The sequence below is a fragment of the Daucus carota genome, chromosome 9 (assembly GCF_001625215.2).
Source record: "Daucus carota subsp. sativus chromosome 9, DH1 v3.0, whole genome shotgun sequence".
Classification (NCBI taxonomy): domain Eukaryota; kingdom Viridiplantae; phylum Streptophyta; class Magnoliopsida; order Apiales; family Apiaceae; genus Daucus; species Daucus carota.
Window position 1 is genome coordinate 32668863 of NC_030389.2, and position 60948 is coordinate 32729810.

At 32.8% G+C, this 60948-nt stretch overlaps 4 protein-coding genes across 6 annotated transcripts; 1 reads left to right on the plus strand and 3 right to left on the minus strand.

The window, feature by feature from the left end:
- Positions 1-25125: 25125 nt before the first annotated feature.
- LOC108201455 (zinc finger protein JAGGED-like) lies at positions 25126-27349 on the plus strand. Of its 2 annotated transcripts, none has more exons than XM_064084258.1 (5): positions 25126-25370; positions 25526-25584; positions 25912-26052; positions 26339-26438; positions 26559-27349. In XM_064084258.1, coding segments are annotated over exons 1-5 (765 nt in total). In that variant the 5' UTR covers positions 25126-25368; the 3' UTR covers positions 27022-27349. The 2 variants fall into 2 exon arrangements, with proteins under 2 accessions (XP_063940328.1, XP_063940329.1); XM_064084259.1 differs by having other exon boundaries at positions 25128-25370; positions 26562-27349.
- Positions 27350-40178: 12829 nt separating this feature from the next.
- LOC108200184 (uncharacterized) lies at positions 40179-46009 on the minus strand. Its single transcript, XM_017368239.2, has 6 exons — positions 45834-46009; positions 43038-43170; positions 42834-42937; positions 41867-42038; positions 41624-41764; positions 40179-40896 (listed from the first exon to the last, which is right to left on the minus strand). Exons 1-6 carry the CDS (start codon positions 45875-45877, stop codon positions 40534-40536), a joined length of 957 nt encoding a protein of 318 aa, XP_017223728.1. The 5' UTR covers positions 45878-46009; the 3' UTR covers positions 40179-40533.
- A 489-nt stretch (positions 46010-46498) lies between these two features.
- LOC108200183 (caffeoylshikimate esterase) lies at positions 46499-49418 on the minus strand. Of its 2 annotated transcripts, none has more exons than XM_017368238.2 (8): positions 49070-49418; positions 48923-48952; positions 48598-48727; positions 48323-48469; positions 47967-48097; positions 47241-47378; positions 47048-47146; positions 46499-46923 (listed from the first exon to the last, which is right to left on the minus strand). In XM_017368238.2, exons 1-8 carry the CDS (start codon positions 49334-49336, stop codon positions 46669-46671), a joined length of 1197 nt encoding a protein of 398 aa, XP_017223727.1. In that variant the 5' UTR covers positions 49337-49418; the 3' UTR covers positions 46499-46668. The 2 variants fall into 2 exon arrangements, with proteins under 2 accessions (XP_017223727.1, XP_063940752.1); XM_064084682.1 differs by having other exon boundaries at positions 47048-47161; positions 49070-49392.
- Positions 49419-55307: 5889 nt separating this feature from the next.
- Positions 55308-56585, minus strand: LOC108201456 (protein pleiotropic regulatory locus 1). The gene has a single exon (XM_017369737.2). The coding sequence runs from the start codon at positions 56583-56585 to the stop codon at positions 55308-55310; it is 1278 nt and encodes a 425-aa protein (XP_017225226.2).
- Between the last annotated feature and the right edge of the window lie 4363 nt (positions 56586-60948).

Consider the following 60948-nt stretch of genomic DNA (forward strand, 5'->3'; position numbering starts at 1 on the left):
TCTGAAATGAAGAAGTAGATTATGATTGATAATTAGTATAAGGTTTACTCCCTCCGTTACAATGGATTTTTTACTGTTTTTTTTTAAATATCCCACTAATTTCTTTAGATTACAAAACTTTTAGAAAATAGTAAAATTTTAGTGGGCATTTGGGTGAGCTTAAAATAAGTATTTATTATTTAAAGTAAAAAAGTTGAAGTAGAAGTTTGAAATAGTTAAGACTTATAAGTGATTAAAGTATTTGGGAAAAACGTTAAAGTCATGAAACAAAAACTAGGAATCCTAACTTTTTATAAGTGCTTTTCGACTTTTTACACAAACGGTACGAATAAGTGTTTCTAACTTAAAACTCCAGAATCGGAGCTTACACAAATAGTACATAAATTATTTATAGATTATTTTATTACTTTTTCTGAATAAAAATTTAATGTTTGAATTCTACACAAAAAAAATCTCAAAATTTAGTTATGAAACTATGTTTTATAAGAAATAATAACCTAAAAATACGTGTGAACTAGTGGAAAAAAAATTACGAGAAAAGGACAGAGGGAGTAATAATAACATAAATGAGCCGATAAAATCGGGAATAATTATAATTAGAATTCTACAAATTCATCAATCTAAAATCAATGATTTCAAACAATTTATCATCTACAATCAATTCTCAAGCAAAATCAAGTCAAGTGATACTATATTTTTGTGGAGTTCAACCATCAATTTAGATATCATACAAACATGTTAAGAAATCATGTGATTATCAATTGTACATAAATAAGGATGAATATTATACAAAAAATATAACGATATAAACACACATCACATTATCAAGATTAACATAATGTTAATAATCAAATTTGAATCTAACGTTAGTGATTAAAAAATAATTCCAAACCTAATATTTGTGAGCAAAAAGAAAAAATATAAAATTGAGTGATGGGTTTTTAAAGGCGCAATAAGCATGGTGATGAAAAAATTTATTTTCTATTTTAAGAGTAAGTCCAATAGATTATCTAAATGTGGTCCTAAACCTCACATTTAGGTCATGTATTAAAAAATATTACTTCAGCACTATCACAGTGATTATTTATATCACTAGCATATTTTCAAATTTCTCGACCATTACCTATTTTTAGGTAACCTTTAATCATTATCTATTCAATATTTATGAATAAAAATTCATTTCACTCCTTCTTTCTTTAATTTTTCCCTCCTTTTCCACCTTCTTTCCCTCAAATTTATTATTAAAATAATAATAATAATAATAATAAACAACAAAAAACGGGGATTGCTATTAGAGTTGACACTAAAAGTAGATTCCGTAAATCGCTAAGACTCACCCGGACTCGTCATTTTATATTTATTAATAGGTAATGAGACAAGTAACTTATTGGATTTGCTCTGATCAATTTTTTCAACCGAATATCAGAAAATAATTGAATTTACATATAAATTAGTCCAGGCTAGTATAAATTTGTGATATAAATATTTCTATAACATTAATAAAATTAATGCAATCTGAAAAAACTATCATATTATTAAAATAATCAAATTAAGTTGAAAAGTCAATAAACGGAAAAGAATCAACTCTGACTGAGTGGCGCGGGTCACTGCGGGTGGCGCTCTTGTCAGAAATCTCGTTGGTTGTTGTGCCTGCTTTATTTGTGATATTAGAGTAGAATATTCTAAAGCTTTCAAAAAAAAAAATTATATATATTCCGGCGTTTAAAAGCTGGTTACAATATATAATTATAATTATAATGATGAATAGTTATAAGATATAATGAAATAGGTGATTTTACATTTAAATAAAATAATTATGATAATCTTTGCTACATTATCCAATCAACTAAAATTAAAAAATGTATAGTGAAAAAACAATAAAATTTGAATATGATTGCTCATATTTTAGAATTACATATCAAAAAGTATTGATATTTTACAATCAAAGCTTATTTTTTTATGAAATCATGGTCAATTTATTTAACATTGGATTTGCTCTAACATTCATTGTTTTGAAATATCATACCTAAACTGACGGGACTGTATTAAATTGAGATTTTAAAGGATTTTTTTTTTCATTCTTGAAATCCGAGGATATTCAATAGGGATTGTTAAAATTTCATTAAAATCTTAAGGTATTTGATTGAGATTTTAAATTATGTTTCAAAATCTGGTGGTATTCAATTGGAATCGTTTAAAATCCATTAAAATATGATGATATTCAAATACTGATATTTTTTCTGGATTTCATAAAATGATGAGTTTGTGACATTGCCAGGTGTATTTTAAGTTTTTTAAAATACCACCAAAATTCAAGAGATTTTGAAACATTGTGCTTAAATCCTAATAAATCAACTCAGCGACATTTCATCAAAAATCCGCACAAAATCAAAATCACATATTATCTATTAAACTCTATAGATTAAAAACAGCCAATTAAAATCTGAAACGAATGCACTGGTGAGTCACATGCTTGAGAAAATTCACCCTACACAAATGATTATAAACGATACATATTACATATTATCTATTAAACTCTATAGATTAAAAACAGCCAATTAAAATCTGAAACGAATGCACTGGTGAGTCACATGCTTGAGAAAATTCACCCTACACAAATGATTATAAACGATACATATTACATATTGCATTAAACATGTTAAATTACGAATCATAATTTTACATTCAGTTAGACGCTTCTTAAAAGTGATATTTATTTTATTAAAAACAGTTAGCATCAGTTATAATATACTCCCTCCGTCCCAACAGGAAATTTACGTACACTGTTTGCACGCATTTTGAGGCTCTCGTAAAATATAGTTCTATAACATATTTTTGATTTTTTCTTTTTTTGAATAAAAGTTTAAACTTCAAACTTTTTTTCAAGAATTTTTTTAAAAATATATATATGATGTAAGTATACTTTATATGAGACTTAAAATGCGTGCCGAAAAGTAACGTAAAGAACCCGGTGGGACGGAGGGAGTATTATTTATTTTTAATACTGGATGTCCAAACAGCCTTATCTAATTTATCCGATTTTATATACGTAACACCTAACGGCTAACCAATGTAAAACAAATTTTATGACAATCTATCACGGTATTAACGTCCCTCTAAACAAAACATTTTTAAAACCTTTGACGTCTATTCTACTAATTAAGTTGTAACTTATACAACTTTAGTTACACACACGATTTAGTTTTCAACTAAAACTATACTCAACAAATTAAGATTTAACACCAAATTATTAAAACGAGAAAGTAATATAACTAAATGTAATTATTTGCGTCTAAATTTAAATCAATCATCAATATACTTATATAAAGGAGAAGCGAGGGGCGTCTAGGTGGCGCCTCTCACATCGCTCTGTTCTATTTTTCTAATTTTCTGGAATTTTCGGATGAAAAATGAGCTATTAACCAAAAAACCCAATCAACTTATCATTTATTTGTCAAAAACCCTTTAAACTTTTCTTTTCATCAACAACCCCAATAAACTTTACTAAAACTATGAAAAATTTAATCAGGGTTACTTATTCCTGACATGGACTAACCATGATTAACACATATCTTATTTGACAACATGACTTAAACTAATCAAAAATTAGTAAAAACAATTAAAAGAATTATTTTTGTGAAGATTTAACTATAAAATTTAAAATAAGTACAACTAATAATCTGATACGAACTTTCGTGCCCGTGAATTTCGACAAGTACTCATGATTATTAAATAGCTACTTGATCAGTAGACCAGTTATAATAGTTCAAATTAATATATTAAAAGAGAAGAAATGAGACATCTTCTTCACTTATATATTTTCATGTTATTTTTTAAACTAAAACTAACAAATATCATACTCCGCCAATTATTGTTAACTAGAATATATACATTACATACGACTTATAGAAATTAGAGACTTAAACATAATAATTAATATAAACTAAGTTTAAATAAATTATAAAAACGGATAAAAGGATTTATTCTTTGATAAAGATGATGAAAACCCTTGGATATTCTTTGTGGGTTTATTAAATTAAAATATTATAAAATTTAATTTATTATAAAAAATTAAAAAATATATTTATTAAAAATACGCACGACACACACGTGTACGAAAAGATGCGAGTAAGAGAATGATACTTAACAAGTCATATTGGTAAATTTAATCACGGTTTATTTTTTTATAATTTTAACAAAGTTTATTGGGGTTGTTAGTGAAAAGAAAAGTTTAAAGGTTTTTTGGCAAAAATATGATAAGTTGATTGGGTTTTCCGGTTAATAGCTCGATGAAAAATATCAAAATTTAGAACTACCTTTTTTAGTTTCGGGTATATTAGAAGCAAGTTTCAGAATCTGATTTTGTTTCAGATTATTTATGGAATATAATATCTTGAAAGTTTCTGAAATTTTCGGGTGAAAAATATCAAAAATTAGAACTACCTTTTTTAGTTTCGGGTATATTAGAAGTAAGTTTCAGAATCTGATTTTGTTTCACATTATTTATGGAATATAATAGCTTGAAAGTTTTAATCTGATTTTGTTTCAGATTATTTAATTATGGGAAAGACAGATTATTTATGGAATATGGTAACTTGAAAATTTTAATCTGATTTTGTTCAGATTATTTAATTATGGTAAAGAGTAGCAAACAAGTCTATCTGCACCTATAAATACCCGTATAGAACGTAGAGTTTTGAATCATCTAAACACAACCTCCTCTCACAGTACCACAAACATACCTCTTTCTGGTAAGGAGAAGCGAGGGGCGTGTAGGTGGCGCCTCTCACATCGCTCCGTTCTATTTTTCTAATTTTTTAAAAATTTTGGATGAAAAATATCAAAAATTAGAACTATCTTTCTCTTGCTCGATTTCTAACTCGGCATCTATTTTTCTAATTTTTTAAAAATTTTGTATGAAAAATATCAAAAATTAGAACTATCTTTCTCTTGCTCGATTTCTAACTCGGAGATGCCGTTCTTCTGTAACGATAAGTGAAGGCTGTTTATACAGTATTAAAAAAACAAAAGTTGTTGCAAGCAAAGGTAGTTATAGATCGTCATATTGGAGTCGACAAATCCAAACACGGGAAAAGAATATAGTTTTGACATGATATTGATGGTTGGTATCAACAAAATAAATAACAAAATAAATATTAGTGATATGTGTTTGTTGGTTATTCTTTTATAATATTTGTTTTGTTCATCGAACATGTTTGTTGTTATTAGTTTTTATATGATTTAATTTGTTTACAGGAAAAAATTATTGATGCATTATCTGTTTGCTCTGTTCAAGTAACTTTTAATAGGGTAGTTATAGACCGCTATCTCACATATTTAAGTTAGATGTTTTTGTGCACGATCAATCCAAAAAAATTGGAAGAATGTAACAATGTAAGAAAATAATTACTTTAAAAAAAAATTAAGATTCGCCATACTTTAAATTGTTAATTACGCATATGAATTTATTTTCATTTTTTCACCTTGAATTATAGTCCAATTTTGCAATTTTATATATTAGTATTGGTTTTACAACTAGATTTTTATAATATAAATTTATTTTATCCTACAAATATTAACTTTAAAATATTAATATATTTTTTTATAGACAGCCACAAAATTATTTTATTCTACAAATATTAATATTAAATTATTAATATAATTTTTATAGGCCGCCGCAACGCGCGGTTTTTCAACTAGTTAAATATAATTATTCAATCAATGCCACAACGTTCATTAATTAAGGGGCTGGTATTGTATCATGATTTTTAATGACTTTTATTGACTTTTAAAATCTAGGTGTATTCAATTACAACTTTTAAATACTCTTTAAAAGTAAAGAGATATTGTATCAGGATTTTTAAAAAATCTTTCAAAGTTTGAGGTATTGAATTACAACTTCTAAAGAGTTATTAAAAGTCAGTTGTTATTCAATATATCAATGACTTTGGTGGAAAAATATAATTGATAGACTTTTAATGACTTTCTATGAAAAATTGCATATATTTTTTCAGAAAATTGTCATGCCATTCTTGAAAAGATTTGACATGACTTTATCTTCACTCAATTAACCGGTCGCTCCAACCTAGGGTTCATCCTCTGCGAAAAGTCTCTCCAATTCATCCTCTGTGAAAAAAGTTCCTTTTCTTCTCTATTATGATTCTTTATTATCATTGTGTTTGCTGTATTGCCATCAATAGTGGTAGTATTAGTGCCCAGATATTGAAGGATATTTCACTGCAGAGGACTGCTACATCAGTAATCTAGCTCTCCACACCTGGAAGATGAAAAAGAATGCATAAGGTTTATGACGAGTGACAAGTGCAACATGTGCTTTTACAAGCCACAAAGGATACGAGTAATTCACCTGTATTTGACCACTTGTTGCTTCATTAGCAGGCGTTGATTTTTAATATTACCTTCCGCACAGTAATGATACAAAGAAGAGTAAATGCCTGGGTAATGTTTTGCATAGTTTGGATTTTTTTTTGCCTTTGTTAAAGATAATATGATACAAGATCACAATTAACATTATGTTTATAAATATGATTCAATAAACAGTATTATAGTATATATAATACAACAATAATACCTTGTACACTCGACTTTGTAGTCGCCAGATTTGTGAACATACACCCACTCGACTTTGTAGTCGCCGAATTTGTGAACATACACCCAACTTGGGTATAGCAAAAAATCGAGAGGGTATAGCAAAAGGTCTATAGGATTTCAGATAGGCTATTTATGATTTTAATAAAAGTCTATTAAAGTATTTCAAAGTCATGAATTTGTAAAAAAATGTTTGTTAAAGTTTTTAAAAGTCATTGTATCGGGAGTCATGAATTGTTTTTGAAATCTTAAGAAGTCAAAGAGAGTCACTAAAAGTCTATAAAATCCATTAAAGTCATCCTCCCAAAATTTGTCATTAAAAGTCATGATACAATACCAACCCCTAAATGTATTATGTATTATTCGCGTCTAAATTTAAATCAAGGGGTAGACAAGTATAGACACGTTTGTGCGACTAGTTAAACATAAGTGGAGGGACAAAACTCCATGTTTTAAGCTGTTCGGTGATCTAGTTTTGGGAACAACAACTACTTTGCAGAGTGATCACGTTTTTATTCAACAGTCACCTTTAATTTCCCTTTTTTATTTTACTTATTTCTGAATTCAACTTCAACCAATTTTAATTAAAATTATTCAGCGGAAGTCTCAACTCTCGTACTAATGACCAACTCACTACACAAAAACATGCATATCACAAGTTCGAAATACAAGTACAAATCATGTGTTCCAAATTCGAGGACACCAATACATGCTATTTTCACCAATACATTTTCTTCAAAAACATGTATCCGGCCCGGATATTTTTTTTAAAAAAAAATTATTTAATTTTACTCATTAAGTTTCTATATCATATTTTAATTATAAAATCATTATAAAGGTGCAGTTTGGTATATAAGTTGTTGCCAACATAGGGACTCAATTTTTATTAAAAGGTAGTTTAGATTAATAAGTGTTTGTTTTCGAAAAAAATAGATAGTTACATACGTTTATTTTAAAAATAAGGACTTATTTCTGATAAATAAGGCCGTCCTTAATATTTTAATACTCCATTTACTTCAATTTTAACTTTAAAGATATGCATAATATTAAATTATTTTATTAAACCTTGGTCAGAACAGTTAATTAATAAAATATTATATAATATGATAATTTTCATTTTCATAACCATCTATCATAGCATCTCCAACGGTGTTAGTTATAATCGTAGATTAAATTGGATATGTAAGACATTATGTAAAATTTGTCGGACCATTAATAAATTTTGCTTCAATGGTATTGACTGTATTAGTTGATTATAATTTAAAAATAGTATGTTAATAATATTTATATTGCTATAAATATAATATATCATTTAGTATGGTAATAAATGATATGTAATCTCTTACCGGCTTGTAAAGGTTCCACGAATATAGTTATATAGGCATTCATGGAGTTTGGCTAAAATTATAGACAATGTTGTTATGGTTGGAGTTCAATTTTTTGAAGAGATTAGCTATATTTTTTAATTTATTATACTAATTCAGCTTTTAGTTGGTTGAAGATGCATAGATTTAATTATATATCAGATTTAAATAACCATGTAATAGGAGATTGATTTATATTTATTTAAAATCTTGAAATCATTAATATCTTCTGTACTGAATCTTTTCATTCATTTTAAAATCATCAATTCATTAAAGCTAAATTAAAATCACACTGTTTTGTATTTACTCCGGTCCATTTACTGTATATTCAATATTCATTTATCGAGATTGAATGATATATTGATTTAAGTACGAAATGGGTGATGCAGCATCGTTGAGAAATGGTAAATGAAAGAAGGTCCATGAATGAATGGCAAGGTGGGCCTGAAGCACATGAAACGAACTACCTTTTTCATGTGGGAATTTGAATGTATGGCCCTCGGAGAAGAACATGTTCTGCACTTCTCAACTTTTGTGGCTTATTTTTATATATTTTCAGCAAATCACAAAGCTGTATGGAATAAGATATCTTACCTAACTTCTCGGTGTATGACCGCAATTTGCATTATCACATTTTTATTTTTTTAGATTTAATGCAAACCTGCCTATTAACCATTATCTTAAAAATCATTCGTAGGTACCCGTATACCCGACATGTAGATAGTTGGGTTGGTTTGGAACTATAACGAAAACCACATGTATAATTTTTAACAAAAATTATATAGTTAGATTCGTTTGGAACTGTAATGAAAATCACATGTACGGTTTCTAACAAAAATTATATATTTATAGATTTTTTTTGATAAACCAAAATATATTAGAAAACACCAAAGCTGGCTGAACATCCAAAAAGCCAAGCTTAGCAATAACAATCCATACTACTAACAATCAAGCTTAAACCAGAACAAGAAACTAAAAGAGACATAAAAAACCCAGACAGCCACCAAAGCCTTGCAGCAGAAAACATTTGAAGCTGAACACCATGAACTGATAAACTAGACTGGAAATGATCAAAGGCCGAAGACCACCTGCCTTACTGCCTCCTACCCCTACCCCTTCCTGCTTCGCCGGTTAAGTCTATCACCACACGATTTCCTCCAACTCGACCCGCCACAATCTCACCCCGACCGAAATTTGGCTGCACTTCCAGGAAATCAGCTCTTGGCCCTAGTCCAATATCCATGTTCAACTGCTCTTGAAGATCTTCGAAAGGTCGAGGGACTTCCACCAGTGACTCAAAGTTCGACATACCATACTGCGCCATGCAAAGTGCTGCCCTGTTTTTTGCGGCATTCACCAGTACCAACTCACAGTCCCATTTGGTTCCGTCCTCTTGCCTAGTCCCATTGTACGTACGACTTAGGTTGTTAATCTGCATTACCACCTCCTCCAGGCCTTCCTCTTCGATCATGTCATCATCTTCTTCCAAAAGGATATCGTACGCATGCACATTGTCAGTCTCAATGATCACCCTGGGAATTCTCTTTTCATAAGCTGTCAACATAGCCTTATGAATAGCCCAGAGTTGCAGCTCCAAAAACCCTATATCTTTCATTGGCCCCATGATCCCCCAAAGGTATTCCATCATGTTGTTCCTAGCCAGAATTCCCACCCCATTGGTATTTCCGTTCGGAAGAGGGTCTGCTATGGTGGAGGCTCGCACATTAACCTTGACAAAGTTACGTCTAGGAGGAACCCAGCTAGAGGCCATGGGGATGAAGATTTGAAAGATATTAAGGGGAGAAGGGAGTAGAGAGAAATAAAATGAAGACTGATGTGATAATAGGTGGGAGGTAACTTATATTCAACCACTGACCCTTGAAATCATCTGCCCAATAACAAAAATGCATTCCCAAGATAAGCATGCCAACAGATTTGCAGCTGAAAGGCCAATGAGGGAAAAAGGAGTAGCTTGGGAAGTGCCAGAGCTCATAGAAACTCACATACCAGCTACAGCCAAAATTGAAACCCGCAAACCTATTTATTTTGTTGACTAAGACTTCTAAGTCCCTTCCAACAATCCAAAAAGTGGGCCTCATATCCACCCCTCAACTAGCCCAAATCTATTTAACCCTTCCTTTGCAAGCCCATCAGCCTCTAAATTAAATCTTCTATTGATATGTTTAAAATCCACTCTTACCAGAAAGTTGATAATGCATGTAGGGACTAAACCGATTACATCATGTCCGCATCTGAGTTTATTCATATAATTAACTGCTTCCATGGAGTCCGAACAGATAACAATACTTTCTTCTTCCTTCAAATACTCCTTCAAATTTTCATTCAAGACTCGAAGGACATGCATGCATGCCTCTAATTCAGCATCTAGGGCATTCTTCACATAAGCCGGGCCAGAAAAAATATAATCATGAATACCATTTCGTGACTTAATCATCCCTCCAACGCCCGCTTTTGCATCTGTATTGTTACTGTTTTTATGAAATGCCCCGTCCACCATTGCAACCCAGTCATATCTTCTTTTAATGCTCTCCCAAAATTCATCATATTTATGTTTGAAAACCACCCTGACTGCACCCCATGGATTCACCCAGAACAGATTTCCATACTTGCCATATATTATTCCTGAGATTTCCAACCATGTCGTGATTCTGGCTCGTAGCACAGACAGCACACCTTCTTTGCTAGTCCTAACCTTGTTAAAAACAAGCGCATTTCTAAATAACCAGATTGTCCACAAGGTGGCAGAAACTACCAATTGCCATGCTTCTTTAACTTCAGGATCTGAGACCAAACCTAACAGACTTTCTAATGAAAATTCAGTGCCATTCAGTCTTGTCCTGTTTAAACTCCAAGAATTACATATCTCTGCCCAACACCAGGATGCTATCTCACACTCACAGAACAAGTGCTCTACTGTTTCTTCTTTCACCGTGCACCAGTTACAGAAGGGTGACAGATGTAAGCTGTGCAATCTTCTTGCCAAAAAAACCTTCGATGGAAGCACAGAATGCATTATCTTCCATAAGAAAAAATGAATTTTAGGCGGAATTTTTAACTTCCAGAAGGAAACACAAGAAGGACTCGATAACTCAACATTGGTAAGAGCCACATAACAATCCTTAGTAGAAAAGCTTTTACCCGACCAACTCCAGTATAAAATGTCATGTCCTTCACTGAAAACTACACTCGACAATACCTGATTTAGAATTTTCACATTTTCTTCCTCCCAACCTCTCAGGCTTCTGCTCCAAATTGTGCTTGGTATTCCTCCACAATTCTGCCATATTTCCCAGAATAGTCTAATAGAGGCTGTCTTCATCATTGATAAATGATATAGCCTTGGGAATTCATATTGCAGTGCTTTCTGACCATACCAAATGTCTTCCCAGAATCTGATGTTTCTTCCATCTCTGACTTTCCAGATAAAACCATTTTTAAGCTTGTCTCCGTCCCATCCATTCCTGACAATTTTTAACAGACTGGCTAAAGTGTAGCTTGATGACCCATCCAACGTGATACCACTAGGATCAATACCAAGTACACTACCATATTTGCCCTGCAAGGTCACATTCCAAAACCTATTTCTTTCATTAATGCATCTCCACCACCATTTTCCGAGCATAGCAATGTTTCTTTCCCTGACCTTCGTAAGACCAAGTCCACCAGATGATTTAGGTTGACAGATTTTTTCCCATGCAATGAGATGCAGATTATCTCTATTCTGGCCATTTAGCTCCTTTAAACCCCAGAAGAATCTCCTCCTTATCTTTTCCAGCTGATCTTCAACAGTCCTAGGGATTAAGAACATATTGAACCAATATATGGGAAGGCTATCTAACGCTGCCTGTAGTAGAATTATACGACCGGCCATGGATATACTTCTTCCCTTCCAAGCAGCTAACTTTTTCTTAACTTTAGAAACCAGCGGATCCCAAAATTGAACTCTATTTGGAGATTTCGCCAGCTCCAACCCAAGGTAGGTAAAGGAATCAGAACCTAGCTTACACCCTATAATCTCCGACCATCCTGTCAGTTCCTCCGCCGTGCTGTTAAAACCATACAATGTACTTTTTCCAAAATTTATTCTGAGACCTGTCAGCATTTCAAAACCAAGAAGTACTCGCTTAATACCCCTAATAGATTCACTATCATTTTTGACAAATATCACAGTGTCATCAGCATACTGAAGATGAGATACCGTCCCCCCTATTTCTCCCAGCTTTACTCCTTGAAAAATACCAGCTTCCTCCGCTTTACACAACATGCAGTGTAATACTTCTCCAACTAAGTTGAAAAGTAACGGCGAGAGAGGGTCCCCTTGTCGAAGTCCCCTTTCCGGAATAAATTCTCTCGACGGAGAACCATTGACTAGAACCGAGATTCTGGATGTTTTAAGAATTACTTCGATCCATTTTATCCATTTGCCATGAAAGTTAAACTTGTGAAGAAGATGTAACAGAAAATCCCAATTGACCGAATCAAAAGCTTTTTCAAAGTCAAGCTTTAAGATTATCCCCCGGCATTTCTTCTTTTTCATACTACCAATAATCTCACTAACTAACAATATACCATCTGAAATTTGCCTCCCTTGCATGAAACCACTTTGTACCTCCGAAATTAGCTTGTTTAGAACCATTTTCAATCTTGTCGCCAAAATCTTGGTGATAAGTTTCATTCCAGCATTGATCAAGCTTATTGGTCTGTAGTCTTTAGGCCGCTTGGGAGCATCTAACTTAGGAATAAGAGCAATAAACGAGGAATTGAAGCCTCCTGGAAGTGTAAAGTCATGCATGAATTTATTTATACATTCCAACAGATCATCCTTGATCCAGCCCCACATCTTCTTGAGCGACCCTGCATCAAAACCATCCGGCCCCGGGGCCTTATTCGATGGACTCTGACTTAATGCAAGCTCCAGCTCCTCCATAGTAACCATCTGCACTAATCTTTTAGCCTCTGCCTCATCTAGACGTTTACTCAACAAATTTCCTATCTTGAATATATCCGACCTGTGCTTTTCTTTGAAGAAGTCTTTGAAATACGCGTAAAATTCCTCCTGCAATTCTTTTGGTTCAGTAATCCAAACATCACTGCTATTATGAACTCCTCTAATTTTATTCTTACTCCACTTATATGTCATGATATTGTGGAAGTACTTAGTATTGCGATCTCCTTTAAGCTGCCAATTAATTCTAGCCTTCTGTTGCCACATTTGAGCTCTCTCATCATAGCATTTTTCAAGCTTTGAGTTGATAATTTTACTTTTAACTATATCTCCCAATTCATCAGCTTGAAATTGATCTTTCTCCAAAGACTGGATCTTCATCTCTATGTTACCATTTTCATGCTTGTTCCAGTCTGCAACCCATCTTCTAATATGTCTGATTTTCTGATGGAAGTTTCCAGCAGCTTCCTCCTTCCATATTCTCTTAATTTTATCTAACAATTGCTCATTGTTAAGCCAGCATTCAAACATTTTGAATGGCTTTGCTCCCCAATTCTCTCTGCTGGTATTGAGAAGAATTGCCCTGTGATCTGAATTCATTCTTCCCAACACCTCTACCTTCCAATTTCCTCTTTAATAAAATTCCCAGTTAGCCAAAACTCTATCAAGCTTACTTAACTTGGCGCTGGGTCCGCACCAAGTGAAATCAGATCCCACCATAGTAACCTCAAATAACTCAGAGGATTCGATGAACTCATTAAAAGAAAAAGAGTCTGAATTCTGGTATATGCAGTTTTTTCTTTCCTCCAGATTTCGAACACAATTGAAATCTCCTACCACTGCTATGGCCTTATCCTCATGTAAAAGGATAAATTCTTTTAGAACCGCCCACAACCTTCTTTTATCAGTTAATAGCTGAGGGGCATAAACATTGATACATACAAAAGGTTGGCCAGAACTAAGTATCTTTCCAATAATAGCCAACCAATTTTTGTCACCCGATGCAGAAACCACCTCAATTAGCCCTCCATCCCAGAAAGTCACCAGACCACCTGAGAGTCCATCTGATGGAATTTCAACCCAGCAACTAGGATCCCAAGCCCCTAAGCAATTCCTATCTCTCACATTACTTGATACTTTCTTAGTTTCCTGAAGGCATACCACTACAGGTTGACTACTAGATAGAATTTTCCTAAGATTGTCTCTATTTGCCTTCTTCGAGACCCCTCTAATATTCCAACTTAATACCGATATACCTTCCATAAAAAAACCAAAAATTATGAAGAGAAAGGATCAAAAGCAATCTCCTTAGTTATCTTCCAATCTCAAGGCTATACGCTTGAGAGCTTCACCTTTATCAACCTGACTCTCCAGTCCCATGAGCAAACAGGACTCAAAGATTTTCTCCGCTTCAGAAGCCCTCCCCTGACATGTCCACTGCCCTCCATTTGGACGAGGTGCAAACGGCTGGCCACCCTTTCTAAGCTTTCTCTTAGGAGGTCTCCCTCTCTTCCTTCCCAATTTGAGCTTAAGAAAACAATCCTCCGCTTTTTTAATGGAGCCCGAAGAGGATTGCTCTTTCTCCAGTCTAGCAACATACACTGAGGACGATCTAGATGTTGCTTCCGAATTGTGAGCATCTGCGATAGAAGATGATTCGGCCTCTCTAACTGACCAGATAGGATTACATTTTGAGGAAGTTGAGTTTTCAATAGGATCCTTGAGCACTACTTCATCCGAGGTTTCCTGAATCACGGATTCCACTTGAGGTTCTTGCCCCATCAAATCCTCTCGAGTTTCTAAAGTCTCCAACACCTCCAAATCTTTTGTAGCTTCCTGAATTACCGACTCCACTTGAGATTCTTGCACCACCATTTCTTCTTGAGTTTCTAGAGTTTCTTGAGTCTCCAACACCGTATCCCTTAATTCTAAGGTGTTTTGAGACTTAAAAAAATCCCCTTGTACCAAATGTCTGTCTATTTCATTATCCTTATTATTATCATGCACTGGAGCCGCTCCTAAATAATTATCCACACTGTTGGCTTTTTGAGCACTATCTTTTCCCAAAGTTTGATCTCCATTGACTTCCTTATCATTATTGGTTAATATAGGAACTGCAGCTTCCTCCTCTCTACCCTCTATTTCAACCTCAAGTATACTTCCTACTTGAGAGCAAATGTTATGATTGACCTCCTCATGATCCTCATCCATCTCCGTCCCCTTTAATTCCTCCATAATAATATCTTCAATTTCTACCCTAGCCATTTCTTTCAGCTGCACCACAAACTGCCTTCCTTCATGTTGGACTGTCAAAATTTTATTTATTTCTGACATCTCCTTGGTCTCTACTTCAAACAATGGATTTTTAAACTGAAGATTCTCATCCAATAATCTAGAGATTGCAGTGATGTGGCCAATACCCTCCACAATTTTTGAGAAATTACTAAATTTCCACAATGTGACAGGAAGTCCCAAACAGACCAGGACTGCCTTGCGTGGGAGGATCAAGTCCTCGATAGAGACTGATTTACAATCCAAAAATCCCAATCCAAATAGTTCCTGATCTAAGTTTGAGAAGCAATCAGAGGAAGAAAATGTTACCAAAAATTTCGTAGAAGACAGCCTCCTGACCAGTACCCCATCATAGCCTAGTGATTCAATTGTGTTGAGAACTTCAACAATTGAGCAAGCCTTCAGGGTTGACACCACCAAACTTCTTTCAATCTCTAAAGATAAATTATGGTCTGCATCCTCCAACTTGATAGCCCCCACTGTCTTCTTAATTATTTCATCTGGAGTACAGGGTAAAGGCTCTTGCTTTCTACCTTGACTTGAAGAACTCATCTTACTCTGCTTAAAATCTTTTCTCTCCTTTATGCCAACTTGTTTAATCTGTTTGTTTGCAAACTGAGCTCTAATAATATTTCCATCCAACATTTTACCATGGACTCCCTTAATGAAATTTTCAGCTTCTGTTATGGATTGTAGTTTGATAAAACCAAATCTCTTGCCCAATTTATCCTTTCTCATCGGCAAAATACAATCCAGAGCTCTACCCCATTTCCGCATGAAATTCCAAATTTGTAAAGAATTCGATTTCTCCGGCAGGTTATGAACAAAAACTACTGAGTTCTTCTGAAATCTGTCATGGTTGCCTCCCTCTTTTTGACCCAATAACCTGTGCTCCTTTCGAACCCACCTTTTTTGGTCTCCCTTCTCCACCAGAGCATCCTTATAACTTTGCTCCTCAATCTTCCCAGACTTCACCCCTTCCTTTAACTTCTTCTCTGCATCCCCTTTATCTTTTTCTAACACTGCCTGCATATTCTTGATTACTCTTCGTTCTCTGAGAGAATTATAATGAATATGATTCATCGCCATTCTAAGACCTTCCGGATTCCCCTGCAATACCATCTTTATCACATTCGGATGGACCAGTTCCTTTCTTGAGATCACATAATCCTTCAAATCTTTCGCTTGCTTATCCATTTTTACCTCCCACTCTTTGTCTCTCCTCCAAATAGTCTTGCTCAAGTCCAACTTATCCGCTCTGTCCCACCATCCCTCATTCATAAGAAATCTATGAGTTTCACATAAAGCCTCTTCATCTCCCTCCAAGCACTTCCCTATTAGTTCTTGATCCAAGACTACACCTAGGTATTCTATTCGTGCCATTGCTATGTCGGCCCATCTAACATCACCCTTTTGTATCGCATCAAGCAGATCATAGTCTAGCAGGAACCAGTACTTCAACACATTACTTTTGAGCTCCAGCACTTCGTCCTCTGAGATAGATTGCCTATCTATCCATGCTTTCTTTGCTAAGATTCGCCAATGATCCCTGTTGTCCATGAACACCTCGCATCTGCCCTTGTCGCCCTTGTCATCTCTGTCGTCTCCGTCGCTTCGTCTCCCCGCCATTTTGAATAAATAATCTTTTGTATATATATTTATAGATGAGACCTCTAAACTCAATGTTTGCAAATAAGTCCTCTGTACTTTTTATTTGTTTTTTAACTTGATTACCTGATCAGTTGGGAGTTTATTCCGATTGAGTTTCTTTTGAACTATCAATGAAATCCGCTCTAAATTTGGCAAAAACTATTATCGATGAATTACTGATTAACAATTGTTCCGTATTTTGTCGAACCAATTAAATTCCTCTTTTTGATTACTTATGGGTTAATATTTTATTAATCTGATCGATCATTATTCCCGGTCTGATTCGTGAATTTTACAAGATTTTAACAAGTGCATCCATCGTTAAAAAATAATTTTAATCTTTTTTTATGTATATGTGTTTATTAATTTTAGTATTTTAAGAAAATTGATTAAAATAGTGAATAAAATAATGGAGGTGACTAGGCGAGAGTCGAGACTGTCGCGAGAAACAACATTAGTGCTTTTAAAAGAGTTGTAATTGACGGTTTTATTATTGATGAAGGTTGCTTAAACTTTTGCTTTATTTTAATAATTGTATTTTCCTATTTGTTGCTACGTAGAAGGGACCCCCATACTCTTGATTGGCGGTAAATTATCAACTACCAGTCCACCGTAACCAGTCAGCAAATTATATTATGTGTTGAACTTGAACACTTCAATTTCAATACTTATGAAACAAGAATAGATTTAAAAGGTTTCAGAAGAACTTTTAAATAAAATTTGACGAAGAAACTGAAAAGAAAAATCATACTCCCTCCGTCCCACCCATTTCTTATCAAATGGGTTGGGCACGGAGGTTAAGAAATATGTATAAAGTAGTGGAAAAGAGGAAGAAAAGTGGGTAAAATGGTGGGACTCATTGATTTTTAATGTATAAAAAGAAGATAGTGGAGTAAAAGTAGTATGAAAAGGAAAGAAAAGTAAAGAAGTGGTGGGACCCGTTGACTATTTTTGGTAAGTTTTGAAATGTAAAGAATTGGATAGAACATCCCAAAAAAGAAAGTGTAAAGAAATGAGTGGGACAGAGGGAGTAAATAATAGTATTTGAGAAAAACAAGCTCTTTCAACTTCTAAAAAATATGTATTCCCCCTCTGTTTAAAACATAAGTCGCTTAACTTTTTAACACGTGTTTCTTTGACAACATAGTTTTTTCAAAATAAAAATATATAATTCAAAATTTTAAAAATAATAATTTTAACTCTATGATCAAATATTTATAGTTATGTATCAAAAGATCGATCCCTATTTCAAAAAGATAGAAATATAAATTATTTCATATATATTTTTTGTTTCAAAATGAGTGTACCTATCTGATCTCGAAAAAAAAAGATGTTGAGTTTCGTTTCAAAACGGGTGATAATTGATAAGGTTTATGCATATGTTTCGGTGTGATACCTTTTTTACACAACCCAATTTATTTGCTTTTTACAAATAAAAAAAATTTCATTAACTTGAATATAATATTGCTGGGACAAACTCTAGCTATCGATAAAATTCTAGATGATAAAACAAATAACATCACAGGAGTGAGATACCTTCTTAGTTCTTTACACAACCCAATTGCTTTCAAGATTCGATGAAATAAAATTTGTTCGCAAGAATCAAGCCTGACCAAAAGAATCCACATATGATACTCTCTTTTCTATGCAATTCTTTTAGCAAGATTAGTTGCATCTTCACAGCCCCTTGCTAAATGCCAAAGGAACAAAGCACTATCACTCAATTGGAATCCAGATAAGAGACCAACACAATAAATTCCACACCTATTTGCATAAAATTAAAACAAATAAATAACCAAATTATTCAGCTACAATGAAAAGGGTTCCTCAAAATGTCAAAGTTGTTGGTTCTTTACAACTTGTTCTAAATTGTGTGGTTCATGCAAATGGCCATTTGAGAGAAAGGGATATACATTAACACAGCCCAAGAGAGAAATGAACACGCCTATGTTTACACTTTACATCAACGATCAACGTCGTGATTTATTTGATTTTCATAAAATGATTTGAAGTAATGCTTACTCTAAATCAGTCATATATGTAACAGTAACATCTTTGACCGAGGTAGTTAATTATTTTGACAAGGACGCTCATCGAACCTTAAAATTTTGACTTTATCAAATAGTATTTTATTTTATTTCTTATTTTTTGGTGGGAGATTAAATGAACAATACACTTTTCCTCCTAATCTATTGTCTTACTATTTGATTTTTGCGATCAAAGTAGTCAAACTTTAATCGATAATTAACAATTATTCTTATATAATAATGAAAATTGAAAATATATTTTATAATAGAATAGATGTAAATTCTAATAATATGTTTTTATAATTAGTGTACGTTGATTTCAGTCAAATTTTGATTAATTTTAACACAAAAAGTCAAATAAGATAAAAGAATTAAAACATGACTATAAAAAATAATCCTGAATTTACTGTTCAAAGTATGGCACCCTTTATTGAAACAAAAGCGATCATATATGATGTATTTTAAGTGAAAAATACTTCGTATGAGATTTTCAATTAATTAGCAAAATAAAAAAGATGTGAATTACACAACTAACACAAGCAATTTCAGCTAATCATTTGCATACCAGCATCCGAGAGTAAAAGGCCGTTTGGGTGATCATATTCGATGTGCATGTAAAATATTCGTGTAATACAAATTATTCTGCTCGTTAAATTCAATAATTTAATTAAATTATATTTACTTTTGTTTGTTATATATTTAAAACAATTATAATATTCATATAGTAAAATATTAATTTATTAAGTGAATTAAATTCTGTCATCCGAATTTAGTTTAAAATTAAAAATTTGATCGGATTCAAGCAACAGTTCAAGTCAGAGGACAATTCTTGTTTCACATCTACAAATAACATAAATAAACGGGTTGATCTTCCAAGCAAGAAAAAGGGAGATTAAGAGGTCTCTTTGCCACTTCAAAAATAAGAAACGAAACATCACTCTCTTGTAGGCTTTTACATCGGAAAATTCAGACTGGGCTCAAAGTTAGGTTTTAAATACTAAACCCAGTCATTTTAGAAAAAAACGAAGCATAAGGCCCAATGCTAGATACTAAGCTACTAATTTCAGCCTATCATGTTCGGCCTTCAAAATTACAGGTTGAACTATTAGTTTGCTGACAAATCTGGTGAGCAATTGGGCATTTTTTGATCATTTCTTTCTGGGTGCATACTTCCGCATTCTCTATATGTTTATTATTTACGCACATTTTGAGATTTTTATAAATTATTATTTTATTGGCTTTTAAATTTTTTTAATTAAAATTTGAACATCAAACTTTATTCAGAAAAAAATATTAAAATATAAAATTATATTTTTAAAGAGTCTTAGAAAACGTGCCAAAAAATAATGTATAGAATTCGATTAGACAGATGAAGAACAAGAACAAGGGAGCTGAAAAAAACTAATATCTTTATTTAACGAAAGTGGGTAAAACATTTTATCTCTGAGAAAACTAAGTTAATAATTAAAAAATATTCAAAACCATTTATTACTCAACATTTAACAAATTTTAAAATAAATCTACGTATAAAAAAGGACTCGAGGAACTTTGACGAGTACAAACCTGAGTATCTCACGAATACAGTATGAATTTGTCACTCACGTTAATAAATTTTATAATGTTTTTAAGATACTTGATTTTTCAAATTTTTTTAATTATTTTTGAATAAATATGTTATCAATTTATTGATTAAATTCTGATTTGACTAAAAATTTCTGATTTATCAATTTGTTTTTAAGAAATCATGCATCGGTAATCAATTAGTTCCGATCCTCAATTTCTAATGACTGAAGATTTGACATATATTAGTATTTTTTTACTATGCTGAACACAATTCACATAAGAATGACATATTTTCAATTTCTATCAACGGAAACATGGTCAGGTCAACATCGAAGATTTTAGAAATCGTGGAGCTAGTATAGTTTCTTTTCTTTTTTTATAATAAAGACCTATTTAGCATTAAATCTGAAAGTTACACAATTTACATTATTGAACAGTACTTTTAACCACACATTTCTTATCCACAAAAGTTATTTATCACCCACAAGAACACAACAGTGCTCCATGACAAAACATTATTGTGCTCTAATTTCTTATATCGAACATCTGCCGCTTAATTTGAATTTGACGAGTGATGTTCGATTTCCAAAACCACAACCCTATACCAGCTATCCGTTCCATAGAATGCATAAGCTTAAAGAAGTGGATGTTCTCGACTTTCTTAGAAGATATCTCTTGAGTATCTTAAGCGCTAACTTTCCGGTTCAACTTTGGGATTTTATCAATTTTATAATAGATGATTTATGTCAATATTACAGTGTTAGTTATATTTAGTTCTTGACTCACGGCTTGTATTTTTCTCACCATTTCCTACCTCATCCACATAAAAAGGACAAAGACATGACACATAAAATATTTTTATCGCTCTGTATAAAGTTGTATCATAAAAAGATGTAGCGACAAAATAGTTTTAGTCCAGATTCGTGGAGCGGATGATGGGCACAAAGTAATGTATAAGTTGTATGAGAGATTGATCATGGGCAGAGAAACACAAGTTAGTTACAAATTAGACGTATATATGTTGTATGATGTTGATACCCCACAAATTGCTGTTTAGAAGATACATGAACTCTTTTTTTTGAGATATTATGATACATAAGTTTTCTAATCCCACAAAAGTCTTCTTAATCCAGATAGGTAAGTCCAGACCCGACTTAGAGGGATGGCATCCAGGTCGACCACCCAGGGCTCAAAAAATTTAGTGGCCAAAAAATCATATAATTCATTCATTTGTTACTAATATACATCGGTAATTTAAACTTTATATTAAACTTTTCTATTGTTTAAACCTATGTGTGTGCGTTGTGCCCATCGTACACTACATGACTATGTCCGTACCTAAACTAATAATACCATCAACCGATCTCCTGACTAGTGCACTCACTAGTAAATATCATAATTATCTATTTAATCTTTTGTTTTTACTTTCAATACACACACTAACTCACTAATGACATACACATAAAGCACACGTTAATTAAATATATAACCACATTAATATAATATATATTTTTAATATATTCCTAGTTTTTTAAAAAAATAGGGCCCGTTTTTAATTTCACATGAACAAGCATCTTCCACATTCAAATCCAGCAAAATATGCTACTAATACGCCATTGTCATATGTTATGTTCTTTCTTCATAATTTTTTTTTTAGCAATTTTGATTAAGGGTCTTGATACATGTTTGTAGGAATCTAAGATCAAACAGAGAAAATAAAAAATAATTGGAAAATTTGTATTTCCGTCATCTGTTGAAAAGTTTACAAAAATATTTCTATATTAAATTACCCCAAGAGGCAATTTAAAAACTATTAGTGGTAGCTTCATGTTGCAATGGGTGATGCTCGATCAGGAGTATAGGTGTGATATCTCAAGATATTCCATGACCACCTAACCTCTGCTTTTTTATTTACCTCAGAAGTTTGCCAGGTTTCTTAACCACGACAACATTCCGTTTAAAACTTGTGTCCTGCAAGTTGTAAATCACACTATAATCAGAAAACACAAAAACTCCCTCTTGCACTAGGTAAAGTAATATCCGCCAACAGCACAAAAAAAAAGAATATAAATATTTGATCTTAGCACAAAATGTACCTCTATCCCCAGATGTTTCCACTAGTTTTCGTGTTGGACCTTAATCCATCCTACGATGTTCCTAAAGAAACAAGTCCTCTTATCTTACTCTCATCTTGTTGTGCAGCTTTTGTAGCCTGACAAGTATAACCGTCATCGTCAAGAGTTACAAAAGCAAGCCTCTTCTCCGCACAATTGTACACCGACGGGTTTTTATCTATCTACTGCTTCTTCTTCGCCCTACGAACAACATGTGTTAATGTTTAATATAAAGTTACAGAACACATAAAAGGGAACACACTTTATTTTCAAAGTACGACCCTTCACACAACTAGCAGCTATAAGAAGTGTCCTACAAACACGACTCTTGCAACTAGTTATGGTCATTGCTACATCATGCAATAGCATAACAAATACAAACTTAAAACCCTCCACTGTGTAACACCCAAACCATGTACCCTATTACTAATCTATATCTTTACAAACAACTCACAAATCAAATTCGGAACAAAACCACCAACTGCATTTAGCACATGTAGACACAAAGAGAACACCCAATACCCAAATTAAAATAATGCGTTCTGCAATATCTAAAGACATCACTTTCTCATAAACAACAATATCGATTCATATAGCCACAAAAAACTGAATATGCTTTTTGTTATCCAGCAAATAAATATCAAGTGCATAACTCATCAATTCGAAGAGGAGATGACGACCCATCAAATAAAAAATCAGTTGCAGGACACCCATTTAACCAGAATGTACTGGGAACACTAATTACGACATGCAAATCAGTTGTAGAAGTTGATTCAGAACACTGTGTAACACCCAAACTATGTACCCTATTACTAAATTTATATCTTGACAAACAACCCACAAATCAAATTCTAGACAAAACCACCACATACATCTAACACATGCAGACACAAAGAGAACACCCAATACCCAAATTAAAACAACGCGTTCTGCATCGTCTAAAGACATCACTTTCTCACCAATAGCAATATTGATTCATATAGCCAAACAAAAAAAATAAATATGTTTTCGTAGTCCTGCAAATAAATATCAAGTGCATAACTCAATTACAAACATGAGATGACGACCCATCAAATAAAATCACTTGCAAGAATCAGAACGTATTGGGAACACAAATTATGATCATCTATCACTCACGTATATGACATGCAAATCAATTGTAGAACTTAATTATAAAATCACTGTCATACATGAACTCATCTTCAAATAAACTTCAAAGTCTTCCACAACCCTATCCCCTTTCCACCGAATTGAAATTCAAGGGTTTCACAAATCGGCTTGTGGCGATCGAATATAGCACTATGTGTAACGACAGTTGTGTTCGCTTGAGAATAGGATGCGAGATATGATTTCCACCAAAGTATTGATACGGAACTTTTCTTGCGCATGTAGGCCGTTTAAATTTCTTGACAAAAGTCAAGTGTGTCTTCCTTTATTAAATTAGAGCTGTAGGATTTTGTTACGATCTAACGGTAGTGCTTATGGACTCCAATTCTTCAATTTTAATTGTACTCCAAAGATCTCACCTCTCTCTCTCTCTATATATATATATCTGTGTGTGTGTGTGTGTGTACTCACGATCACCCCGTTGCTGAAAACGGCTGACTAGGAACAGATTGTCCCCTTGAAATTTGAATAAATAGCTTACTCAAACAACAGTGGCTCTTGAAGAGCTTGACTGAATTCCTCAAATCAAACTCCCAGATTCTTGGGTTCATTAAACAATTTTTTTTCTAACAATGAGTTTCTTAGAACATTATACAACTCGGTCACTAAGATCTCCTTGCCACTGCCTCAACAAATACAAATACATTTTGGACAATACAATTGAAGAAAAGAGTTTATTACACAAACGATGGATTCTCCGATATACATATAGTAATGAAATGAAATTTGAACCATGTTATGAATTGTTTATAAATTTTATTACTTCCCCCCCATTCCTTACACCATTACTAGAGATCACACCCCCAATTCATCTCCAATTCTAAAAAAAAATGCTTTTCTCTCATATACTCAATCTCTTGTAAAATCTCATCAAAATAATTTTACGCTCACTAAATTATTACTCCCTCTGTCCCCCTCATTTTTTTACGTTATTTTTTGGCACGTTTTTCCACACTAATTTAAAGTATAGTTCCATAATATATTTTTTAAATTTTTTTTCTCTGAATGAAAGTTTGATGTTTAAACTTTTATTCAGAAAAAATAAATATTAGAAAAATGTTATGAAACTATACTTTATAAGAGTCTCAAAATGCGTGCAAACAATGCACTTAAACTACCACGAGGGACGAAGGGAGTATTAAAATTTCAGTCCTATATCTAATATTTTTTTCTTTATATTTTTACTCAATACATTACATTCCATTATATCTTCCCAGCCGGACCTTGCTATCACTTTTGAAGCACATATTCGTGTTTCTCAGTTAATTAAAATAATTACTACAGCCAGCGCGGCCTAGGCCTTTCCACACAGATGACTAGACCACATATACTCGCCCATCTCACTCACATTCACACATGAGTCTCCAAGGAAAGGATATGTTTGAAATTGATTACAAAAGAGAGTATTAAGGGGATGGTGAGAGAGATGTCTCGAGAGGAGGTGTCAGGACTGATAAAGAACTTTCAAACACCACCTTTCTTCACAATCACTCAACTACTTCATCTCTCAAACTCAAGTCTCATAATCTCCCCAGATTCACTTATATATCTCCCATCTCAAACAATTGTTCTTTCCCCCATATCTTTCATTTTGTTGCTCCCACTCTCTCTGTACTATGTAGGTCTCACCCCACAGATCAACTTTCACTTTACCTGCCCTTCTCTCATCTTATATATTCTTCAACCTATCTTGATTTTCCCTTTATATTTTCCTCTTTCTCTTTGTTTGCCTCACGCTTCTAATCAATTTTCTTGATTCGGCTGTGTTTTCAGGAGACCCGAAGAAGGAAACCCCCTAGACCTAAACAACTTCCCCGGGGAAGATTCCTCTGGTAAGTCTCGAGTTTGAAGCACAACTTAAAAACCCTAATGAGTACTAAATCTAACCTTCTTTGCTATCTTGACTTGTATCCGGACAAGTAACACCTTTCGTTAAGTTACTAATTCTCCTAAAAACTCGAAAACATAGAGGTGTTATATATTTATATAATTATGTTTATGTGTTAGGTTATCAGTTCTCCTACAAAACTCGAAAACATCGAGGTGTTATATTATTATGTAATCATGTTTATGTGTTAGGTTACCAGTTCTCCTAAAAAACTTGAAAACATCGGGGCGTTATATATTTATGTAATTATGTTTTTATGTTTTGTGTCAAGGGGCGGGAGGCGGAGGATACAGGAAGAAGAAAAACGGCGGAGGAAAGGACGAAAGTGGGAAGGTATACGAGTGTAGGTTTTGCTCCCTCAGGTTCGGCAAATCTCAAGCTCTCGGGGGACACATGAACCGCCACCGACAAGGCAAGATAATACACTACACATTGTTCCTCATTTTTTAGCTACCTAATTTCAACAACTTGACAATACCTTATCACTCTACCTAGCTAGCTACCCTAGCTAAACATATATAGCTAGTTCTCGTTAATGGCCGTATCTTATAAGCTAGCTAGCTAGCCTACGATAAATGGTCATGTCAAATCTTGGTTGTTTCCTGGCTGCTGCTACACAAATTAACACAGTTTTTTTTTTAAAAAAAAAAATAAATTATAATTCTGACGAGTCTGTTTAATTTCGTGGTGGAATGCAGAAAGAGAGACAGAAACACTCAACAGAGCTCGGCAGTTGGTTTTCAGTAATGATAACCTAATGCCACCCACTCCCCCTCCTCACCCTCATCTTGTCCTAGGGTATATTTGTTCTTTCTTTTTATTTCGTTTAAATTTTTAATTTTTTTTTCAAGTTTATTAATCAACTTAATTTTGTACAAATTAAATTGTTTCTTAATTTGATTATTTTTGGATTATTAGCAGCGGCCAGCTACCGATCTCGCATGGAGGGTATCACCAGCAAGCAACTGATCCATTCAGAAGCACAGGCTATCCGGCTGGACGATACTACTGCGGCTCCTCATCATCGGCCAACATACCGCCACCGCCTCCACCACCGCAGTCCTACATGTACCCTTCGTCGCCGCGCCTCGTTCCCTACCCTCCACCACATTACAACATTAACCCCCCAATCAACGACTACTTCGTGGGGCACGCGGTGCACTCAACCGGCCAGTTGTACACCGCGCCCGCCCCTCTGGTTCCGCCAGAACACGGCTACACGTGTATCGGTGCGCCGGTTGGACACGGATTGAAGCAAGGAGGAATTAATAATAATAATAATAATTTTAGTAGTAGTAATAATAATAATAATGAGGTGGAAGGGGAAGGTAGGAGCTATCCGAATTCGTCGATGATCAATCGGTATCAAGAAGGATTGTAATTGATATGATGTAGCATCATGTGTTACACTAGCTAGATATATTAAGAATATTTTCTGAGTATGATATGGGCATGACAATCAAGCTAGCTACATTTCTTGGAATCATGAGGTACAAAAGTGGGGTCAAGGCAATGCAAGAAATGAGTGAGATGTTTTGGTTTTTCTACATAGATTTTGGTTTTGGTGACCAGCTTTTTTGTGTTTATACACTAACTCACACTCAGCTGCCACTACCAGGTCTGCCTTTAATTCATGCTGGAATGCACTGTATCCTAGGGCTTGTAAGTTATGACCTGAGATCTCATCATCAACTTCTTTTGTTTTCTTATTGCTGGATAGCTATATGACTCTATGTGTTAATATTTGAACTAGTTGAATCATGCATCCGAGTTTGGACAATGACTACTGAGTAATTGAAATTCAGCTGCAACTTCTCAACCCCTCTTTACATTTGGACTTGCCATTTGCAGTTTAAGTGAAAATTTTAGGATTGTAGTTTAGAGTAATTGTTTGTTGGTCATGAGATAATATTATCTCTAGATGAACAAAATATTTTGGTAATATTGTAGGGAAAATGTTATTTCTAGAGCACCATTTTTATTTCCAAAACAAGTTCAATTCTCTCTTCACCTTGCATCTATATATATAAATCATACAACTTCAATACAAACTGCTACGAATTGATATGGAAGTTGAAATATTGATCTAGATATAACATTTCCCTAGTGTTAAAAGTTATATCACAACATCAAATTCATATCAAATTAATGTCAAATTCTCATTGACATTAAAGATTTATAGAGAATTATACAATTTTGAGTACAAATAATAAGATAACAATATTAAAAGTAACTTATGTACGTGTAGTGTGGGACATGAATTATAAGATAGCATGTAATCCATTAGTACATGTATTTTCTTATTAAGCGAAATTCATTGTATATGAAAAGGTAAAATATGCTTTGAATAAGAAGTTTTCGCATTTTTTTTGACAATGCGAATCGAACCCGGATTTCCGGAGACAACAGAAGATAAACCCATCATTTGGCTATATATCTTGATATTTTAACACACTTATGTAACTTGTTTGATGCTATTAGAGCGGGATTCATATCTCGGAGGATATGAGCTGAGGCAATAATAAGTTAAAACATCTTTCACAATCTCATGAGAGATTGCAGAGACGCATGATAAACGACGAAAAATTTGGCTCATTTATATCTGGATCATTAGAGCATCTCTAAGAGATTCTTCAACTAGGCTCTTAACTTGAGATTTGAGAATCGAGGTTGAGGAAAAAACTTGCTCCAAGAGACTTTCAGTGACTCCTCAAATCACTAAGAGCCTCTTATTTCTTTCTCCTCTCTCCTCAAAGTTAAGAGCTACCGCATAGCTTTTAATTTAATTTTGCACAATAAAAAATTCCTTCACTCCCATTCACCTCCACCTTTTCCTCTCTTTTTGTTTTATAGTAGAACCCAATATTAATAAAATATGAAAAAGAGAAGAGATATAGAGAGTATTGTTGGAATTTGCACTTTTAAATTTATACTAAATTACTAGAAGTCTCATTGTTTATATTATATTTAGGAGCCAACTAAGAGGCTTTTTAGAGATGCTCTTGTTATAATATCATATCTATATTATGCATGGGACACATTATTCTTACTAACTCAAATCCAAGAATAACAAAAAATCAGTATTTATCCGAAATCTGTCCATAATTAAGTGATTCCAATTCTGTGTACGAAGATTAAAATATTGTAAGTAGCTAGTGAAATGTCCATTAATTTTTGGACCACTTGTTATGGACCACGAATAAAATTTTAGTAAGCTTACCATAAGTAGTACATACTAGCCAGAAGTAGCAGATAGTGGTTAGTGTAAGAAATTCTCCTGTAAAAATATGTCCGGCTGACCTAGCTAGCTAGCTGAGCCAGTTTTCCAGCTGTTGGCAAATATGATCAATCACTCACTTAAATCTTAATGATCCACTTAAGGATGTATTTCTAATTACTCTCTCCAGCTCTCTTTCAGTCTCTAATTAACATATTTCTACACTTTTAGGTGAACAAATTGAAGAAACAGCAATATGGACTTAATTGTATGATGCAAATTCAGCCATTGATTGAAAGAAGTCAAATTACAGCCGGATCGGAAAAGCGCAAGAATCAGATAAATTATTTTATTTGTGAATGAAAAAAGTGAAACTACAGCCGGAAAAGCGCAAGAATCAGATAAAGTATTAAATTATAGATGGACAAAGTATAAATATAAATGTACAAAGGAGAGAGAAAAATGAAGCTAAACATAACCCTAACCCTACATAGCCCTAACATGTTAAGCTGTAGTACAAGCCTATATATACTAGCTATAGCCTATATACATACAGACAACAGAAAACTTCCCAGGTTTATCATTCATATTTCACTGTTATGTGAGTCTCCACCCACTGTCCTATTCGGCTATTCATCCCTGACCCTCTCATCATGTTTAATAATTTATAATAATTATATTTTTGCATTTTGAACTTAGGCAGGACTCCGTCCCTCCCCTCAATTACTTACACGGGACGGGACTCGACGCATTATAATTCTCTCATAAATTGTGATGTGATAAATTATTTTAAAACTTTTTCTGATTAAAATTTTATATAAGAAAGGAAAGTTTTAATTTTTTTTATGTTTATATACAGTTTAAAATACGTGCTTAATAATTTAAAAAAAAAATAGAGGGACAAATAAAACTCTAAACTTGTTAGTATGTCTACCCATGTGCTCTCTTTTTAGAGTATTTTGTCGATATTTTTATGCATATCGCAAGTCATTTTGACTTCATATTGTTTTTTAAAAATATATATTATATAATTTAATAATTTATCGGTTATTTTTCTAATGATAATACAATTATTTACCTGATCTTGATGAGGAACTACAAATTTTATCAAACCATTTAAACACCAGATTCACGCTGATTCAGTTGGATATTATTGGACCCGAAAATTTTAGTTTAAATTTGAGCAGGTATCCTAATACGGAAAACGGATTTTATATCAAACTGGTCAGCCGTTACATCAAAATAATTCACTAAACCCACCAATTTCATCGGGGACTCTTTCAAGCCAATAAAACAAATATATATCATTTTACCCGCATCACTATTCATATTTCTTTACTTAATCATTTATCAAAAATCAACCGCTTATATTTTCTATACACAACCACTTCGAGTATATATACTTTATAATTGTCTCTAGTATTTATCAAAATTTGATAATTTCTACAACAACATAGCAATGTAGTTAAAAAAAATATAGTGCCACTACACCAATTTTGGCCATTTACGACGGATTTTTTCCGCCTTTTCCGTCGTAATTAGTACCATTTACGACGGAAAATTTCCGTTGTTTTTGGTGGCGTCTGAAGTTAAAAAAATGGTCGGTAATTTAAATTGTGTCGCAAGGTATCATTTCCGTCACAAGTTATTAGGTCGCGCATGAATTCTAACGAATCATAGGACGGAAGGTTGGTACGTCGTAAGTATTGACAAGAACATACGACGAATGATGGCGTTCTGTCGTAAGTTATTTATTTATTTATGTAGATAAGGAACGTTAAAAGCCTTTTTAAAATATTTAATTCATTAAATTAGTACATAAACTTAGAAACTTAGAAAGATAACACATGAGGCAATGGAAAGGGCTCTAGTTTGGCAAGACTGAACTAGATTTACTGTTACACTAGAAGAGAACCAAAGAAGCACTAACTGTTGTCTCTCTCTAACTATATATAACCCTGATCCCGAGGTTTGACAAAGATCTTTCCTTAGGGAAAGATATGAGATATCCCTCAATATTTGCTCCTGCAGATTAATTAGTGGAGCAGTGCATGCAAGAAATGTATATAATAATAGTATTCGATGTGTGAAGCAAGTGAGAGAAATATAATGAGCGTGCGATGCTAGCAACTTTACAAAGCTGTTGAAATAGACGGCTAATGAGTTGTGTAGATAGAGAGGATCGCCTCATTGTTCGTTTAGTCAAATGCTGTTTTGTGATATGTGGAAATGTTTAAAGCTGCTGCTTCGCTTACTACAGGATACTCATTACTGCCTTCAATTCTACTTAGTTTTAAATTTTTATTTATCTTGGAGAGTGTGTAATTGTGTATTACTCTCTCTCTTTCATTTTATAGGTCATTTTAGAAAATGTTATTTATTCACAAATATAGATAGTTCTCTCTTGGCAAGAATAGTTGGGTTGTATACTGATTTTAATTACTCTTATTTAATATTATGAGTCGAGACAAAAAAAAGAGAGAAGAAATATCAGATGAGGGTAAAAATGAAAAAAAAAAAGCTAATAAATACTTTTTTGATGTAAGAATGAACTTTCTTAATTTATGTGAAAATACCTTAAACGACTTAGAGCATCTCCGATCATGAAGAGCTCTTAGCTAAAAATTGAGTTGTCATATCAAAAATAAAAAATATAGTCAATTTCTTCAAAAAATTGCACTTCAATCATACCCATCCCTCGTCTATAATTATAGACAACCTCGTATGAATAGCTATATTTATCGATCAACTACATACCTGCAAGAAATTTTTATGAAGATAACACATTACTTATTACCATATTAAAGTGATATATTCTATTTATAATAATCTAAAATATTAATAATATACTATTTTTAACTTATAAGTCAATGCCATCGAAGCAAAATATGTTATAACTTCAACAAATTCTACTGTATGTTCAATTTAACCAACAATTATAACAAATTTGGTCAATATAACCAACAATTATAACAAATCCGTGCGAGATGCTCTTACAAAACAAATCAGGGGGAGAATTGACTTTTTAGTGTTGCGTGATAATGTGTATAGCAACAAGGAGGAAGAAGCCAACATATGTTACAAATTACATGCATGCTCAGATACTCCTGATGTTCTCTCGCAACTAAGGCAGAGTTTTCTGATGAATTTGATGTATTTATTATGGGGATCTGATCTGTACATACTGTTGTGTGTATAAAATTTGTAACCTATAACTTATAAGTCTTAGTTATCAAGAAAGGAGTTGTGTATAACAATTAACACATGCTCCGTCTGTCTCAGGATAAAAGTCCTTTAATTTTTAACATGTAATTTGAGGTGTAAAAGAACATATTTCTATATATTATTTTTCAATTTTTTTTTAAAACAAAAATATTGATGTTAAATTTTTATTTGAAAAAAGAAAATTGAAAAATAATATGTAGAATTATACTTTCATACAGCTCAAATTACATGTCAAAAGTCAAAACGACTGTTATTATGATTTATGGGACAAAGGGGTATATATAGTGGGTGTTTGGCCCCCTTTTAAGTCGGGCTTCTTGACTTATAAGTTAGAAGCACTTATTTCGTACCGTTTGTATAAGAAGTCAAGAAGCACTTAAAAAAAGTTAGGAATGCTAGCTTTTGTTTCAGGGCTTCTACTTATTTCCCAAACACTTTAATCACTTATAAGTCTTATTTTACTTCTAACTTTTACTCCACTTATTTATTTTAAACAATAAGCACTTATTTTAAGCTCACTCAAACGGCCCCATAGTATATGTATTCGTTTTACGCCGCTGGGCACGTACAAGAGCATCTTCAAGGTGAGCCATCTTTTGATCTCCAAAAATATATAAAAATAATAATCACTAATCAAAAAGTCTTTTACTTTTCTATTCTAGCGACAAAATTGACATATTTAATTCGTATATTATTTTAATTTGGGGGAAGAGATAATAATGAAAGTAGGGACGAGGAGTTGATGAAAATGAGAGAAGGAAACAGTGAAATATTTAAGGACGATTTGCATTTCAATCCCTAAATAAGGGATTCGTTTTTCTCTCCCTGAAAATTTCTAGTAACAAGGAAATGGATCATTGAGGTTAAAATGAAGAATAAATATTATTTATATAACAAAAAATATTACTACTATCTTTCTTCATTCCTTGCGTTGTTAAGCCTGAGAACGATATTATCGGGTTTTGGCCCCATTATTATAACTAGTTGATAACCCGTGCCAAGCACGGGTTTAAATAAAATTATAAAATTTGTTATTTATTGAAATAATAATGTCTTTTTTTAATTACATTATCATATTTTTATTATACTTATTTAAATTATTTTTCTTAAATGATATTTAAATTATTGTTATTTAATATAAGACTTTCTATATATTAAAATTTGATCCTACTTTAAATTTATTTCATAACAATATGGGTTCCTGTTCTATGGAGTCCACAAAGTAAGAGTATTGGCGTCCAAAATTATTTAAAAATAATATACTCGTTTCAATTTTAATTTTTTTTTTAGTCTACAATATTTGTAAACATCTGACAATTTGCAAGTTATGTTCCACAATATAATCGTTGCAATCAAAAGATAAAACAATTATATTATAAATCACTAAACACTATATATGTTCTAAAATATAACTTATAAGTAGAATAATGATCTTAATGATTGTTAATGTTGAAAGATGTTAATGATTAATTGATAATTTATATATTTAAAACTACTTAAAGATGGTAAATTATATATAAAATTTGAATAATTAAAGATATTATTTATGAGTAAACTAAAAGATTATGACTGGTACTTACTGCGGCTTAAATGCGGACTTTATGGAACTTAACTCTAACAGTATGTTTTATTTTAATAAAATTACTATGGTATTGGATGATTTTCAAGGTGGGTCCTGTTCAAGAGAGAACCATTAGAGAGAGAACCATAAAACCCTTACCTTATTAGGTAGGGTTCTGCAGCAGAACTTAGGTATTAGTTAGGGTTCTGCAGCAGAACTTCACATGCAAAAAAATGTCAATATCTATGTATTATATTTTAAAATTATTTTTGAATACACACAACGATGGAAAATTATGAAAATAACATGTATTTAGATTTAGATCCTAAAAATCTATGTAAAATTTAGGGTTCCGCAGCACAACCTTAGTGGTTCTAAGGTTCTATTTTAAGGACTGGTTCTCTCTTGAGCGCAACCCTGATTTTTAAATTGTGAAAATAATATTCAAGATCAACACATATAATTTCGTTTATAGCGTCTTTAATCTTGAACAAAAATTCTAAATTTTAAGTCGCAATTATTTTATTTATTTAATAGTCAAACATTATATATATTTCTAGTTGGAGTTTTTGTAGATCTAACAGTTGTTATAGTTGTTTGATGAACTGACATTGTAGTTTGACAAAATTAATTAACTTTCCAAAAATAATTTGATATCAAATATTTTGACGTATGTCTAGAGTTTCGGTTCTTTTATTATATGTTGCCATATGGATAATGACTTCATTTACTTTGAGTTTCTATTTGTCAAGTCAGTGTTACCACCGCCTTATTCGTCTTCATCGCAATCTTCTCAAAAACACTCAATGATAATAATAATTATTATTGATAAAAAATATATGATCAAGTTTTCTGGTACTTTGGTATCAATATTAAATCTTGTTTATTTTAATTCTAAAATATGATTGAAATTTTATAGATTTGTTTCGTAAATTAAATTGTATGATTTTAAAAATTAAAATGAATATTTGATGTATGTATAAAGTTTCGGTTCTTTTATTATATGTTACAATGTGGACAATGACTTATTTTTTTTGTGAGTTTCTATTTATCAAGTCAGTGTTACCACCGCCTTATTCGTCCTTATCGCAATCTTGTGAAAAACACTGAATGATAATAATAATTATTATTAAAAAATATATGACCAAGTTTTTTGGTACTTTGGTATTAATATTGAATCTTGTTTATTTTAATTCCGAAATATGATAGAAGTTTTATAAATTTATTTCGTAAATTAAATTGTATGAGTTTTAAAAATTAAAACGAATAATTTCGTTGACATTATTATTTCATTGATAGGATATTATATTAATATCAATATGAAGTCCTTATTTATTTGAACTCTGAAGCATGATAAAAGATTTATAGAGTTGTTCAGTATATTAAATTATTTGAGTTTTAAAAAATTAAAATAAATAGTTTTGTTGGTAATATATTTTTATTAGTGAGATAATTGTTATAATACAAAATCCTGTCAAATATAGAAATTTTTTGATAATAGTAATAATTGTTAAATAAAAAATAATATGATGATAGCCAAATTTTGATATGAATTTTATAGAACTGTTTCATAAGTTAAATTATTGCGGATAGGATAAATGTAATATTACAAAATCCTAAACACCATAGAAGTCTTTTTATAATGGGAAAATAGATTTTTTTGTCACCGAACTTATTATGTTTTTAAAAACTTGCCACTCAACTAAATTTTTTTTTCTTTTAGTCACTGATGTTAGGTTTGGATTTGTTTTTAGTCACTAACTTAGGTTCGGATATGATTATTAGCATTGTGATAATTTTTTGTAGCATCATTAATACATAGTGATAGTATATAATTTTTTGATAATATGATGTATGTTTATATCTTTGTATATAGCAATAATAACATAAAATGAGGTGATATAATATTAAAATCAGGAAAAATCGTAATTAGAATTCTAAAAATTCATTAAATCATCAGTATGGAATCAATGACTTCAAATAATTTATGCTCTTCATGATAAAATAAAGTCTAATTGAGTGATATGATGCATCATCTTTCATTATTAAAGTTTCAATCACCTAGTTCAGCCTAGGATCTCTCTTAAATTTATCCTCATAATTTTTAATAACTTTATCTTATTATAATTTTCAAGATAAAGATAAATAAATAGAGTGGAAAACTTAATCTTCGATGATTTATGCGATTTTTTTTTGCGTATAAAAAATTCAAACACTAAATTTTTATTCGGAAGAAAAAATAAAATAATTTATGAGAGTACACTTTTAGAAACCGTAAAATGCGTGTTTAACTCTTATCACCGAAGATAAACGATCTTGAGTACATAAAAGTATTATATATAAAGATAGACATATATCAAATCATCAAAATATTACAGGTTATCACTATATTTTAATAATACTACAAAAAATTAATATAATGATAATAATCAAATCCGAACCTAACTTTAGTGGCAAAAAAAATTCCGAACCTAACATCAGTGACTAAAAGGAAAAAAAAATTAGTTGAGTGGCAAGTTTCTAAAAACATAATAAGTTCGGTGACAAAAAAATCTATTTTCCCTTTTATAATAGTAAAATTATCTTAATCAATATTGAAATTTTTAATAATAAAATCCGAATCAATATAGAAGTATTTTCATAATTGTATAATAATAATTATAAAATCTAAAAAATGTATAATAATAAGTATAAAATCCTAATAATATGAAAATCTTTTCATAATTCTAATCAATACAGAAGTCTTTCATTGTCCTAATGAATAGTGAGGTCTTTAATAATAAAATTCTATTCAATATAGAAGTCTTTTAATATTATAATAACTATAAAATCCTAATCAATACGAAAGTGACCAAATTTTGGTACTTTTGGTACCGATGTTCCACCGAAATGTGGTTTCGCTTATTAATAAAGGGTATTGATTTCAAATTTAATATTCCAAATAGCATGACTCAAAAATATGGAACGCTGTATTGTATAGCATGTTGTTTTAAAATACAAGACTTTACGCGAAGTAGCGTTAAATAACCCTAATTTCATATGACGCTATTTCGTGGAATGTTTTTGAAAGACAAAATGTTACATGAAATAGCGTTAAACACTAATTTCACCTTGTCCATCATACTCCCGATTTTTGTTCATAGATTTTTAAGCTCATGGTGCTTACTTCACAAACACCATCTATTTGAATGCTAGCAAGAAGAGCTAGTTGTTGAAATTTCATTGGAAGATGAGGAGACCCAAACTGAATTATGAGACGACAATCAAGGGTCATGTTACAGGAAGAAATCAGAGGAGCTATGCTTGAATCTATTGTTTGAAACGCTACACAAAATAGCGGTAGATCGTTTTTAAAAACTATAACACTATACGATGTAGTATTCTGTGTTTTAGAACAAAACGCTCTTTCATCTTCATTCTCTCAACTCTATTATTTTGGACGTTACTGATAGATTTTGCGACATCATAGTTTTTTTCTTAATATTATCCATATCCAAGAAAACCCTCATTTCTTAACAAAATTATCGATGAAACTGCATACATCTAGACTTTCTCCAAAATTCTTGTACACTTAGTACGAGTTTCACGAACACATAAATATGAAAGTAAGAATTCCATCAACAAACAATTCTAACAAAACTACGTCAATTACTAAAACAAATGCCATCAGATGACTGATGCAAAACACATCGTATATAAGTTATCACCTTTTGCATCTCCTCCATTAATTATCAATCACATGTACTCCTAGTTAAACTAGCTTACAATCTGTCAAACACAAACAGACACACGCACAAAGCTAGAACTAGAAGCATGCGTGGCACAGTCCAATGTACACAATTTATAGCAAGATCTACTACTGTTTGCCAACACTGTTGAAACAGAAAAGGAGAGGAGGGAGGGTGCTCTCAGGACAGATAAATTATAATTACTCATAGTTCAAGAACAGTACTATTTTTACACTGGAAAGCAATTCATTAAAGTGGATCAAACTAGTACTCTTTAGTTACACACAGTGGTTTATATTAAGGGCTGGCCTGGTCTGATCTACAGGGATGAACATGAAGACTACAAGCAGTAGGAAAGTACATGTAAACTATTAATGCATGTAGCCTCAAGAGGGGTACTAAAACTGTGTTCAAGTTTATTCAGGAATTCTGATTATTACAAAGTAGTAAATTAGATTTTGGTGAATTCACAGACCAGTGTTTTGTGTATTGAAAGTAGGGATGAGCAGAAAATTGAATTGAAACCGAAACCGAAAAAAGCCAAAGTGCATAAAACTGAACTGAAATAGAAAATTCAAAACCGAACCAATTCCAATAATTGCGATTCCTCTTTTAAGTTAAAACCGGACTGAGAAATACCAAACCGATCATTAAACTAAATAAATAGATATCATTTATTTATATAATTATTTAAAAAATATATACACACATATATATGCTATGGGTAACTAAATAATATATTTATGTATATATATAGAGGTCCAAATAAGTTTAATTTCTATTGAGTAATGCCGGATAAGCTTGAGATTACACAGGCCAGACTACAGAACTCTTTTTAATCTAATTAAATTGAATCTAAATTACTAAAATAGCGACGACAAGTTACAATTACAACTATCAACATTATATCAGGGGCAACCAGGAATTATAAGTTGCGGATCGCAAGTAATAACCATGATCACAATTTTAGAAATTTAGTTCAGTAAATATAGATGGCGGAACTAAATTTTTTAATAATATTTTACTAGTTCAATTAGAAATCTTATCCAAAAATCGAACCGAAATGAAGTTTGTTCTCCCCTACTGAAAGTCTTTGATATGGAATAATCTAATAATCATGAATACTCAAGTTTTTAAGTTACTTGTGTCGGATTCTTGGATACTCGAATCCTCATTTCTCATATAGGGAATAAATATTGGCAGTGACAGAATCAGATGAAAACACCCGGAATTGCAAGCTATAGAATCACAAATATTTACCGGTCATTATCAATGGTGGCCCAGATAATTACTTTTTTTTTCTTTCTGATTTTCAAGTATAAACATTACTAATATTAAAGTTTTTAGAGTTAATTGCAATTGGCACCCTTTTAATTTCAGCATAATGCACATTGCACCTAATAGTTTTGAAAAATACCCTTTGCAGCCCTAAACTTTTACCCCGTAGACACTTTGAACCCTTTCTGTTAATTTCTGCCGTTACCGTTAACTTTTGCAGGGGCATTTTGGGAAATTTAATTATATTTAATTAAAATGACATCTTATTGTTCTAAAAAGATCTTTTTATTCTCTACAACTTTCGTTCTTTAAGTTTTTCCGAAAAATATCGTTTAGATGGTCAGAAATTTAAATAAAAGTCTGATTTTATTAAACATAATTAAATTTCCCAAAATGCCCCTGCAAAAGTTAACGGTAACGGCAAAAATTAACGGAAAGGGTGCAAAGTGTCTACGGGTTAAAAGTCTGGAGCTGCAAAGTGTATTTTTCAAAACTATTAGATGCAATGTGCATTATGCTGAAATTAAAGGAGTGTCAATTGCAATTAACTCAAGTTTTTATTACTAATATTTTCTGGTTTAGCCGGTACTTCAACCTAGCTTCCATGATTCCGTCTGTCAATAGCAATACTTACACGCACTCGATGGATGCCGGAAATGAAGGAGTGCCACTACGTACCAGTTCCAGCTACCACGTACAAACAAATACAATCTGTACAATATTTCTCATTCGTATAGCAATGAACACACTGCATTTCTGTATGGAAGAGGCACTAGCATATGTTTGTGTTCAAACATAAATTTGTCCATCATATGATTAGTTTAACTTGGAGTTATCAGAATTGTCTACTAGTTCGTCAACTCTCACACATCAGCTTTTTCTTGAATTATTCTTTTGCAAAGCTGAAATCCCACTTTAATTATCAAGTCATTTTGTTTTTACACGTTTTCTTTTTCTTTTTTTTTTTATAAAAAAACTGTCCTATACCTTCTTCTCCTTCTTCCACAACCTAGCTCGGAGAAGGAAGAGATAAGTGGGTCCTATGGAGAGTGTGGTCAGAAATCCATATTAGAGTCCGACCACAACGACCGAACTGATTATCATTGTTTACTCCCTCCGTTTCATAATACATGTCCACTTTTGAACAAATCACACATATTAAGAAAAACTAACTTCTGTTGAAAACCTTCATTTATTATTGTATTTATTGCATTGACGAAGTATAATATGTGGGATATATTTGATCTAGGAAATATAATTTAGTAGGATGTGGTATAAACTTCATCTCGGAAATACAACTATTGACTACATTGCATTGAAAATTGAAATGGACAACTAATTTGAAACAATTTTTAGTTATCAAAAGTGGACATGTAACATGAAACAGAGGGAGTAATTATTATAGAAAATAATATTTAGCCAAGGGCCTAAGAATCAAATTAGTAACAAGAGGAAGACATTAAGAGGGAAGAAATCGAAATTCCAGTCTTTTATGATGAAACAGCCAAGCAACTGTTCAAGTAGTAAACTGGACTAAAGATATATATTGGACTAATTAAAATTTCACAGTAGATCATTTGCTGGATGAATGATGTTTCAAAAAGAATATCCTATAGAAAGAGCGGTCTAGCAAGTAAACTACACATTCAGTGTTTGGGTAAATGGCCCTTATAAGGGAAACACGATACGTACTTAAATATCCGACTATAACAAAGAAGAAAATGAGCTGCAAGCCTGCAATAACGAAAAACAAAACTTACAATTTTAACAGTCATGAGGGGGAGTATCTATATACTTCTTGCTGAGAGAATGGGGCTTTGATACAAGCCTATATTCACGTTGATCTCAAAGAACATATGAAGAGCCATCAATAGTTCTCGGTCCTTATGATTTTCCTGTATTGAAGTTGACATTAACCAACTCAGCGGCAGCACGTGCAGAAGCTGATGCACGCTCTGCAGCAGCAATAGCTTCTTGAGCTTTCTGCAAGACATCTGACGGCTGTGATCCTCTTTCCTCCTTGAATCCAGTGTTTGGTCCTATCTTTGGGCTCTTAATTGATGTTTGACTTCCATTTTGACCAACAAGAGATGTGTTCCTGGAAGTTTTGGGAGATCTAGACTCTGAGTTCCCATGTCTATTATTCAAGGACATGTTGGAATATAAAAGACTAGGAGTATCACGAGTATCAGGTTTAGATTGATCTTCAGAGGCTAAATTTCCAATAGCTATCGGCTTTGGTCCATTCTACAGAATGAAAACATTATTTGTCGGGGGAAAGGAACACAACAAAGGTGGTTGTAATTACTGAAATTTTGAATATAGAGCAGTTCATGTTCAGATAAAATATTACTGAAGAGAAAATAGTATATTTCATGCAATCTAATACAGCACATGCAGAACTGCTAAATTTTTATTCAGCAATAGCATAATTTCATGAATATTATGTATTTGATGTAAAATTTGCCCACAAGTATGACTTCCGGGTTATATACCTATAGTTCTAAACCTTTGCCATTTCTCTAAACCTCATAAGTTTACTTGCGTTATATTAATTTACTACACTATAATATGGATTGTTGTACACTCACAGGATATGTTACCTGAACTCATCTAGAGAGTTGGACATGATTCAATTTTTATTTCATGTTTTTCAGTTTTTGGCCTAAAATGAAGTGTCGGAGTGTCCATACCCATATCCGAGTGTCTAACAAGAGCCACAACGATTACTCTGTAAGAAACAATCCAGGTGATATAGCCCATTGGCCTCTTCGAGCACCACCTTCCTTTTACATAATTCAATGGTAACTATGACCTAAACAGGATATTGCCAACTATAAAACTGGTGCCAGTACTGGATTATTATGAGAAACTAATCTTGACATAAGTCCTGTGATTATGTTCACCTTTCAAAATAATAAGCACCTATTGAGTAATCTCATATAGAGTGTGCAGGAGAAAGCAAGACACATACCAGAAGATCCTCTGGCTTTTTACTGAATTCAGCTTCAGATTTGGAAGAATCCCATACAACATTGTGTTCTTGTGCAATATCCTTTAATACCTTGAGTCTTATTGCACCTGGCGGAGTACTAACTGAAAGCTTCTCAATTATCTACAACAATAAATTCAAACGAATATTCAATAAGTATATGAAATTGATATGATCACTAGTACATGTACTTGTTATTGTTATATAGCAAAGGAGAGATTTAACTGTACGGTTGACGCTAGTATCAGGCCGAAGCTCAGATGCAGCTGCTATAAACTCCTTCCCATATTTTGCAGCAAAGAGATTTCTGACCTGCAGCAAATCTGGTATATCTGAACATCTAGGAGCTGCAAATATTATGCTTGCAACAGCTTCCCGCAACTCCGAAGGACACTCTCTGTTGGCAAAAGGACTTATTAGATATATGTATCACTCTAGGACACAGATTTTGACAAAGGGTTCTGTCTTATAATTACCGACCCTACACACCCGAGTGTTAAGAAAAAAAGACATAAAATGCAATTTCGCCTAATACTCCCTCCGTCTCAATTTATAGGTCCATTTTGGAATAAACACGCATATTAAGAAAAAAGTTGGTTAGATAGAATCTTATCTCATGTATCATTAATTATTGCATTGATAAGTGAGAATATAGTTGAGTTTCAAGAAAATCACAATAAATATAGTGATTTAGTGCATTGAGAAATGAGAATAATGTTGAGTTTCAAAAAAATCACAATTAATATGTAGATAAATTTGTATTGAAATAAGAGAGGGACAAGTATTCTGGGACAAATTTTTTTTCCAAAATGGACCTATAAATTGAGACGGAGGGAGTATCTACTTGCATAGTTGTACAGCTTCATCAGCTTGATACATTATATATTTGATTGCAACTTCCTGCAGATACATGAGTATAGTTCTCCTACAGAACCAAAACAAATGCAAAAAAGATTTTTTTTATAAAAGAAATGATAATAACCAAGAAAATGTCTAATGTCAGTTTATGCATTAGAGCGCAGACCTTAACTAAACACTTTTTGATGTAGTGACATCTCTACCAAAGCAATGACATGCAACCAAAATCATAGCCTTTTAAGAGAATTTTGTACAATGTTGTTAACTTTACTAAACTCTAGTAACCCTGTCAAACTTATAAAGAGTTCCATTGATAACAATCTTTGTTTTATACCTTTGGCTTTCGAGAATAGGAACACGTGCAAGAATAAATTCACAGAACATCTCCAAAATCTCATATGCTGCCCATATATTCTGCTCTCGTATAACATGCTCCACCTAACAGTAAGAACACAGCATACACCTAATCAATCAAACCAAAAAACATGTAGCAGACCTAATCAACCAACCATCAAAACACCGGAATTATTATGGGTACCCGTATTCGAGCAATGGATTCTTGTCCAGCTTGAAGAAATTGGGCAATCTCCTTTCGCATAAGTTTAAGCTGAACATCTCTTTTATTTTGCAGGAGTTTCATGCGTGAGATTGCTAGAGTAAGGCAAGTTTTGCTACAAAACAACCCAACTCAAAAATCATAATCCTGATAAGGAAATATATAGGTTTAATTTCAAATGATAAGCAACTTATACTGGCCTATAAGGGCAAGTCCAATGGTGAGCAATATCTTGTTCTAAATCTATATTATTGAACAAAAATCAAAATTCACACTCCAATGGTATTTATATCTTGTGCTAAAATAAAACAATGCTAATGTTAAAGTAGACATGGCTATTGCTATAATATGAAACCAAAAAGCACACTTTGTTGCTAATAAAGATTTCATCATGCTCCAACGCATGATTTTAGAAAAGAACCAAATCCATGTACAATTAACTATTTGTAAAATGAATGATGAGCACAAGTACAATAAACTCGAGCAAATTTGCTTCTATATTCATTTCCTCCAAATTCCCACTTGAATGCCTCTGTGGCAATTATAGCTACCAAGTATAGCATATTTCTATTTTAGACCTTCTTTAGCATTGAATTGGAGTGCTATGTTCTATATTTATATTGTATTATAGTAGAATCAGCACTTCCTTTAGCATTGCATTGGACTTGCTCTCATTTGTGCTATATATAGAACAAAAGATAGATGGAGCCATCATTGTTACCTCATCAAATAGTGAAAAAAGAGAGAAAATGTATTAAAAAGGTACTTGAAAGTGTGGGTTACTTGAAAGTTAGTTAAATTTATATTCAAAAGTGTGATGTTTTTGGAAGTTGGTTATTTGAAACTTAGAACCAACTAGATATGTGCATGGTGTGGTTTGCACCTAAAACCGCAACTGGAACCCAGGCCCGATCCTGAACTTTCGGAGGCTCTAGGCAAAAAAAAATTGGGGCCTCTTTAAAAAATTTGAAAATATTCAAATTATCAAATTTTTACTAAAATATATTACAAAAAGAGTTCCAAACAATTTATAAGTAATGATATAATACACAATCCAACATTTCATAAAAAATGAGTTCTACGAGCTTTTCGAGATGCAAAATCATTAAGGATAACATCAAAGTCAATATGTTCCAGAGGTTCTTTTTCGATTGATAAAATAGCAAGACCATTCAGATGCTATTGTGACATTGAAGACTTCAAGTAGGTTTTTATCAATTTTAACTTCGAAAAACTTCTTTCCGCTGATGCCACGATCACTGGAACTATTAAAGAGATTCTATAAATGATTAAAGCATTTGGATAATAATCTGCAGATATAACAAACTCAAGAATTTCAGTAGCTGACAATAGTTTATCTGGCAAAGTTGATTGTAATACTTTAAGTTCGGAGTACAAATCATTTAAACCAACATCCGATGAGTCACATAAGAAAAAAGTAGAGTGGAAAGTAACACAGCATTCTCTCAATTTATTCTCAACCAGAGACTTTAACTTGTCAGAATCAAACAATAAACCAAATAGATTTTCAAAAAAATTTAGTCTCTCAATTTTAATATTTTCTACCTTAAAAATAATAATATAAATGAAAATAATAATTTTTTTGACAAAAAAAAATATAAATAAATAACATAGAAATTTTGGGGCCCCTCCTAGTCTTGGGCCCTAGGCCACCGCCCCTCTGGCCTACCCTCAGAACCGGGCCTGCTGGAACCACGTAGGTGCAGTTTCTAAAATTGAAAACCGAAACCAAACTAATCACCATTGGTGCGGTTCAGTTTATAATATGAGCGGTTTCGGTTTCATATGGTGCGGTTCGGTTTTCAAACCGTGAATAGTCCGAAAAACTAAAAATCATGACATCAACACGGAGAAAATAAAACACATATAGGGCATTACAGAACTATTGACATGTGATTAAGAGCTGTCAAATTCTTGAGCTGCATGTTACTAAACTAGGAGTCAAGGATATATAATTTGGAACAAAAGGTGCATAATTTAATACATAAGATAGCCATAACTATCATTCACAGGCTGACAATTTGAATAATAGTTTGGCACCAAAAAGTATTTTTTGTGCTAAACTATAGCAATAGCTCCATCTATTTTAGCACAAACACTGAGCATGCTCTTAGGGATCTCGGGAAACCAAAATGTTCCACACTAATATATGTTGGGTTCTATAGGATTTGTTACCAAAATTCTTGCCGAAGTTATAGATTTTATACATCTTAAAGCCAAAGACATTCATTTTCATATTTCGTCGAACAAGATGCCAATTTTATTGAATAAGAATTGTGTTCACCATTTCTCTGCAGAGCGCGCAACTCACACAGAAGTGGCACAATATACCATTCTTATACAACAAGAATCGTGTCATTCATTTCCCCATGGAGCCCGACACACAAACACACATTAGCTTTAAGACAACATCACAACAATATTCAAGAACTTCATAATCACATAAACCAATATTACTTGCTAAAAACAGCCAAATAGCACACACCCAGTTCATCAAAACCTCAAAACACTAAAACCCATACCATTTCTCTATCTCTACATACAACACTAAAAGGACAAATCTTGAGCTAAGCCCAGATCATAAACACTTCCAAAAACCAAAATTCAGCACAGTTAACCCAATTCAAGCAAATCAAGTCAACCAAACCTCAAAATTCAATGACCAAGAACGCTAAAAATACATAAGATTAAAACTTTAAGGTAAATTAAAGAGGCAATAACAATAATAATAAGCATAAGGTTAAAGATTAAACTAACCATTTTGGTCCAAGAAGGCCTCTGCTGAAGAGTTGATTTAACATGGTCTTTGATCAATTGTGATGTACAGAACTAATAACAATACATACATAAAAAAAATTGTGTGTATATGTAACTTATAAGTTAATTGAAAGCATTAATCTGGATCAATAATCAGCAAAAGTTAACAGAGATTTCTGGTGTTGATTAAAAATGAATTTTTAATTTAGAGTGGAGCAGTTGATCTGCATTTTGGGCTGGCCCATAAACTGGCTGACCCATCATGAAACTACGGGCTTGGGAAACTTTTTGATAAACTGTTTTTTTAAGTCTTTTTTCTGTTGTGACAAAAAAAAAAGAAAGAAGAACAAGTTTTTTTTTTTTGTTGAATTAAAAAAAAGTCCTTTTTCTGTTAAAAATTGGTTGTGTCTTTTTTCTCTTAAAATTTGGTTGTTCAATTTATTTATCATATAAAAAGTAAAATTTTACATGTTATAGTCTTATGGAGGAAGTCATTTTTCATTCGATATTTAAAAAAAGGCTAATAATATTATGAGATGGTAGAAATTGAAAAGTGATCTCTGGTCCAGTTTAAGGGTCTAAAATTTTCAAATCATTAATACTTTATTGGAATTCATTTATGACAATTGTTCTGAAAATCCCCCATTTGTTAAAAATATAGCTGATTCATTCAAAAATCTCCAATAAATTTATGTAAATTCTCAATCCGCAGATTAACCGCTTAGTTCCGATTCACCGTTTATACGATCATGGTTATGGGCTTGTAAACTAATTTTGACTACCCAATGAAAGAAATCTGCTCTACTATTGTAAGAACTAAAATAAGCTTGTGAAACTAGGATTCTGAGCACTTGGCAACTTGGAGTGACTCTTTATGGACAGAACATTGAGAATCAAGCCAAGTGATAATGTCTTGAATAACTGTGAAAATTATTTCGTCCGGTTCTCCTTCTAGAATGCAATGGTATCCATCCTTATAAAGCTTCAAGGTTTTATCCTCACTGGATGCCTTTTCATAAAGAAACTCACTTATCTTCGGGTCCGTAATCTTGTCAGCAGCTCCGTGAAGAATAAGCAGTGGGGAATTGATCTGCAGTGACTCTGAAATAGTTAATTTTTCATGGAACCTTGGAACCTACACTTATCTTTTCATACAAAAATTCTATGTCGTGCTCTCCTGCAACGCGGGAAAATATTACTAATGCACTACTGACCTTGTCGAGCTGTGATTCAATATCTTTTGTAGCGTTCAGCAATTCTACAGCAGTCCTCAGTCTTGTTTGGTCATTGTAACAGATCACGTTATATGATGCCTGAAAATGGATTGCCTAAACATTATGATTGAATTGAAATAAAATCTGCGTAAATTATACTTGAATTGAGAGAATTTGGTTGTTATAACAATACCAGTTTCCTTTTATTTAAGTCTCTGAATGCTAGCTCAGCTAAATCTTGTTGAGGTACAAGCTTAGCTTTCGGAAGAACTTTTGCTAACATAATCAATGCATTAGCGATGGGTGCTGGAGGCATCACGTCCTCTGCAATCTTGTCAATAACATAAAGTCAGGAAACTCTGGCAACAGAAGTAACATAATAGATGGTCCTGAAATAAGTATTAACACATGGAACTCTACATTGTCGATTAGGAGATGATAATGCCAAGAGTTAAGTTAATGGGGTGGAGGCCCTGCCAAATATCATATAGTTTCACTGACTTGGTATTTGCTGAACAATGTTAAACTTCTAATGTGTGACAAAGTTCAAAGAATTAGTTCAGATGGTCCAGAAGAACTAGCTCTCTGTGCTCTTGTTTAAAGTATTTACAAAATTACTGCAAGTATGAAGTATATAACATTCAGAAGAATTCTGGAGCTGCAGGGAACATCAATAGATAGGTCCCTTGTTAAATTTCTGAAAGATTGTTTCAAAATTCCAAAAAAATTAAATTGATAAAACAAAATATTCTTTAGAGTTGATGAGGATGGTCTGCAGTCTAACGATGATTAGCCAAAGCACGACAAGATCTTACAAATAATTCAATAAGACATGTACCCTTTTACGTGGGAGATTTACAAGAACATTTAGGTGCTGGGAACTTAACATTATCATAACTGTAAGAGGAAGTATATCTACCTTACACATCGGAGCCACAAGAACTAGTCCATCCCATTGTTGTGGTTCCTTCAGTAGAGCCTTGATAGCAACTGCTCCACCCATGGACTGACCCAATAAAAAGTGTGGTAACCCCCGTATCTCAGGCCTTCCTGCAGTATCAAGGGAACAGGATAAACAACCCACTGTTGTTAGTTGTACTACTAAGAACTCAAAAAAATTGACATGTATATTTGGTCCCCTCGCAAATGAATGATTGGATGTCAATAATGCATGGAGAAAATGACTGTCAAGCCATTCTAGACCAGACCTTTAACATAAAGGGTATTTGATTTATCAATTATCAATGAACTTAGAGCAAATGGTAATCAACCTACCTTTGATGATCGTGAATTGTTCAATGACGTTGTCAACTATATCTTCAAAACTATATACATAACCATGTAGTCCTTCTGAAAGACCGAAACCAGGATGATCTATTGCATAAACAGCATATCCACTTGCTGCAATTTGCTTCGCAACACCTGAAAAATACATAAATGTGACTTAAAATAATTCCCCTTCATTTGATATAATCAAAGTAGCATCTGAAATTTTGAGGCCAAATGTTAAAGTTCCAAACTCTGCATTAAGAAAACAGAATATCACAAACCTTCGAAGAAAAAAGTGCATGTATCACCATATCCATGACAGAAACACAAAGCTCCCTTAAGCTGAACATCAGGCCCCGGCAACCAACTTTTGCAGAATATTTCTTGATCCTTCGAATTTATCTCATACCACTGCAAAAAGAAATAAACTCAGCTTTCTTCAAAATTTCAACCAAACAGCTTAATATGAATAAGAATTAGACTTTTTTCGTATCAAGTTCTGCAAGTTTGCGGTAGAGGAAACCAGGATTCAAACTTATTGACATGCGTAAATATATAATTAAAATGTATATGCTACATAATTATCAAGATGAACAGAATACTAACCTCCTCTGTTCTAATTCCAGGAGGAGCCATCTGGAACAATAAACATTAGTTAATTACACCAAAAATGCAGAAAATCAAAAAAAATTCAGAATTTTAAAATTCAAGAAAATGAACCTAGATAAATATGCAGAGAGACAAGTGTAGAACCTTAAACAAGCAATGATCAAGCTGCTGTTGAACCTCAGCAAAAACAGAACGAACAAGTCTCCGAGAAGGCGCAAAGTCCAAGTTCCTTATGGCAATATCGTTCATTTCATCAGTCAGGCCATCGATCACCGGTTCTTTCGTAGCCATGATCACCACCCTTGGCCTCAAAATGCTTCTCTTCATCTTCACCAATGATTTCATACCAACCGGTGCAATAGACAATTCTATTGGCCTGAATGGTGAGTTCACACATTTGTTCATGGCCATTTCTTTGGTGACGCCCCTGATCACTAGTCTAAAAAATCACCCTTTTAAATTTATAAATGTTTCTGCATTTGTTTATATAGGATACTTCACCGAAGATGCTATTGACTGGTTAGGCATGTGTAAGGGGTGGCAATTTCGAGTAAAGGGTAGTGTGCGTGTCAACAATCGAGTCGATTTTGGGTCAAGTTAAAATTACTTAAAATTTAAAAAATCTGAAAATTGAATTTACAAGAAATGAAATTCTAATTTCGGGTCAATCAGATGATTTTCGGGTCGCTTTCGAGTTTCTGTCTCAGTAGAATAGGTTTCAAATTGGATCGGATTCGGGTCGTGTCTGATATTGCCACCCTTCGGTAACAAGCCTTCGAGTTCTAGAGTATAAATGGGGAATTTGCTGCTTGGTTAGGGAAAAAATAGCATCTCCAGAAGTTTGGCTAAAATAATCGTTTAAAATAATAATTTTTCCTTTTTTTATGTTCTCAATATAATTTTATATTCCAAAATTTTCTAAATTTTTTTAATATAAAAGTATATTTCAACTCACTTCAACAAATTTAATTATATGTTATGGTCCTACTGAGGTACTATAGAAGAATGATTATACAGATGAGAATGATTGTTTTAGATGTGTCATTTCAAAATTATTATTATATATTATTTTAATTATTATAAATAAGATATATTAATATATTTTAACATAATTATAGATATAGATAGTACGAAATTTCATGTTCAGGAGATTTATATTTAATAGATATTGGCTAAACTTTAACGAAAGAAAATGTCTAGTTAAAAATACATCACTTTTTAAAAGTTTAACGGGGATGAGGGGTAATCATTTTTTCTTCAAAAAAAAGTTTATAGATTAATTAATTGACCATATGATTAAAAACGAATCTTCATGCAAATATTTCCTTAAAGCATCACATGTAAAGATTTTACTTTGTTATATACAGAATATCGTTGTCTTTTTCCTACAAAAATAGTTTTCAGCAGCTACGAAAGTTCATTAAAGAAAAATGAAGGATTAAACAACATGAACTTTGGCCTTCTGTGCATCTCGTGCTCCACATGGCTACTTTTATATTAGTACTTTCGTATTTCACACATTCTCTCTAATATTTCTGTCATTCTTGAATAGCAATGAGAATATAAATATAAATAATGTTGCCATTAAAGATTGCACCTGTGCTTTTATTTTTATCTTATATTAATATTATGATTTTCTTTTGCCACAATTTATTGTATTATAATTATTTTTACTACTGTGATTTAGTTTTCCTTAGACTTTTGAGCACGATTTTAACGGGGGTTTCCTCGTATAAGGATTTGTCATTCTGTTGTCATACACTAAAAATTTATAAATTTGGATAATTTTGATTGATGTAATTGTTAGGATAAGTCAATAAAAATTATTTAAGTTCATATATTTTAATATTTAGTATATGTTTATGGCACGTCATAAAAAATCCTTTCATATAAAAGGGCAACAAATGTGGCCGGTGACGAAGAATTTAGAGGCTAGAAACTTGCGTTACTCATTCTTCTATTACATAATTATAAAATTGCTTTTCTCCATTTCCTCTCGTTACCAACTTCTATGGAGTATATTTCTTTTCATACTCGTGTCGTTTAACCGTCCAAGTCTTCCTCGTTTTCTCCATCTGCTACGTTGACCAGATTCGATATTCATTTCACTTTTCTAGAGCTGATATTTCCTGGTTTCACTCATTTTTAATACAGTAATTTCTTTTAATTAAAATACAGTAATTTCTTTTAATTAATAGGAGTATGTATTTTAGAACTTTTATAAATACAATTTTCTAACTCATTTTTAAATTTTTTATTTTTAAATAAAATTCCAATATATATATTTTTGTTTAAAAATAAATAAAATGATTTATAAAATTATATTTTATAAAAAATTAAAATATATGTGTTAAACACCCTCCGCCGTGACAGAACGGATTGTAATAATGTTGATCCCCCGTTCTTATTATTTTTGCAATGATTTTTTAAATGTGGTCCGGCGGCTAAGCGTATTTTCCGTCCACTTCTCTACGGATCACTGGGACTTCACTGTTAAACGCTCTCATGAAAATCGTTTAGTAATCTAGGAATTTGAATTTAGTCGAATTCAATACTGAGATTTTTTATTATTATTCATCAAAATTATTTTATTGAAATAAAGTCAAATTTACTTGAGGTTCAAGATTTATATGTACTTATCGTAAAATTAGAAAATAAGAACATATTTTACAAAATATGTTAGTTTTTAAACATCACAAAAGGAAAATTTGTGAAGATTATTTCTATACCCAAACAGAATATACACATAACAAAAGTATCTAAGCAAAATTCTCCATCTGTTCATTATACTATACTTTTTCGAGCACTCATTCTTTGAAAGTTAAATCTGAAAAACCTAATTTTCCAATTCTCTCAACTCTTCTACTAACTCTTCAACCAATCATTCGGACTCCAAAGCTAGTGAGTAGTGGCCATCTCTAAACTACCAAAACAAATAGAATTGTGGTACGCACATGACAACATTATTGTATGTTCTTGTAAATACAGTCTAGGCAGTAAGCAGAAACGAAGACGTTTGGCTTGTAGAAATAAGTCAGTTATTTTTAAGAAAAATACATATAGCATATTAATTTAATAAATAAGCGAATTTATGAAAAATAAGATAAGTCAAATAATATCACATAATTTTACATTTATATAATTTGGGACTCATGAGTTATGGGGTCGAGTTTGAGTTCAAGCTTCTCGATTAAATTATAATATAAAAGTATCTTGAATTTGATTCACTTTTAAAATTGATATTTTCGTTTGATATATACGCTTCAACAAAGGTTTCTTCTGGATTATTAACTTGATATCGTGGAAACTTGAAACATTCGGATTGTGTGTCGACTTTAATGAAAAAATTGAACTGGAGAATGAAATGGAAAATAATAAAAAAAAATTATGGAAGAAGAAAAATATTATGATAACAATATGAATTATGAAGAGTAAACACGTGAGTCTCAATTTTAAACAATGAGAATAATAGGAAAAATGATGATGATGCAGGTTGGAGCATTACTTCCTCCTAGTATATATGTAAAATTTTAGTTTTAATAGTCTGGAACCGAATGATCAAAGAAATAAAAAATTTAAACATTTTCTACAATTAACTTTAAATTAGAGTACAATTTTATTGCTTTCCGCTCTCATTCCATTCATGTGAACGCGACGAAAGAAATGGTCGGCAAGATTCAAGAATATTGTGCTGTGTACTTGATGGTTGGTGTTTTTATTGGTATGGTGCCAGGTGCCGTTTTATTTGGCATCTGATTGGTATATTGTTTCAGGGAACACTATAATTACAGGGTATTACGAATGCAGTGGCACGGTAGCTGTTTAACAGATTTTTTGATTAGATGTGGAGAAATAAGAAATTGCTATTCTCTTAGAATGAATATGCAGCATTTCACTAAAGGCCCTGATCCCTCTAAAAGGATCCTGAATGTGTCATATGTGACATGCGAGTCTCGTGGAGATGCTCTAAGTGGATGCTTGCATGTGTAGAAAACTGAGCATAAGAAACTTTTGTATGAAGAAAATGAAGTGATTGTTATTTTTGCAAGATGTCGTATTATAGTGTTAGAATAATATATGATTCTGGTAAAATCTCCTCCCAACACCTTGAGGTTGGGAGAATTGGTCACTTAATCGAGTGCAGTGCTGTGTTCCATAAATGAGTATAAGAGATAATTTAGTATCTTAGAACAGGGTGATTGATGGATCTTGATGCCTTTACAACCTTCTGATTAGATGGAGAATGCTGAAGTATAACCAGATGGAATCACTTTCTTAGGCATTATGTGTGCTCGTTCTTGCACGATTCAATTTGAATATAGGCTTATCTATTACAATGGTACTAAATACTAAATACTGAGTTTTACCTAGGACTGAGCATTGTGGTTGTTGTATCAGTACTTATGGTTGGTCTTCTGCGCCTAGGCTGCGGTTTTTAAAGCAAGCTAATCTTCTGGTTAATGGTTATGTTCTCCGAGACAAAACTTTTGGTAATGAAGCCACCAAGGGAAGGCAAAGGATTTTCTCATTAACATGACAATTAAAATACTAAGCATTCCTTGGAATTTGATAGAGGTTCACCTAATTATTAATAAAATGCCCCTGTTGAAGTGAAACAGGGTTACACAATCAGAATGTTGAAACAGACATTGGAATGAAATTTGATACTGAAGTCTTACATATATTTAAGAGTTAAATGCATGGTGTGTACCTGTAGTTACACACTTATGCACTTTGTGTACCTCTATTTTTGAATCTAGCAATATGTGTATCTCTACTTTCAAGATTCCAGCGTTGTGTGTATTTCCGTTAGAAATCGTTTAACAGCGTTAGTTTCAGGGGCAGCAGGGGTAATTGTGTGATTAATGGCTACATGCCTACATCTGTGTGTATGTGCTGCATCTGTTCTTGTTCTGTTTCAAGCCCATGTGCAAAACTAGTTGTACGCAGAATATGTAATGCAGTATGGCTGTGAGCCTGTGATGCTTATTGAGTTAATCTTTTGCTAATGTTTATATTATTTTTATTCTTGTAATTTTCATGCATTGACAAACGTTTTAAGCTTGAACATCGGGCAAGACAAGTTTTATTAATAAATAATAGTTAAAAACGTCTCTTACAAACCAATCAAATTATCCGTAATTACTCCATATTATCACTTTAAAAGTAATATCATAAATCTATATTATCTATTTATAATGTACTATATTATTATTATTATTATTATTATTATTATTCTATTAAAAATGAAATATTAATAATTTTATTGGTCGGTCGAGTTTTATCAGCCGGTAGGTATTATTCTACGGGTCTCCTTAATATATAACGTGTCCTAATAAACCTTTTTATTATCAATTTAGCTAAAACGGTTAAAAATTCGATTAGTATGATCGATTTGTATTTCCATTAAATTTAAAATATAAATGATAAAATGTTATAAATCATCCGTGTATAACACGGATTATAAGCTAGTATTTATTAGATTAAAGATTCAAGTAAAGTATGTATTAAGTTAACAAGAATGTCACTCTAGTCGAAATTCTTAAAAATATTATATATTGAGTTTTGCATAATTTTTTATGGACGGTATTTGATAATGAAAGGTTCCGAATTCTATTATTTTAGAGAATATTATTAGATTTTTAAAATTTTATCAATTATTCATTTTTATTTTTTTGATTGTTTTATTTGATTTAAATAAAAATAAATAGTAGATACATTTTTTGAAATCTAAAACTATTATCTAAACATTTAATCTTTCATTTGGATGTAATATCATTCATAAAAAATGTGGGAAACTTAATATATAATATTTTTAAGAATTTCAAATGTAATACTTTTAATAAAAAAAATTCAAATGAGTGAGTCATTCGAGTCGGTACATTTGACGTCGCAAGGGACTTACTTCATAATTAAAATCAGATCTTGATCTTTCAATATTTACATGATTTAAATATTAATCCTGGTCTCTTTTATCAAAAAAAGAAAAGAAATCCTGGTCTTTCTTTTGATTTTCCTTTTAATATTGTCATACCAGCGACCCTTTCAAGGCACTTTTCTCGAGACTTTCTCGTCACACATGACACAACCAAAATGATCCTCTCATCAGCTATGTGTTTTTGTTTTTGAAGCTATTGACATTAGCAAGTATCCGAGTACAGTGATGAAATTGGCTATACTACCCTCAGTTCTAACTCCTACGCTAACTCCGTTAAATGTTTTTCAACGGAAGTACACACTATGCAAGAATTTTGAAACCAGAGGTACACACTTTGCTAGATTCAGAAATTGAGATACACAAAATGCATAAGTGTGTAAATATAGGTACACAACTTGCATTTTACTCTATATTTAAAGTACATCTTTATCGTATAAGCAGTGATTACATTGTCTCCTCTTTCCAAATCTTCACCGTCTTATCCGCTTCACATGTCACCAGTCTTGAACCCGTGACATCAAATGAGGCAGCATATATTGCAGCTTCGCAGTCCAGGGAACCAGGCTGAACCTTTGACTTAATTTGTTGGAAGTTATGGCCAGTCTTCCAGTCCCAAAACCAGAGACTTCCATCATCATCTCCAGTGACCATCAAACCGTCCCCATTCACTGCCATTGCGTTGATTATTGTGTTCTGCCTTGAAGTCATGTTATGCATAAACACCCCTCCTGGAAGATTGAATTTCTTGATGCTGTCAGGTGAGGCAGATGCAAAATTATCCTCAACTGGATGCGGAACCATGGCTCGTACAGACTTTTTATGGTGCGTTAGTGTTGTCATTGTCTTCCCATATCGAAGGTCCCAAAACTTTATAGTGGCATCATGGGAGCCCGTGACAAGTTGTGGATCTGTAGACCGAGTAAAAACTGAACAAACTGTGTTATCGTGCCCCGAAAGGGCATGTATTTGTACCTTGCTCCGCACGTCCCACACACGACACACCGAATCACGGCCTCCAGTGACCAAAACATCAATTGTGGGATGAAGAGCCATGCAATAAACACCACTGAGATGACCATGAAAAGACCGGATCACTTTGTTCTGTTCCAAGTCCCAGCACTTAACTTGTTTATCGTCGCCACCAGAAAACAGGTACGTGTGTCTGTTGCTAACAGCAAGGCTTCGGACTTGTCCAATATGTCCCGTAAGTGTGTGCTGCAACTTTCCACTTGCCAAGTCCCATATCTTAATCGTACGATCAGCAGATCCTGTACAGAACCATTCATTACTTGGACTAAAAGCAACCGATCTCACCCATCCCAAATGATTACTCAAAACCCTGTAGGCTTTCCACACAGGATGTTTTACGAGACTCTTCCTTGTGTCAGAAGAGAATTTGTTACATGAAGCATGATCAGAATTTAATGTTTCTCCGCTTTTTCCAGCAAATCCAGCCTCATCCCCGAGGCTCGTAGGTTGAAATCCTTCTTTCTTAGGTAGACAATCATCTGGAAGTGTTTGAGAATGATCCAGTCTGGTTCGGCTACCAGCTGCGTCCTGAAAAGTGGGCAACTTATGACTCATACGTGATTTCTTGCTAACAGGATCACTTGTTGCATAGGAATCATGACAAGGAGAAGAGAAGAAATCAAGGCCTCTCTTCATGGACTTATAACACACTTTTCTCAGGGACTCTGCTTCTACCGGAGATTCCATCACCATGTTATGCTTACAGTCTGCCGACTCAAGCCTCATACAAAAGAATAGAGAGAACAAAAATAGTACGGATTGATAACAAAGAAGAATATGAAGTCTCGATTAGGTTTTAAGAATGTTGCAGCTTGCCAATGACCCTCGTTCTATTTATACACAATGGCGATCTGCCGCCTATCCTATCCAGTATCCTATCATAATTTGATGTTAATTTGGATTCGGAAACCCTATGCAATTTTCGTAAATTTAAGGCATATTATGACACCATTTGTTTATCCTATTTCGATCATAAATAGGCCTACTAATTTTCCCATATAGACTGTCTGGTGCATATTTTAAAGGGTTGCTTTTTATTAAAATAGTTATTCTTTAAATTTTATTAATAATCATAATTTTTTTGTTGAAAAATAATCTAAATTCTTATTATAATAGCTCTTGAACAATTGATATACTTCAAACAGAAAACCCTGCAAACTATATGCAATGCTTTTAGATATTTATGTAATGTGGTGATGCTTGAAGAGAGGACAGTGTGGCAAGGTCGACAATATCAGTTAGGGATACCAATTGCAAATAATTGCCAAGAGTAAGCTTGATAGAGGTTGATCAAGAACTACTTGGGCTATATACTTTTATGATCAGAGAAATTTGAAGACAGATGAGTTAAACGGACTACCAAAATAGCTATAATTACTAAATCTTCTGATTTTTACCTAATTATTAATGAAATCGGGTGCATTACCCCAATCAGAATGTCGGAGCTGCATTAACCACTACTTAACAAACGATCTTAGTGGTGCATGCCTAGCTCTGTAACATCTATTTGATCATCTTTTGATCTTTCACTATGAATGCAAATGCAATAAATATTTCACCCTTTAGTCAGGTATTCATCTTACTCCAAACTTAGAGAGGTCAATGATTTGCCACATATTTTCGTGTTTCAGGTTCCATATGCAAATACTTGGGAGAATGATTTAGTAAACTTTGACGCGTAGATTCCTGTAAGTGGAATCAGTGTTCGGGTTAGTTTAAGACTGTTCTTGCATGAATGCAGTTAGGGGAAGGATGTCATTTTGTTGATTCCTGGGTTTTGCTGATTGGCCATGTGCCTTATGAAATTCCATCTGGCCCTATGAACAATACAAATTATGTTAAGTCACCAGGTATCTTGAAACTTTGTGCTGCAGAGATAAGTAAATTAGTAACTTACTATTTTTGACGTATGATATCGTTGAAAGCTCAAAACATTCAGTGAAATGAAATGGTTGGCAGGGTAATATGACTGACACGGTACGGTAATCAGGATCTGATGTCCTGGAATACTTTGAATATCTCTGCAAACCATTTCCAGGATATCCAAAACTATATGCAATGCTTTTAGATATCTGGGGTGATGCTAGAAGAAAGGACAGTGTGGCAAGGTCGAAAATTCCAATTAGGGATACCAGGTGCAAATAATTGCCTGGAGGAAGCTTGATGGAGGACTGGAGGTTGATCAAGAACTAGTTGGTTTCTATTTACTGATGTGAGGAATCTGAAGATGGAAGAGTTAATATGAACTGAGCCTTTTGAGGATTCGCAGAACAGGGGACAACTATAAATACTAAATCTTCTAGTTATGTTCTCCAAGAAAAACGTTTGGCAATGAAACCTACCAAGTCATGAAGGGATAGCAAAGGATTCTCTGATGAAATTTCTCTGTTCAAGTGAAACAGGCTGCATTACCAAAATCAGAAAGTTGAAACTGCATTAAACACTACTTAATACTTGATCTTACTGGTGCATGCCTAGCTCTTTATACATCTATTTCATCATCTTCTGATCTTTTACTATGAATCCGAATGCACTAATTATTTCATACTTTAGCCAGATACTCATGTTAGCCATAAATCATGGCATTTCAGGTTCCATATGCTCATCGAGGTCATACTCATAGTATTCTGTCTTCCTAGTAAGTGCAATTAGTCAAAAGAATGATTTTTAGTAATCTTTGGCGCAAAGATTCCTGTCGCTGGAATCAGTGTTTGGGTTATGTTTAGACTGTTCTTGCATGAAGGCAGTTAGCAGAAGGATGTTACTTTGTTGATTCCTGGTTTTTGATGATTAACCATGTGCCTTGTCGGAATTCCATCTGACCCTTCGATCAATGGAGTACAAATTATGTTAAAAGTCACCAGGTATCTTAAATTTTGTGCTGCAGAAATAAGTAAATTTATGGTCATCACCAGTTTAACCAGCAATGATATTACAGTGATAATCTTCCCAAAAGGTATAATGACTATTGGATTCACTTGTTCAATGTATTACTATTAAAGAGCTTATCTTCGGCCATGATTCAAGAGCCATTAGTTAAAAGTGTTTACAAATACAATTTTTCTGTTAAACTGTTGATTGTGTACACCATTTGATGTTAACATTGAGTTATCTCTAGATAAACTTATAAAACAGATGGAGCAATTGGATCCACCTGTCCGGATTGTAAGACTCTGCGTACATCTCATTCTTCTCGCACCATTCGAGTGGAAATACTCATATGTCTGGTTTAGTTTGAATTGCTTTGATGCTGTTAACAATCAGGCTCCAGTGACTCCAGTCCACACTTCAAAAGGCAGATTGATTAGATAGGCTCCGTCTTACCAATCACTTTTGGCCAATATTTTCAGCACGACTCGACACTTATATCCACGGGCACTTCGGATTTACAGCCACAAATCTGTATGATTAATCACCAGAGAACCAAACCAAAACCCTTTTGAGTTTAGAATAATAATTCAAGTCTATCAGCTTCCATCAGCAATTATGATAGAGGAGAAAATTAATGAAGATTACAAGTAAAAGTTGCCTACTTAGGACTTAGTAAGGTCTACAAAGAACTATAACTATATTTGTCTTCATGTTCCCATGAAAACTACTTGTAATAGATATCCTTAAAAAGAAATTTGTGTAAAGAAGACTTAGTATGGCATTTCATCAATACAATAAGTCGATGCAGCTTAAAAATATCCGCGCTTTTCATTAAGCACACTATTATAGTTCCGGTTATAAAAATCGGGAATCAGTTTTGCATGAATGAAATCCGATTACTCGGCAGTACTCGATTCACCTCCGATTTTTGAATACTTAGCCGAGTCAACTGATTTTTACAACATCGACTGTTATTAGAAGTGACAAGCAAGTGAGATTGGTAACTCTCATGGCGTCTTAAAAAATTTATGAGTTTCGGATTTAAAATTTTTGGGTTTTCCATGTTGCGAGTTTCTTGTCATAATCCTAAACAAAAATGTAGAGTGTGTGAACGAGGTAACCATTAAACCAGCAAGGAGATGCTACATTTTTTTTTAATTGATCTATGCTTTGAATATGTATTATATATATATATAGAAGCATTGTGTATAATCACTAATCATATAAGCATAGAATAATTGATGGGGGTGAGATTGTGAGAAGCATGTTATGAGGGCATTAAGAAAGCTACACACGCTCACTGTCAGTCGTAGAGGAAAAAACCAAGTAAAGAGGTAGGCGGCAGCAAGTGTTTTCTTTTAAACTACTACTCTACTCATTCCTATGCTTGAATATAATACACCATAGGGTACAACGATTCATACCTCCATTATATTATAAAAGGATTAGCATTGGTCCTCTTGAGGTAGGGCAAAAGAAAGCAAACAAAAACAAGGAAAGTTGGGGAATTCCTAGGAATATGATTTTGCTTTTGATATTGAAATTAGATGGATAATATTCATATTCGAATTCCTTGTCTCCAACAATTTCATATTTGAATACGAACATACAAAGATCATTTGAATTTGACCTAAATTTAATAAATGTTTTTCATTGTAACAATTTACGATGAAACTCTAACAATCTGTTAAGTTCAGGCGCATAGTTGATCTGTCATAAATGGTCCTATTTGTTGTGTGCCTATAGAATGTTACTCCCTCCGTCCCATTTTAATTGTCACATTTGGTTTTGTGTCGGTCAAATTGATCAAAGTTTGACTGATATTTATTAATATTTTATCAATTGGAAAAATAGAAAAAATATGTCATTGGAAATTTTTTTCAATCTACTTTAAGATTTAATTTTCAGTTTTTTAAAATAATGAAAAAGTGACTTATAATCTTTGATCAAAACTTGGTCAATTTGACCTAGAAATGGGACAACTAAAATGGGATGTAGAGAGTATAAATTTAAGACACATTATTATATCTATATTTATTCGACTCGATTTCGTCTCTGTTATATCCTTCTCAAGGTTTTGGATCATGCGTTCCTCTTATAAGTTTATGTCTTGCATTCGTTTTTTATTTTAGTTCTACAAAGCGTGCATTCCCTTTAGACTTTTACTATCACTCTCAAAGTCTTT

Bases quoted from the DNA above. Each gene is read 5' to 3' on its own strand.
- LOC108200184 (XM_017368239.2), bottom strand. From the start codon at position 45,877: ATGTTAAATCAACTCTTCAGCAGAGGCCTTCTTGGACCAAAATG. The intron at 43,171-45,833 runs GTTAGTTTAATC...GTTGTTTTGTAG, and splicing joins GGCCTTCTTGGACCAAAATG to CAAAACTTGCCTTACTCTAG. The intron at 41,765-41,866 runs GTTAAATCTCTC...TTATTGTTGTAG, and splicing joins ATACTAGCGTCAACCGTACA to ATAATTGAGAAGCTTTCAGT.
- LOC108201456 (XM_017369737.2), bottom strand. From the start codon at position 56,585: ATGGTGATGGAATCTCCGGTAGAAGCAGAGTCCCTGAGAAAAGTGTGT.
- LOC108201455 (XM_064084258.1), top strand. The intron at 26,053-26,338 runs GCAAGATAATAC...GGTGGAATGCAG, and splicing joins CATGAACCGCCACCGACAAG to AAAGAGAGACAGAAACACTC. The intron at 26,439-26,558 runs GTATATTTGTTC...TTGGATTATTAG, and splicing joins CACCCTCATCTTGTCCTAGG to CAGCGGCCAGCTACCGATCT.
- LOC108200183 (XM_064084682.1), bottom strand. From the start codon at position 49,336: ATGGCCATGAACAAATGTGTGAACTCACCATTCAGGCCAATAGAATTG. The intron at 48,953-49,069 runs GTTCTACACTTG...TTATTGTTCCAG, and splicing joins TTGATCATTGCTTGTTTAAG to ATGGCTCCTCCTGGAATTAG. The intron at 47,162-47,240 runs GTATTGTTATAA...CATAATGTTTAG, and splicing joins ACTTAAATAAAAGGAAACTG to GCAATCCATTTTCAGGCATC.